Below are 72,089 nucleotides of genomic sequence, written 5' to 3'. Positions count from 1 at the left end.
GTCACCTTTTTTGTGTAGTGGGTGTATCAGGGCAGTTTTCCAGTTGTCAGGAATTTTCATGGTTTCCCAGATATCTTCCAAGATCCTGTGGATGTTTTGGTGAGTTCTGGGTCTTCTAACTTCCAGTATTCCGCTATGATACCGTCTTCTCCTGGTGCTCTACGATTCTTGAGTAACTTGATTATTTCTTTAACTTCTTCTAGAGTTGGAGGTTCACTATCTGGATTGTACGTGCTCGTATCTCATCAGTTATTCCATAGGGAGGACCTTTTTGAGAAGTTTCAAATGATTCAGATGGCTCTGAGCACCTTGGGGCTTAACGTCTGACGTCATCAGTCCCCTAGGACTTAAAACTACTGAAACCTAACTAACCTAAGGACATCACACACATCCATGCCCGAGGCAGGATTCGAACCTGCGACCGTAGCAGTAGCGCGGCTCCGGACTGAGCGCCTAGAATCGCTAGACCACCGCGGCCGGCGGCAGATGCCCATTTGATGTATGGATTAGCACGGGGCAATAGCCGTAGTGCGGTACGTTTGTATCGAGACAGATTTCCAGAGCGAAGTTGTCCCGACAAGAAGACGTTCGAAGCAAATGATAGGCGCCTTAGGGAGCACGGAACATTCCAACCTATGACTCGCGACTGGGGAAGACCTAGAACGACGAGGACACCTGCAATGGACGAGGCAATTCTTCGTGCAGTTGACGATAACCCTAATGTCAGCGATAGAGAAGTTGCTGCTGTACAAGGTAACGTTGACCACGTCACTGTATGGAGAGTGCTACGGGAGAACCAGTTGTTTCCGTACCATGTACAGAGCGTGCAGGCACTATCAGCAGCTGATTGGCCTCCACGGGTACACTTCTGCGAATGGTTCATCCAACGACGTGTCAATCCTCATTTCAGTGTAAATGTTCTCTTTACGGATGAGGCTTCATTCTAACTTGATCAAATTGTAAATTTTCACAATCAACATATGTGGGCTGACGAGAATCCGCACGCAATTGTGCAATCACGTCATCAACACAGATTTTCTGTGAACGTTTCGGCAGGCATTGTTAGTGATGTCTTGATTGGGCCCCATGTTCTTCCACCTACGCTCAATGGAGCACGTTATCATGATTTCATACGGGATACTCTACCAGTGCTGCTAGAACATGTGCCTTTACAAGTACGACACAACATGTGGTTCATGCACGATGGAGCTCCTGCACATATCAGTCGAAGTGTTCGTACGCTTCTCAACAACAGATTCGGTGACCGATGGATTGGTAGAGGCGGAGCAATTCCATGGCCTCCACGCTCTCCTGACTCAACTCTCTTTACTTTCATTTATGGGGGCATTTGAAAGCTCTTGTCTACGCAACCCCGATACCAAATGTAGAGACTCTTTGTGATCGTATTGTGGACGGCTGTGATACAATACGCCATTCTCCAGGGCTGCATCAGCGCATCAGGGATTCAATGCGAAGGAGGGTGGATGCGTGTATCATCGCTAACGGAGGACATTTTGAACATTTCCTGTAACAAAGTGTTTGAAGTCACGCTGGTACGTTCTGTTGCTATGTGTTTCCGTTCCATGATTAATGTAATTTGAAGAGGAGTAATAAAATGAGCTCTAACATGGAAAGTAAGCGTTTCCGGACACATGTCCAAATAACATATTTTCTTTCTTTGTATGTGATGAATGTTTCCTGAAAGTTTGGCAGTACCTTTTTGTAACACCCTGTATAAACTACCCCGAGAAAACAGTTCCTAAAGTTTTTCGGGAATAGGAAAAAGGACTGATAAGTGTTGTAAGGAGACTGTTTAGGTTTTTTTTATTGGTAACGCCACCATCACGTAGCGCTCTGTATGAAAATCACTGGCTGTGCTGTGTGCAGCCTGTGGCTGGTTTGCATTGTTGGACTCTGCTGTTGTAGTGTTGGGCAGCTGGATTTTAACAGCGCGTAGCGTTGCGCAGTTGAAGGCGAGCCGCCAGCAGTGGTGGATGTGAGGAAGTGAGATGGCCGATTTTTGAGAATGGATAATCTGGAGGTGTGTCCATCAGAAACAGTACATTTGTAAGAATGGATGTCATGAACTGCTGTATCTATTACGACTATTAAGGTAAATACATTGTTTATTCTCTATTAAAATCTTTCATTTGCTAACTTTGCCTATCAGTAGTTAGTGCCTTCCGTAGTTTGAATCTTTTATTTAGCTGGCAGTAGTAGCGCTCGCTGTATTGCAGTAGTTCGAGTACCGAAGATTTTTGTGAGGTAAGTGATTTGAGAAACGTATAGGTTAATTTAGTCAATAAAAATTAATATGTGAACGCACCTCGTATATCAAGCTTTTTATTCAGAAGTCCAGAATCGGTGTACATGTTTCGAAGGAAATTTCAGAAGTGTTTAGAATAGCTATTGCGCACATATTTTAAGCAATATGTCTTAGAATGAGGTGAATAGTAACCGAGATAGAGATTTAGTGACAGAATACATTCGAATGCTGCTGTTCCATACGCATCAAAGGTTCTATGTGATTGTGGAACTCTCTATAACGATGGGTTTCCTCCCTTCGTGGGGATTCCAGTAAAGCATGCGGCTTATTTTCGCGTTCCTTCCTTTTGCGTTCTATTGTGGCGGGGCTGACATTTGCATAAATTGCAGCCCTTTGATTGCGTCTTGCAATATTAGCCAACAGTTCTTTTCGTATCGCCTCTCTAACACACCCTGTAATAACATTAGAGACGATCAGACGCTCGTTACTCGGCATATACATCTTTTTCGTATTCTGCACATTTTCTTGCAATTCAGGGCGATTACCCATCACTTCCGGATACCAAAGTATATCAGTGAGTATACAAAGTTGACTGACTGATACTTGCAAGTAAGATCCCAAGAACAGAAGCGACATATTGTATACCACTGCACGCCGATCTACACCGCCAGACAGGTAATAGACAATCGATTTTGGGTGACCCTGTAAGCCAGTTGCAGGGTTCTTCCGGGAAAGACCACTTCCCCACCAAAAGCGCTGCTCGCTCCTGAATTTACAAACAGACTTTATTATAAACCAGGCGAAAACAAACCTCTGCGTTTTCGGCGGAATTCTTTTAGGTATAACCAAAGACGACGTAAGTGATCATTTTGAATGGTGATCTTGCAAGTGCGAATTTTACCAAAAATGTGAGTGTATGCTTCAGTTTACAACAGCACTTCCCCTCCACCGCTCGGCATTTTCCCTTCAGCGCTTTAAGTGAACCACTGCCGCTCTCTCCACCCTTCCTCATCCGACGCGTGCATCCAGTAGCCAAGGCGTTGCGTGTCTTACACTACTGGCTATTAAAATTGCTGCACCACGAAGATGACGTGATAAAGACGCGAAATTTAACCGGCAGGAAGAAGATGCTGTGATATGCAAGTGATTAGCTTTTCAGAGCATTCACACAAGGTTGGCGCCGGTGGCGACACTTACAACGTGCTGACATGAGGAAAGTTTCCATCCGATTTCTCATACACAAACAGCAGTTGACCGCTGTTGTCTGGTCAAACGATGTTGTGATGCCTAGTGTGAGGAGGAGAAACGCGTACCATTACGTTTCCGACGGACTGTAGCCAATCTCGATTGAGGTTTATCGTATCACGACATTGCTGCTCGCGTTGGTCGAGATCCAATGACTGTTAGCAGAATATGGAATCGGTGGGTTCAGGAGGGTAAAATGTAACGCCGTGCTGGATCCCAACGGCACTTCTCGTATCACTAGCAGTCGAGATGACTGGCATCTTATCCGTATGGCTGTAACGGATTGTGCAGCCACGTCTCGATCCCTGAGTCAACAGATGGGGACGTTTGCAAGATAACAACCATCTACACGAACAGTTCGACGACGTTTGCAGCAGCATGGACTATCAGCTCGGAGACCATGGCTGTGGCTACCCTTGACGCTGCATCACAGACAGGAGCGCCTGCGATGGTGTACTGAACGACGAACCTGGGTGCACAAATGGCAAAACGTCATTTTTTCTGATGAATCCAGGTTCTGTTTAGAGCATCATGATGGTCGCATCCGTGTTTGGCGACATCGCAGTGAACGCACATTGCCAGCGTGTATTCGTCATAGCCATACTGGCGTATTACCCGGCGTGATGGCATGGGGTGTCATTGGTTACACGTCTCGCTCACCTCTTGTTCGCATTGACGGCACTTTGAACAGTGGGGATTTCAGATGTGTTACGACTCGTGGCTCTACCCTCCATTCGAACCCTGCGAAACCCTACATTTCAGCAGGATAATTAACGCCCGCATGTTGCAGGTCCTGTACGGGTTTTTCTGGATACAGAAAATGTTCGACTGCTGCCCTGGCCAGCAATTTCTCCAGATGTCTCACCAACTGAAAACGACTGGTCAATGGTGGCCGAGCAACTGGCTCGTCACAGTGCGTCATTGACTACTCTTGATGAACTGTGGTATCGTGTTGAAGCTCATGGGCAGCTGTACCTGTACACGCCGTCCAAGCTCTGGTTGACTCAATGGCCAGGCGCATCAAGGCCGTTATTACGGCCAGAGGTGTTTGTTCTGGGTACTGATTTCTCAGGATCTATCCACCCAAATTGCGTGAAAATGTAATCACATGTCAGTTCCAGTACATTTGTCCAATGACCGTCAGTTTATCATCTGCATTTCTTCTTGATGTAGAAATTTTAATGGCCAGTAGTGTATAGCTCATCAGCGCCGTGTGGCTCGATAGTAGTCGTATAACTACTCCTCAAACAAAGACGCAGTACTGTGCTCATTGCTCGCATCTCCTATCCTATGGTCACTCAATCGTCTTCACTATACGTCAACTTACATGCCTATTAGTAACTAGGGAGTGCGAAGTGACAAGTGTGAGGAAGCTGCCTCAACATCTCCACCGCTTGGCGTTCGGCGCGTCAGCGGAGTCTGAGGAGAGGAGACTGGAGGGAAACTCGACGGCGCGGCTGCCAGATTTCGCGCGACATCCCAGGGAGCTGTGCCAAATCCGCGCTGTCGCCTCCCCCCTCCCCCCTTTCCCCTTCCTCCGGCTGACACGGGCGGCGCTGTGCCCTCAATTATTCAGGGGCGGCACGACGCGGGGGCCGCTTACCTGCCGTGCATTATGCAGGGCCACTCCGGCGCCGCCCACATCACACCGACCGCCGCCCGCCTACCTGCTACCTGCTGTCCCTGCCAGCCACATCAAAACTGGAGGCCCCGGCTGCATTACGGCCGGCTTACGGTATTGCCAGTTGCTAAAAACGACAGTTCGATTCCCGGCTGGGTCGTAGATTTTCTGGGGTCTGGGTACTGTGTTGTGCTAATCGTCATCATTTCATCCCCATCGACACGCATGTCGCCTAAGTGGCGTCAAATCGAAAGACCTGCCCCAGGCGAACGGTCTACCCGACGGGAGGCCCTAGTCACACGACATTATTATTATTATTATTATTATTATTATTATTATTATTATCCCAATTAATAGATGATCACCAGCCCACATCATCACTCAGACGAGCGTACGCGTAACCGACACGACGCGGGTGACTGTTGATGATGCGGAAGCCGAATGATCGCACGAAGCCTCTTATGCTCGTCATGCATACACAGATATTTGGTAGCAGTCCTCCTTGACACTAGTAATGATATAACACTGTTCGTAAAGTTAATTTTTTAGTTCTCAGTTCTCACTCAGACGAGCGTGCGCGTAACCGTCGTGGCGCGGGTGATTGTTGATACTGCAGAACGCGATGACCGAACGCAACAAGACACTGACACTTGACTGCACTCTTTTGTGGTAACTAAATTTTTTCTGATTACATTTGTCCATTGTGGGAGACCGAACACGGCGCAGATGATTGATACTGTACGGTACGACACGCAACGAGAGGATACACAAATACGTTATCAGCAGTGCTGCTCATTTTTAAATTACTTCTTAACGCACTTTCCTCTGAATCATTTACTTATTTGATCACTTTACTGTAATAGCACTTGTAGCAACACTTCAATTTCCATACTAACAATGCCTCTCACATGCAGAGCTACACACAACACAACATAACAGTTACGTGTCCCGTGCTCGACTCTACAGACGCAAAGATACTCCACAACTAATCCAGCGATATGACAATACGTTTACAAGATGTACTGGCACATTTTAATAGAAACAATTTACTAGATAAATCACAGACTGTGGTTTAGATGTGTTGTTAGACTAGGAAGGCTATTTGCACAATAGCTTATCAAATACTGGACGCCTTAAACAAGGAAACAAGACAAGTTTCCTGTCCTGTGGGTGCTGTAGTCAGTAACTCAGAGATCATGAATACATGGTATTCCAAAACTATCCTTTTTTATTATTTACTTATTTTAGGGTTGGGGGGTTGAGGGTTCACAGGTCTTCTTATTTACACAGTGTTCGAAAACGATCCTTTTCATTATTTATATATTTATTTTAGAGGAGGAGGGGGATGAGTGTTCATCAGTCTTCTTATGTGGCCCGCAACAAATTCCTCTTGCTTGTCAACCCTTTCATCTCAGAGCAGCAATTACAACCTACATCTTAAATTATTTGCTGAATGTATTCTCATCTCTGTCACCCTCTAGAGCCTTTACCTTCTACAGCTCCCTCTAGCTGTTCGCTGACATCTTAATAGATGTCTTCTCATCCTGGTCCTTCTTATTATCACTGTTTTCCGTATATACCTTTCCTCACTGGCTCTCTGGATAACATCCTTATTACTTATCTTACAAGTTCACCTAACATTCAACATTCATCTGGAGCACCACATCTCAAATGCTTCGATTCTCTTCTGTTTCGGTTTTCCCACAGCCAATGCTCCACTACCACACAACGCTGTGCTCCTAACGTACATTCTAAAAAATTGCACCCTCAAATTAAGTCCTATGTTTGATACTAGTAGATTTCTCACGATCAGGACTGCCCTTCTTGCCAGTGATAGTCTACTTTTTATGTCTTAGTTCCATCGATCATAGATTACTTTGCTGTCTAGGAGGCATAATTCCTAACATCGTCTACTTCATGTTCCCCAATTCTGATGTTAAGTTTTCCTCTGTTTTCATTTTTGCTACTTCTCATTACTTTCATGTTAATTCGACTTACTTGTAGTCCATTTTTCTTATTAAATTGACTATTCACTCCATTCAGTAAATCGTTCAATTCTTCTTCACGTTCACTGAGGATAGCAATGTCGTCAGTGAATCTTGAATCATTCATATCCTTTCACATCGAATTTTGGTCCCACTTTTTAATCTGTCTTTTTATTTTCGTAATAGGTTCTTCGATGTGTAGGTTGAACACTAGGTGCGAAGGAGTACATCTCATTCTTATACCCTTTTTAACCCTTGACCCTTACATCTCTGATATTTCAGAAATGGAGATACGTAGCGAGGTTTGTGGCAGCACCTTTATACATATCTGAAGTTTTAGTAGCTGTTTAGCAAAATTCGATGTGTGCGCCATCTGTAGGATACATAGTGATATTCCGCCTCTTCCCATGTCCAGTCCTCTCATGACCTGATTGATGTTTGAAATTTCTGCTTTGATACGAGTTCGCAGTCACGTGGTGGGGTCTGATGGAGAGAATCCGTCATAAAGCTCCAAAGAAAAAAAATGTATTTGCGTTATGTCATGAGACGTTGGGAACCAGGAATTAAGTATTTCTCTGCCAATCCACCGACCCAGATGTGTACCGACCAAACCCTTACTAACGATCGAGGCATGTGATTAGGGGCAGCATGATGTCAGGAGCAGTTCTTCGACTTGTCGGAACTCAATCTGTTCCAGTATGTCCTGCTCTGTCGGGGTTATTAACGCCTCTGCAAAATAAAACTTTCACATCACACGGTCATGAAGCAGACCACACCACAAGTCTATCTCTGGACTGTCGCACACACTTTCCATGTTAATGTGTAAGTTATCAGAGGTCCCGATACCCACATTACGTCGGTTTACCTTCTCGGACACATGAAAGCAAGCTTCGTTCGTGGTCGTCATCACCTTTTCAGATAGTCTGTCACCACTGATGTGACTCAGTTTCTCAATTTCAAATACTTTGTACTTTGGCCTGTCATCAGGTTGAATCACATACAGCACTGCATCTTGTAGGCTTCCATTTTCAATCTCTATCATAGCATCCTGTGGACCGTGGATGGTGGTACTTACAACTGTTGAGACGCTTGCCTGATTGATATCGTTGGCCTCATAATAAACGACTATTGTACCCGTTCCATACCTGCATCCCTCTTGCTCCAACGTAAAACGCTCTTCCTATACGTGTCAGTTCTGGATTACACACTGTCTTATGATCTGAAGTGATGGTTGTTTATTTCCGTAACGTGCCCAGAAGCACATGTATGCCAGATCTGCTCATCATCAAGCATTCCACGTAATGTACTATTTGCCGAGGCATGGCATTTTCTTCAGTTGCTAACCAGCAAGACAAAAAGGATACAAAATTTTGAGTGTGTGTGAACAGTACGCCGCAAGCCACACCGCTCTACCTATCCCCATTTCTGAAATATACGTCATCAAAGTTGAAAAGTTTATTTTTTAACATGCTGTATTTATTTACTCCCACAATGGTCCGTCGACACGCACTTCTTCACCACGGCACGAGAGGTGGCGCGATTCTGTGGCGTCCAAAGAAGAATAAAGCTTTCGACACAACAAAAACAAGAAAGTGTCATATCCAGTCTACAAACTTTCGATATCAGTGCCTGCTACGCTGCTACCTACGCTGCTAGCTTGGGCAATGTTTGGTATTTAGTTGGATTTGTCCTACTGTTGTTGTTGTGGTCTTCAGGCCTGAGACTGGTTTCATGCAGCTGTCCATGCTACTGTATCCTGTGCAAGCTTCATCTCCCAGTACCTACTGGAACTTACATCCTTCCGAATCTGCTTAGTGTATTCATCTCTTGGTCACCCTCTACGATTTTTACCCTCCATGCTGCCCTCCAATACTAAATTGGTGGTCCCTTGATGCCTCACAACATGTCCTACCAACCGATCCCTTCTTCTAGTCAAGTTGTGCCACAAACTGCTCTTCTCCCCGATTCTATTCAATACCTCATCATTAGTTATGTGATCTACCCATCTAATCTTCAGAATTCTTCTGTAGCCTTAAATTTCGAAAGCTTCTGTTCTCTTCTTGGCCGGCCGGAGTGGCCGTGCGTTTCTAGGCGCTACATACAGTCTGGAGCCGAGCGACCGCTACGGTCGCAGGTTCGAATCCTGCATCGGGCATCGATGTGTGTGATGTCCTTAGGTTCGTTAGGTTTAATTAGTTCTAACTTCTAGGCGACTGATGCCCTCAGAAGTTAAGTCGCATAGTGCTCAGAGCCATTTGGACCATTTCTCTTCTTGTCCGAACTATTTATCGTCCATGTTTCACTTCCATACATGGCTACACTCCATACAAATATTCTCAGAAACGACTTTCTGGCACTTAACTCTATACTTGATGTTAACAAATTTCTCTTCTTCAGAAATTCTTTCCTTGCCATTGCCAGTCTACACTTTATATCCTCTCCGACCTTCATCAGTTATTTTGCTCCCAAAATAGCAAAAATCCTTTACTATTTTAATTGTCTCATTTCCTAATCTAATTCCCTCAGCATCACCCGACTTAATTTAACTACATTCCATTATCCTCGTTTTGCTTTTGTTGATGTTCATCTTATATCCTCCTTTCAAGACACTGTCCATTCCGTTCAATAGCTCTTCCAAGTCCTTTGCTGTCTGACAGAATTACAATGTCATCGGCGAACCTCAAAGTTTTTATTTCTTCTCCATGGATTTCAGTACCTACTCCGAATTTTTCTTTTGTTTCCTTTACTGCTTGCTCAATATACAGATTGAATAACAGCGGGGAGAGGCTGCAACCCTGTCTCACTCCCTTCCCAACCACTGCTTTCCTTTCATGTCCCACCGAGCGAGGTGGCGCAGTGGTAGCACACTGGACTCGCATTCGGGAGGACGACGGTTCAATCCCGCGTCCGGCCATCCTGATTTAGGTTTTCCGTGATTTCCCTAAATCGCTCCAGGCAAATGCTGGGATGGTTCCTCTGAAAGGGCACGGCCGACTTCCTTCCCTAATCCGATGAGACCGATGACCTCGCTGTTTGGTCTCTTCCCCCAAACAACCCTAACCTTTCATGTCCCTCGACTCTTGTAACTGCCATCTGGTTTCTGTACAAATTGTAAATGGCCTTTCACTCTCTGTATTTTACCCCTACCACCTTCAGATCTCATAACAGTACGGCCTTTATTCTTTATGTAGTTGCAGTGAATCAGAAGTTTGTGCTGCACACAAAACTCGCAACCTGTACAGAACTTATAGCTAACGTGTTGTCCAAATAACGAATATGAAGACACCATTCTAACAATAGGCTCCATTCAAGAAAACCTGAACTCTCAAAGAGTTTGTTTTTACTGAATTTACATAGTTCGAAACGAATAACCTAAAAATCAATTGACAAAAAGATTGCAGAGAATAGTTCTGGCAAAGCCAAAGGAAGATAAAACATTTGTGAATGAGGAAAAACCAAAAATGGTGTCTCATAAGGTCCAATTTTGTTCACTCGTGTTCGTTATATGTCTAATTAATATATCAGTGTAGGGGGTGGGTGGTAGTAAAAATTGAAGTAGTAGACTCAGGCCTGACCACAGTAAGCAGCTTCTAATGGATATTAAGTTGCAGTAGTTATTCAGAGATTGAGAGACTTTACAGAATACATTAATGTGGAGAATTGGGTTGCCAGATGTCCCGGTTTCCTAGGACAGTCCCGCCTTAAGACTAAAGAAATCAGTGTCCCGAAAAGTACTTTTCTAACGGCAGTTTGTCCCAAATTTTGGATTTGAGAGAAATATTCGCGTATTATTGATTTTTCTCCAAATTCTCGCGGGGATCAATATTTCAGCCATAGCTGTTAAAATAAATAACGGAAATTTTTATTGTCGTAGCTGAATGAGTTTCTTAAGGACTATTATTGCACCATGGTGACGCTTACCTTCCATTACTGTCCCTTGTCTCAGTTCAGTTTAAGCTTTCCAGCAATGTGGTTTTCTGCTTCACTGCCTGCGTCGTAAAGCGGTTAATTTGTTACTGAAGTGTTTGAACGTTTCAAGTGAAATCAAAATGTCAGAGAGGAAGTCATTATTGCAAGAAAAATAATCAGAAGAACGGTTCTTCATAAAACGAGGGAGAAGTGACTGTTGTTGTTGTTGTGGTCTTCAGTTCTGAGACTGGTTTGATGCAGCTCTCCATGCTACTCTATCCTGTGCAAGCTTTTTCATCTCCCAGTACCTACTGCAACCTACATCCTTCTGAATCTGCTTAGTGTATTCATCTCTTGGTCTCCCTCTACGATTTTTACCCTCCACGCTGCCCTCCAATACTAAATTGGTGATCCCTTGATGCCTCAGAACATGTCCTACCAACCGATCCCTTCTTCTGGTCAAGTTGTGCCACAAACTTCTCTTCTCCCCAATCCTATTCAATACTTCCTCATTAGTTATGTGATCTACCCATCTAATCTTCAGCATTCTTCTGTAGCACCACATTTCGAAAGCTTCTATTCTCTTCTTGTCCAAACTATTTATCGTCCATGTTTCACTTCCATACATGGCTACACTCCATACGAATACTTTCAGAAATGACTTCCTGACACTTAAATCTATACTGGATGTTAACAAATTTCTCTTCTTCAGAAACGCTTTCCTTGCCATTGCCAGCCTACATTTTATATCCTCTCTACTTCGACCATCATCAGTTATTTTGCTCCCCAAATAGCAAAACTCCTTTACTACTTTAAGTGCCTCATTTCCTAATCTAATTCCCTCAGCATCACCCGACTTAATTAGACTACATTCCATTATCCTTGTTTTGCTTTTGTTGATGTTCATCTTATATCCTCCTTTCAAGACACTGTCCATTCCATTCAACTGCTCTTCCAAGTCCTTTGCTGTCTCTGACAGAATTACAATGTCATCGGCGAACCTCAAAGTTTTTATTTCTTCTCCATGAATTTTAATACCTACTCCGAATTTTTCTTTTGTTTCCTTTACTGCTTGCTCAATATACAGATTGAATAACATCGGGGAGAGGCTACAACCCTGTCTTACTCCCTTCCCAACCACTGCTTCCCTTTCATGTCCCTCGACTCTTATAACTGCCATCTGGTTTCTGTACAAATTGTAAATAGCCTTTCGCTCCCTGTATTTTACTCCTGCCACCTTTAGAATTTGAAAGAGAGTATTCCAGTCAACATTGTCAAAAGCTTTCTCTAAGTCTACAAATGCTAGAAACGTAAGTTTGCCTTTCCTTAATCTTTCTTCTAAGATAAGTCGTAAGGTCAGTATTGCCTCACGTGTTCCAGTGTTTCTACGGAATCCAAACTGATCTTCCCCGAGGTTGGCTTCTACTAGTTTTTCCATTCGTCTGTAAAGAATTCGTGTTAGTATTTTGCAGCTGTGACTTATTAAGCTGATAGTTCGGTAATTTTCACATCTGTCAACACCTGCTTTCTTTGGGATTGGAATTATTATATTCTTCTTGAAGTCTGAGGGTATTTCGCCTGTTTCATACATCTTGCTCACCAGATGGTAGAGTTTTGTCAGGACTGGCTCTCCCACGGCCGTCAGTAGTTCCAATGGAATATTGTCTACTCCGGGAGCCTTGTTTCGACTCAGGTCTTTCAGTGCTCTGTCAAACTCTTCACGCAGTATCATATCTCCCATTTCATCTTCATCTACATCCTCTTCCATTTCCATAATATTTTCCTCAAGTACATCGCCCTTGTATAGACCCTCTATATACTCCTTCCACCTTTCTGCTTTCCCTTCTTTGCTTAGAACTGGGTTTCCATCTGAGCTCTTGATATTCATACAAGTCGTTCTCTTATCTCCAAAGGTCTCTTTAATTTTCCTGTAGGCGGTATCTATCTTACCCCTAGTGAGATAGGCCTCTACATCCTTACATTTGTCCTCTAGCCATCCCTGCTTAGCCATTTTGCACTTCCTGTCGATCTCATTTTTGAGACGTTTGTATTCCTTTTTGCCTGTTTCACTTACTGCATTTTTATATTTTCTCCTTTCATCAATTAAATTCAATATTTCTTCTGTTTCCCAAGGATTTCTACTAGCCCTCGTCTTTTTACCTACTTGATCCTCTGCTGCCTTCACTACTTCATCCCTCAAAGCTACCCATTCTTCTTCTACTGTATTTATTTCCCCCATTCCTGTCAGTTGCTCCCTTATGCTCTCCCTGAATCTCTGTACAACCTCTGGTTCTTTTAGTTTATCCAGGTCCCATCTCCTTAAATTCCCACCTTTTTGCAGTTTCTTCAGTTTTAATCTACAGGTCATAACCAATAGATTGTGGTCAGAGTCCACATCTGCCCCTGGAAATGTCTTACAATTTAAAACCTGGTTCCTAAATCTCTGTCTTACCATTATATAATCTATCTGATACCTTTTAGTATCGCCAGGGTTCTTCCATGTATACAACCTTCTTTCATGATTCTTAAACCAAGTGTTAGTTATGATTATGTTGTGCTCTGTGCAAAATTCGACCAGGCGGCTTCCTCTTTCATTTCTGTCCCCCAATCCATATTCACCTACTATGTTTCCTTCTCTCCGTTTTCCTACACTCGAATTCCAGTCACCCATGACTATTAAATTTTCGTTCCCTTCACAATCTGAATAATTTCTTTTATTTCATCATACATTTCTTCAATTTCTTCGTCATCTGCAGAGCTAGTTGGCATATAAACTTGTACTACTGTAGTAGGCGTGGGCTTCGTATCTATCTTGGCCACAATAATGCGTTCACTATGCTGTTTGTAGTAGCTTACCCGCATTCCTATTTTCCTATTCATTATTAAACCTACTCCTGCATTACCCCTATTTGATTTTGTGTTTATAACCCTGTAGTCACCTGACCAGAAGTCTTGTTCCTCCTGCCACCGAACTTCACTAATTCCCACTATGTCTAACTTCAACCTATCCATTTCCCTTTTTAAATTTTCTAACCTACCTGCCCGATTAAGGGATCTGACATTCCACGCTCCGATCCGTAGAACGCCAGTTTTCTTTCTCCTGATAACGACATCCTCTTGAGTAGTCCCCGCCCGGAGATCCGAATGGGGGACTATTTTACCTCCGGAATATTTTACCCAAGAGGACGCCATCATCATGTAATCATACAGTAAAGCTGCATGCCCTCGGGAAAAATTACGGCTGTAGTTTCCCCTTGCTTTCAGCCGTTCGCAGTACCAGCACAGCAAGGCCGTTTTGGTTATTGTTACAAGGCCAGATCAGTCAATCATCCAGACTGTTGCCCTTGCAACTACTGAAAAGGCTGCTGCCCCTCTTCAGGAACCACACGTTTGTCTGGCCTCTCAACAGATACCCCTCCGTTGTGGTTGCACCTACGGTACGGCTATCTGTATCGCTGAGGCACGCAAGCCTCCCCACCAACGGCAAGGTCCATGGTTCATGGGGGGGGGGAGAAGTGACTACTAAGTAGAATGTGTAACTTGTGTTGTTTCCACTGCACATGGAAGAAGAGCTGAGACTAAGGCACAAATCAAACGTGTACTCTGCAAGCACTTAAAAAAAAAATTGACAGTTATTTTGTTTTAAATTCGAACGTAGTTAATTAGTAACAGCACCATAATTAGTAATGTGTTATTGAAAGATAACCGTACCGTGGGAATTAAACTTTCTTACAATAAACCTAGCAGAGGACGCCAGATGAAAGTTAACCGTATAATTGGGGAGGAGAGAAAACTATGCTTTTGTCTGTGCTTTCTTACAAACCCACTGGCAACTCTCGTATTTCTGCTGTACGCAACCCTCGTGATTTTTGTGAATTTTCTTGTTTCTATACTGGTCCACAACCAGGCGGAAACCGACACCTGACATCGGCATTAATAAAAGAGGCAGTCATTACAACCACCCCTGAATGGAAATGGCGCAACAAAATTGTTCAAATGGCTCTGACCACTATGGGACTTAACATCTATGGTCATCAGTCCCCTAGAACTTACAAGGGAACCTCCCCATCGCACCCCCCTCAGATTTAGTTATAAGTTGGCACAGTGGATAGGCCTTGAAAAACTGAACACAGATCAATTGAGAAAACAGGAAGAAGTTGTATGAAACTATCAAAAAATAAGCAAAATATACAAACTGAGTAGTCCATAAGAAGATAAGCAACTTCAAGAATAACGTGAGCTCAGGAGCGCCGGGGTCATGTGGTTAGCGTGAGCAGCTGCGAAACGAAAGGTCCTTGGTTCAAGTCTTCCCTCGAGCGAAAAGTTTTAATTTTTTGTTTTCAGACAATTATTATCTGTCCGTCCGATGCGATCACTTTTTTGGGAGTGATTATCACATCGACAAGAAAACCTAAATCGGGAAAGGTAGAACAATCTTTTTACCCATTTGCCAAGTGTACAAGTTAGGTGGGTCGACAACATACTCCTGTCATGTGACGCACATGCCGTCACCAGTGTCGTATAGAATATATCAGACGTGAAACTTCCTGGCAGATTAAAACTGTGTGCCCGACCGAGACTCGAACTCGGGACCTTTGCCTTTCGCGGGCAAGTGCTCTACCATCTCTTTCAGGAGTGCTAGTTCTGCAAGGTTCGCAGGAGAGCTTCTGTAAAGTTTGGAAGGTAGGAGACGGATACTGGCAGAAGTAAAGCTGTGAGTACCGGTCGTGAGTCGTGCTTCGGTAGCTCAGATGGTAGAGCACTTGCCCGCGAAAGGCAAAGGTCCCGAGTTCGAGTCTCGGTCGGGCACACAGTTTTAATCTGCCAGGAAGTTTCATATCAGCGCACACTCCGCTGCAGAGTGAAAATCTCATTCTGGAAACATCCCCCAGGCTGTGGCTAAGCCATGTCTCCGCAGTATCCTTTCTTTCAGGAGTGCTAGTTCTGCAAGGTTCGCAGGAGAGCTTCTGTAAAGTTTGGAAGGTAGGAGACGGATACTGGCAGAAGTAAAGCTGTGAGTACCGGTCGTGAGTCGTGCTTCGGTAGCTCAGATGGTAGAGCACTTGCCCGCGAAAGGCAAAGGTCCCGAGTTCGAGTCTCGGTCGGGCACACAGTTTTAATCTGCCAGGAAGTTTCATATCAGCGCACACTCCGCTGCAGAGTGAAAATCTCATTCTGGATATATCAGACGTGTTTTCCTGTGGAGGAATCAGTTGACCTATGACCTTGCGATCAAATGTTTTGGTTCCCATTGGAGAGGCACGTCCTTTCGTCTACTAATCGCACGGTTTTGCGGTGCGGTCGCAAAACACAGACACTAAACGTGTTACAGTGAACAGAGACGTCAATGAACGAACGGACAGATCGTAACTTTGCGAAAATAAAGAAAGTAAAATTTTCACTCGAGGGAAGACTTGAACCAAGGACCTCTCGTTCCACAGCTGTTCACGCTAACCACGGGACAACGGCACTCCTGATCTGGCATTGCCCTTGTATTGCTTATGTTGCACATGGACTACTCAGTTTGTATATTTTGCTTTTTTTTCACAGTTCCATACAACTTCTTCCGGTTTTCTCGATCGATCTGTGTTCAGTTTTCCAAGGCCTATCCACTGTGCCAACTTATAACAATCTGAGGGGGGGGGGGGGGGGGGTGCGATGGGGATGTTCCCTTGTTAGAACTACTTAAACCTAACTAACCTGAGGACAGCACACAACACCCATTTATCACGAGGCAGAGAAAATCCGACCCCGCCGGGAATCGAACCCGGGAACCCGGGCGTAGGAAGCGAGAACGCTACCGCACGACGACGAGCTGCGGACAATGGCGCAACAGATAATTGGTGGATGGGTACTTGAGAGCGCAGCCTAGAGAACAGAGCGCGTCGTATTTTGCACGTTACTAAGCAAGGGGCTGAAGGGCTCACACGCTGATTTGTGGGTCCCTGAGTTCTGTATTTTTTTTTTTAAATTTTATACCTCTTTTCCTTCTATAAATGAATTCTCTTTAGATGACTTCATTGTGATTTCAGGGTATGTTAAAGATTGATGATCATTCATAACCTATTCATTTTAAATATCATTATTCCACTTTACTGCGATTTGAGTAATGATGCCACTTTACAGAGATTACAGTTTTACAACGTATAGCTTGGCTATCTTGTATGCTAATCAGCTTGCACATTATTGTTTTACGGACAAGACAGAACTGCGTTTGGCCAAAATGTGTACCACCAAATTCTACCATTACTTTACATAGAACATCCACTATGTGAGAGGAGGGCAACGGACAGGCGGGGACCAGACCTTGTTTCTCCATGTGATCCCATTTGAGCTCTCACTACTAATTGCGATAATGCTGTATAGTCAGGAGATTAATGTTTGATTCATTAGGACCTCCAGTCATTTTCGCCAATCTACTGCATCATACAAAGTAGGAGCCCCTTGTTCTCCAGATAACTCTTATTCTCATAATATTTCGGTTTACCCTATCCTTTAACCTACTGCTTGTGTCGATAATCATGTGCATTTATGTTCTGATGTATAATAAATCTCGTTGCAATATTTAATTCGCATATCGTTTCGTAGATATAAGCATAATCCCATTTCCTGTTTATTATGATAAAGTTCTCTTTCTTCTGAGTAGATTAGGATTTTTATTAAATTATTGTGAGTTTGCACTCATTTTACCAACTAGCAGGGGCCACCATCATTTTCTTCCGTTACCGTTCTGTACATCATTAATTAGCTGGTAGATAAGGATGGGGTCGAGTACATGTCTTGTTCTCATGCAAAATTCGTCTGAAAGAGGTACAAACTCCTCTCCACCCCGGCACCTCGCACACTGGCTGAAGGGTAATTGTTATCTGAGGTGTCCAGGCAGAGGACCTGCTTGTGTGGGCCACTTCTCTTCTACCGTGAGTGGTTTACCACAGCAGTTCGCAATCTGAGGAATTAAAAGGGGCAATTTGCTCGTGTCTTTCACTTGTCTTAAGCTTAAGGAAAGTGTCTTGGTTAGTCCCGCTTCCCCTAAATTACGTCCGCTCCAGGCCAGTTTAAGAGAAAAATCCCATTTTGTCAGACAGGAATTATGACAGCCCTACGAGAGCTGCGTACAACCACACTTCAGACTGCAGGCCACACAAAAGCAACACGCTTATCCATCAATCTACGTAATCAGTGTGCAACTTTCACTCTGTGGTGGAGTGTGGGCTCTATAGAAACGATCTGAGAGATTAAATGACTGTTCAAATGGTTCAAATGGCTCTGAGCACTATGGGATTTAACTTCTGAGGTCATTAGTCCCCTAGAACTTAGAACTAGTTAAACCTAACTAACCTAAGGACATCACAAACATCCATGCCCGAGGCAGGATTCGAACCTGCAACCGTAGCGGTCTTGCGGTTCCAGACTGCAGTGCCTTTAACCGCACGGCCACTTCGGCCGGCTAAATGACTGTACTGGACGCTGGTTCGAGCCCAGTACGTTGCGATTCGCAAGTAATTTTCTTACCGACTAAGCTATATAAGCACAACTGCACTGAGGACTCAACTGAAACTGTGAGCAGCAGTCACAGCTTCACTTCTACCATTATCTATAACCTACCTTCCAAACTAGACATTTCTCCACACTATCCTTTCTTCCAGCAGTGTTGTTGCAGCAAGATACTGTATGCGGCTGAGTTTCCATGAAATATGGAATGTGGGACAGAGGTAAAGCTGTGACAACGAGTCGTGATCTCTGGCTCGGTCAGTCAGTAAGAGCACTGTCCGCTATAGACAAAGTTCTTGGTTCGTATCCTGGTCCGGCACACAGTTAAAATGTGCCATAACATTTGAAATAGTATAATCGCACACTCTACAATCAGCTTCTAAATATTCACTCAGGTGAGAAAGTCATGGGATAGCAATGTTTGCATATGCAGATGGCGGTAGTATAGTCTGCGCGAGATATAAAAGGGCAGTACATTGATAGAGCTGTCATTTGTATTCAGGTGATTCATGCGAAAAGGTTTCCGACGTGATTATGGTCGCATGATGAGAATTAACAGATTCTGAACGCGGAATCTTACATTCCGTTTCGGAAATCGCTAGGGAATTCAATACTCCAAAATCCACAGTATCAAGAGTGTGCCTAGAATACCAAACGTCAAGCATTACTCTCACTACGGACAACGCAGTAACCGACGACCTTCCACTTAACGACTGACAACACTTGCATATGCAGAGTTGTCAGTGATAACAGACAAGCAACACTGCTTGAAATAACCACGGAGATGAATGTGGGGCGTACGACGAACGCTTCCGTTGGCGCGGTGCGGCGAGATGGGGCGTTAATGGGCTATGGCAGCAGACGTCCGACGCGACTGCCTTAGCTATCAACAGAACATCGTCTGCAGCACATCCCCTGGACTCGTGACCATCTTTGTAGCACCCCAGACGACTGTAAAACCGTGGATAGGTTAGATGGGACCCGATTTCAGTAGGTGAGAGCTGACGGCAGGGTTAAGTGTGGCGCAGACCCCACGAAGCCATAGCTTCCCAACAAAACACTGTGTAAGTTAGTGACCATCTTTGCAGCACCCCAGACGACTGGAAAACCGTGGATTGGTCAGATGGGACCCGATTTCAGTTGGTAACAGCTGATGGTAGGGTTCAAATGTGGCCCAGACCCCACGAAGCCTTAGACTCAGCTTGCCAACAAGGCACTGTGCAAGTTAGTGATGGCTCCATAGTGGTGTGGGCAATGTTTACATGGAATAGACTGGCTCTTCTAGACGTTTGGCTTTTTGGAGACTATTTGCCTCCGTTCACGGGCTTCATGTTCCGAAACAACGATGGTATTTTTGTGAATGACATTGCGTCATGTCACCGGGCCACAGTTGTTCGCGATTAGTTTGAAGTACATTCTGAACAATTTGAGCCAATGATATGGCCACCCACATCGCCCGACATCAGTCCCATTGGACATAACCGAGAGGTCTGTTCGTGCCAAAAATCCAGCACCAGCAACACTTTCGCAGTTATCGAGAGCTATAGTGGCAGCATAGTTCAATATTTCTACAGAGGACTCCCAACGACTTGTTGAGACCGTGCCATATCGAGTTACTGCGCTGTGCCTGACAAAAGGATGTCCGACACTATATTAGGAAGTATTCCATGAGTTTTGTCACCTCAGTATTAAACTGAACTGCATCACAATCTGATGGCAAGATTAAAAATGCTAAAATAAACTGTCTGACCAGCACCAAATATCATCGATTGAAACTAGACACAGTAGCAGTGCCCTCACTATCCCTCGCCACCCCACCCCTTGCAGTGTAAGGCTGCCTCTACAGTACACGAGAGGCGGTTTAAACCTTACTCAGAGGTTGCGGTCCAACCGACTAAAGCGCCACACGTGAGATGGAGGCGGCGGAGCACGTGATATATCACCCTCCACTGTCCCTTCGGCCCTGCAACTAGAGAAGCGCTTCCCTGTGAGTTAGACTGATGAGGGCTCCCCTGCTTTTATTCACTCCCTTTTCCTCTGTCACTTTTTCGCAACCAGTCCTCTTTTTCTTAAAGGGCTGGCCATCGATTTCACGATGTCAGATAGCCACAGAGCGCACCATCTGATATCTGAAGTAAACAAAAAAACTCAGATAAAAGGAAAAAGCAGAGCAGCGCCTTTGATGAAATGAAATTTCGAGTGAATTCATAACAAAACGACATCTTTATAGAATGTGCACGGAGAATTTGCCTACAGAATACATTCCTTCTCGTATTAATTCTTCGATTTCGCTTTTCAGTTTGCTGGCATAACTTTGAAAAGAAAGGATTGTAAATACGACGTTATCAGAGCTGTAGCAGAGTACATGAGGCCATAAAGGTGCACGTTCCATAACTTCTATTATTGGAATACTTTTTCAATCGAAGAGAGCCTCTCGAAAATTCACTTTGACCTCTCGCCGTCTCAGTCGCGTTCTTGAACTTAGTAGTACAGTAACATAATATATATTACACTCCGCGTACAACCCATAATTTAGTGAATAATTTTACATTAACTTCGTTTCCTCAAAACTGCGTACCTAAAAAAGATGTTTATTATGACTACTACAGTATTTTACTTTAATCGTGAAAATCACATTGCTTGGAAAATATAGCAGCTACGAAGGAATGTAACTGTTTCACTAAACGCCATGCAGAACTGTTAAGCCTAAAGTTAAGTTTCACTCAGATTACTTTCAATAACGTGTGTCAGAGGAGTAGCTCGTTAGAGACTTTTATGCCTGTCCTTTTCCTCCTTGATCATCCCCTTTCGCTTCTCAAAGTAGTACTCCTCTCACTAATACAGCTGCAACACCAGAAAGAATATAAAATAAGTTTTACCAACTCTGTATACGCAGTGTATTACAAAGAATGCATGATTAAATTTGCATTTGATTTGAGGGCACATCGAATGATACTTCTAGTCCCAGCAGTAGCTTCACCCGGCTTGGCAACGAGTCGGAATGAGCTTCCACAACAGATATACTGCTTCAATCCCAGGCCATTGATCATAGCCTATACAAGACCACCTACAATAAATCAGACCTTAAGGCAGATATCGATAGTTGACAATATGGCGGCAATCGTGGGGGAAACAAACCAGCGTGCTTGTGTTTCCATGACATGTGTGTTTAACATTGTATACATGACGTTCAAGAGAAGCGAAAGCATTTATTACTGCCTGTGATTTATGTTATATGCTGTGAATGTCGTCACAAGTGCTACTCTAGTATTTATTTTCTAGATTCTGTAGTAAGTTCAGCATAATTTAAAGTGTAAACTGTTCTTGCGATGGATTGTAGCTGTTGTAGGCCTATACCAGGATGTAAATCCAATTACGGCAAAACATACGATACCACAACATTTAAGTTTCCCAAAGAAACAGCATTGAGGAACAAATGGATTAAACTAATTCATAGAGATAATTTTGAAGTGAACGATAAAACTGTGGTATGCATTAAGCATTTTGAACCGAAGTTTGTGGTTAGGAAAGACATTTTTCCCGTGGAAAATAGTGAACCAATACGTGTGCCACGAAAAATACCAAAACTAACAAATTATGCAATTCCAACTATCTTTCCTAATCAACCTTCTTATCACACAGTACCAGTTCCTAAGGAAAAGAAGAATCCTGAAGATCGTGTTCAAAAGCTACTGGAACTTGATGAAAGTAGTTTCAGTAATTGGTGCGAAAATGACAATATACCTGACTTTCAGCATTTCAAAAGCGAAGTGCCGAAAAGGAATGCTTGTCCATTTACACGTTTAGTAAAGGATGACTATGTATCTTTCATTAAATTATAGGATGATTCTTCAGTGATGTGCTTCAAGGTATCAAGTTCCTTGGAAGTAAAAGTTTTTCACAAAAATGTGTATTTGTTTACAGAAACCTTGATATGGATATAACAGTCTGGGGAGAAAGAGAACTTGAAATGTGACAAGTGGACGGAATCTGGTGTCACCTAAATGGTTTCACAGATAACTCTATTGGCACCATTGACAAGATTATAATTTTAGTCAATGTTCTCAAACAAGCACTGAAAGCTGGTACTGATTTTTATGCTGAAATAGCACCTAAAATAGAATTAGTTTTGGAGCATTTACAACTTCCAATAACAATGCAAAGTAGATATTCTCCTGAGCTTTTGATATGGGCGGCAACTATTTGCTTTTCATTTCCTGGTGCCCACCATCACTTGAGAAAAACAAATGTGTGAACATTACCTCATCCTGTCCATTTAAGGCAGTTTCTATGCAAAATGGATCCAAATAAACCTTGTATTGGTCCATCACAGGTAGCTTTTTTGAGGGAAAAAAATTTCTTCAGGAAAGTTACAAGGTAATTTCAGTGATGCTAGATGAAGTTTATGTTCATTCAAAATTCTCTTGTAAGGAAGGAAAGATACTTGGTGTTGCTGAGAATACTTCAGATACTACAACAGCAGGTACAAAGCAGGTTTTCATGGCATCATCTCTACATTCTGATTATAAAGAAGTAATAGCTCTCTTTCCTGTAAACATTCCCATGATGGATGAAGATATTAGAGTCTTTCTTTGTACTGCTAGCTACACCAGCAAAACAGTGCTTGAAAAACTGCGAAAAGATGGAAAATGTTCAGTTTGTGAAGAAATGTTACAGAAAGAGGATAATTTTGTTGCAGTGTGAAATCAAAGAACTCCTTTCCTATTTCAACCAACTGAATCGTGGGGGACTGAAGTACCCTGCTTCTATAATGATTTCCTTACGTTGTAATCTATATAAATTTTCTCAGGTTCTGATTAGCAACACATATGAACCAGAATTTCTCAAACTTGAAAATCAAAGAGAAGCAGTACTTGCCTTAGGAGCTGAATTGTGTGTAAATGCCATTAGTGACGTCAGTGATGTGTGTAAATGTGGCATTCCTTTAAAGACAATCAAGAGAAGTATTAAAGTGATTTCAAATATTTTTATTAATAATTACACAATATTATTGAATGAAAAGTGTGTTTCAAAGGTAATTGCTCGAACACGAGTAAAACAAAGAAGAGGAACTCGTGAAGACATTGCAGCAAAAATAACAAAACGCAAAGTGGCCAAGCTGAGCAGCAAATAAATCGAACAGGTATTCAAAATCAAACCACTTCTAGCATATTACATAATGACATTGACTAGAATTAACTGCATATTGTTTAATACAATTTTGAGCTTGAGTTACATGCTTCACTTATTGTTGCTATGTAGCTTCTATTTTGCAAATTATTATCAGTGTCCAAAAATGCCATTTACATTCGTTGTGTAGTAGTTGTTTGAATTTGATTTTGAGTTGCATCTCCAAATTTTACTTCGTCATAGTACTTATTACGTAATTTGTGACGTTAGTAACAACTTTTTATTTAAGTCTGAATATAGAAAAATACGTAACAATACATTTCTTACACAATTTAGAATCTACTTTCCATTTATGAAGTTTGTAAATAATTCGTATTAGGGTATCGCTGAAATACTTGGCCTAAGACTGCCGCCATTTTGGTTTCTGTGTTGTGGTCTGATGTATTGTAGGTGGTCTTGGCCTATATTGCCTAGCGCGGCAGTCTGTAGGCTACAATAGCCAGACGCTTTCAGTTGATGAAAGCACTGCAGAACGTGTAAGCCAGGCCAACAATCGACGTCCTCTGAATCGGGTATGTCAGGACAACACATGAAACGTAAAATCATGTGTTATCTTCCTGCAAGATAATGCAACATCATATGTTATCTTCTTGAGAGAAAATTTAAAATACGTAATTACTCACTTTGCGAGACCAGGGGTGGGATGGTTGGTTGGTTGGTTAATAGGTTGGATGGGATAGAGGGGAGTGGGGTGAGGATTCGGGGAGCTAAGGGACTAACAGTGACATTAGATTTCATCAGACTTACCCCTACGTGTACATAGATACTCCGCAAGCCAACATGTCATGTATGCTGTAACGCATATTTCCTTGCTGGTAGACAGATGTAAGAGAATTATTAAAAATCAATAAAAAATATTCTGTGCGTGAGTATAAGTTTGCCTCAGGAAAGATACATTATACACATTCATATGTATTTAACCCTTTTACAGCACTGAATCTTTGGAAGCTCACTGACCGTAAAATACTATTGCGACTTACATGTAAAAAGTAATAATGAATATTCGATAGGTCTTGTAAAAGCAGATCTGCTGGTTCGACCTGTGGAGGATAGAATATTTAAACGACAAAACGCGATAAAAAATCAGTCGCTTTCCCTTCAAACAATGTGAACACAGTTTTTTGATACATCTTCCTGAGAAATATAAAACCGCTAAAGATATTCGATATGACGATATTAACAAGTTCGTAACAATACCTACAGACACCGATAAACATGAATGGGCCGGCCGCGGTGGTCTAGCGGTTCTAGGCGCTCAGTCCTGAACCGCGCGACTGCTACGGTCGCAGATTCGAATCCTCCCTCGGGCATGGATGTGTGTGATGTCCTTAGGTTAGCTAGGTTTAATTAGTTCTAAGTTCTAGGGGACTGATGACCACAGATGTTTAGTCGCATAGTGCTCAGAGCCATTTGACCCATTTGAAATAGGAATGAAAATATTATTATTCCATAAAAAATCCATAATACAGGCATTCTGACAACGTATCCAAGTACATCGAATGTCAAAACAGAAATGAATCACAAGGACATTCGTTCCAGAATTATTTGTTTCTTTCCAAAAATGAACGTAGTTGTTTTTACAGAGGTTTCATTTTTACGTTTCATACAAGCAGTTTTTGAATTTCCCTTAAAGTTTGTTAGTTTATCAGTGACATGACAAAGAATTTTTACAATACCTAAAAAGATAAAGAACAAAGCGTTCTTTTATAAGATACGCTTTACTGCCCTCCTGAATTCTCGAAGTAATGGTTTAACAGTGCCTCACTTCCAGGCTGGAGTTGGGATTACTTAAATGGTAATGGGTTATCGTTAGTTGACTCAATTGCAAGCATATTTTTTCGTTTGCACACTCTTACAAGTTAACATATTGTTACTCTTTTGTGTGTTTAATGACTCACAAAGAAAGCCTGGAATCACATTGACTGTAGCCCAGGCAGATGTTTTACCGCCAGATGGTGGAATCCGGACCTTCAGACCCGAGTCTGATCCTTCATAATTCCTCATTTTCAATGCTTTCTATTAAATGACATTCAATAAATAGTACCTTTACGTAACTGAACAACAATACGGAATACGTGTTCAATTTGTAAAAAGACAAGGTATAATTTCAGTTCCTTACTTACAAGACAACATAAAGTAACTTTATGGAAGTTTTCTTGAAATTTAAACTCAATTTGTGTCATGATCTTGAATTTCGTTATATTTTCGACAGCTTCTTTTTCTTCAATCTTTTATGCCCTTCAGTTTATACTGCTAATAGTTTATGTTTCAGTTTGAACGTGTTGTAAATTTTTGACTTCAGTATCCAGATTACATAAGTATGTTTCAGAAACCAAAATTTTATCGTTTCATTTTTACATCTGAAGATTGGTAACACTGAAATGTGGTGGGTGGCGCATGTGCGTGGAATGCTGTGACGTCTGCAAGGCGTGAATGAGTCAATGAGATACACGGTCCCCGCAACGAACTTGTGACGTCACACTAGACGACTTGTCCGTCACACTTCACTTCACGAACTATCGGTTCCGTGCAGGGTCCACGAGAAATCTATATTTAATTGGCTCTAAGCACTATGAGGACTTAGCATCTGGGGTCATCAGTCCCCAATATTTAATTTCCCACCTGGTTAGCCGTGCGGTCTAACGCACGTCTTTCCGGATTGAAAAGCAGCACCTAATCCCCAGCACGAATCCGCCCGGCGGACTTGTGTCGAGGACGGTGACCCGGCCAGTCTGGACGGTTTTTAGCAGGTTTTCCCTCAGCCTCGGCGAATGCGGGCTGGTTCCCCTTATTCCGCCTCAGCCACACTATGTCGGCGAATGCTGCGCTAATAAGTTCTCCACGTATGTGTACCCCACCATTACTCTACCACACAAACATAGGGGTTACACTCGTCTGGTGTGAGACGTTCCCTGGGGCGTGGGGGGGGGGGGAGGGGGGGGGAGAGGGGCGTGTCCACCGGGGGCCACACCGCACAATAACCCTGAAAGAGTGCTTCGATGTGGGGTGGAGGAGTGAAGTGGACTGCGGTAGTCGTCGTGGGGTTGAGGACCACTGCAGCCGCGGCAGGGACGGAGCCTCTCCATCGTTTCTAGGCCGCCGGTTATCATACAACAGAATACAGTATTTAATTGAAAAGGCACCCAACAAATGTAGTAATTTTGTCGTGTGATCTCGAGAACGTAGACAAGAACTATTAAAATCGTCTGAAATAGTTACTCGTTCCCTGCCGCAGGCAACTGCTGCCATTGTTCAGGCCTGCACTGTCACGTGTTGTGACGTAAGGGCCACGGCCTGTCTTTCTCGTGGGACTCGGGCGGGAAACTATGTTCACGCCGTCGCTGTTACTGCTACATCACCTCTACAGTGGGGTCACGAACCGTTGACATCAACATCGCCAATTTGATCATCGCCATTGGGTTCAACAGTCGCTCATCGGGGATGATTACTTGTAACCATCATACGGCCTTATCAGTTTTCTGCAACATAAAGCCTATTTTAATGTACGCTGAAAAATAATGGTGTTAGTACATCAGTTGTTCGTCTCACAATACGCAGAGCGCGTTAGAATATTTGTTTTAGGTGCCTGCTTTTATTTATTTTATCCGTATTCGTTAGTGGGAATTTCAGTTCGCATCAGGAGCTTCGGAGTGCCTGTTAGAAGTAAATCCCCTTTTATTTTTATAATAAAGTCAAACTGTTCTCTCTTTACTCATCACGAGGTGGTTTGTCCTTCGTACATAAATGCGTGTTCGTTTCAGAGTCACCGTGAATCGCATTTTTGTGTCCTTGCACTCAAGTTTTTGTAACAGTTTTCAGTTAGTTCAAACCTGCACGTATCGGTCACCGAGTATCAAAAGTGACAACTGCCTCACGTAGCACACTGCGCTGTCAAGGTCGGTATAATCACGAACAGTCACAGTGGGTTGTCATTCAGGTACGTGGTGTTCATACCTTTAAAGCGTCTTTCCTTGTGATGGTGAAATTGCATTACATTACTTGAATTCACCCCGTGCAGCATATTGCATTGAGTTTGTTCTACACTTCACAGTTCGAGATCACACAGGTAAGTGATGCTTCATTAATTTTTCCACCACATATCTCCATCACATTCCACATACACTACTGGCCATTAAAATTGCTACACCACGAATGTCACGTGCTACAGACGCGAAATTTAACCTACAGGAAGATGCTGTGATATGCAAATTATTAGCTTTTCACAACATTCACACAAACTTGTAGCCGGTGGCGACACCTACAACGTGCCGACATGAGGAAAGTTTCCAGCCGATTTCTCATACACAAACAGCACTTGACCGGCGTTGTCTGGTGACACGTTGTTGCGATGCCTCGTGCAAGGAGGAGAAATGCGTACCATCACGTTTCCGGCGTCGATAAAGGTCGGATTGTAGCCTATCGCGATTGCGGTTTATCGTATCGCGACATTGCTGCTCGCGTTGGTCGAGATCCAATGACTGTTAGCAGAATATGGAATCGGTGGGTTCAGGAGGGTAATACGGAACGCCGTGCTGGATCCCAACGCCCTCTTATCACTAGCAGTCGAGATAAAAAGCATCTTATCCGAATGGCTGTAACGGATCGTGCAGCCACGTCTTGGTCCCTGAGACAACAGATGGGGACGTTTGCAAGACAACAACCATCTGCACGAACAGTTCGATGACGTTTGCAGCAGCATGGACTATCAGCTCGGAGACCATGGCTGCGGTTACCCTTGACGCTGCATCACAGACAGGAGCGCATGCGATGGTGTACTCAATGACGAAACTGGGTGCACGAATGGCAAAACATTTTTTTGAATGAATCCAGGTTCTGTTTACAGCGTCATGACGGTCGCATCCGTGTTTGGCGACATCACGGTGAACGCACATTGTAAGAGCGTATTCCTCATCGCCATACTGACGTATCACCCGGCGTAATGGTATGGGGTGACATTGGTTGCACGTCTGGGTCACCTCTTGTTCGCACTGACGGCTCTTTGAACAGTGGACGTTACATTTCAGATATGTTACGACCCGTGGCTCTAACCTTCATTCGATCCCTGCGAAGCCCTACATTTCAGCAGGATAATGCATGACCGCATGTTGCAGGTCCTGTACGGGCCTTTCCGGATACAGAGAATGTTCGACTGCCAGCACATTCTCCAGATCTCTCACCAATTGAAAACGTCTGGTCAATGGTGGCCGAGCAACTGGCTCGTCACAATACGCCAGTCACTATTGATGAACTGTGGTATCGTGTTGAAGCTGCATGGACGACCGTACCTGTACACGCCATCCAAGCTCTGTTCGACTCAATGCCCAGGATTATCAAGGCCGTTATTACGGCCAGAGATTGTTGCACTGGCTACTGATTTCTCAGGATCTATGCACCCAAACTGCGTGAAAATGTAATCACATGTCAGTTCTAGTATAATAAATTTGTCCAATGAATACCCGTTTGCCGGCCGCGGTGGTCTAGCGGTTCTAGGCGCTCAGTCCGGAGCCGCGCGACTGCTACGGTCGCAGGTTCGAATCGTGCCTCGGGCATGGATGTGTGTGATGTCCTTAGGTTAGTTAGGTTTAAGTAATTCTAAGTTCTAGGGGACTGAAGACCATAGATATTAAGTCCCATAGCGCTCAGAGCCATTTGAACCATTTTTTTGACTACCCGTTTATCATCTGCATTTCTTCTTGGTGAATCAATTTTATTGCCCAGTAGTGTACATTGACCCAAGTGTACCAGTCAGTCACATGAGTGTCCACTATCCTTTTCGAGTTAATACAAATTTTTCACTCTCACTATCGAGTCCACCGTATTACATTTTTCCTAACTCTTTACACACCCCAAGTTCCACGTTTTTAAGTACTCGATGACTCAGTAATTTTTTATCCCCAATGCATCAGAATTTTACTTTCATTAACAATAGATTTAAAGTTTTCTGAAATACTATACGTAATAGTGTCTGCAATAATATTTACAAAACAATTTTTACTTTTGCTTATTCACTTTTCACTTTCCAATATGATGAAGGGTGTGATACGTACAGCTTGTTTTCCGTATTACTTTTTATTTTTAACCTTTTGTTTTATTGCATGTACACACACCTTCATACAGTTTCCACTCAGGATGTGTAAGCAGACACGCAGCAGATCTTATGAGGGATTGTCTCCATGTTAGCCCTTAATGGTCCTGGTTTGTCTGAGATACATTAATGTGTGCGATTAGTAGACCGGCCAATTTCGCTTGCCATATAACATTGAGGATTTGTGATTGTCACACCTTACTCTGAATGTAGTTCAAATTAGACTCCATGTCAGTGTTATTAGAGTATGAATCTGATTCGTCAAGACAGTGAGACTGTATGTCACTTACATACAGTGATTATTTGTGTATAATTATCCGCCTCCGAAGCGCAGCGGTAGCGTTCCCGCGTACTACGCAAGGAGGCCCGGGTTTGATTCCCAGCAGGGGACTGGGTGTTGTGTGTCGTTAATCATCATTTTCATCATCATTGACACGCAAGTCGCCGAAGTGGCGTCAACTAAAAAGACTTTTAATACGGCGACCGAACCTCGATGGGGAATCCCGGCCATTAAATGCAATACGATCATTTCATTTTTGTGTATAATTATTATTCTGTGACTCAAAGTATCTGTCATACCGTACTCTAGTTTTTTAATAGACCGACAATGACTTCCTCACTATCACCTGTCACAATCCATTTACCACATGAAAGGTCCATAATACTCTTCCTCTGACTCTCACAGATCTTAACAAAATAACTGCTCGAAACAGCGTTTCCCATGGCACCTGTGTGTACAACAATAATAATGCAAACTCTCCCTGCAATTTGGCTTACAGCAGCATGGACGAAAGTCAGTCTGTTCTTTGCATGCGTCAGTGTCATTGAGTAATTCATCAGAAATATCCATTTAATGGTTATATTTCAGACTTTCTATGCTGTTATTGTACCTACTGCACCCCTCCTTCCCCCCTCCGACATGCACCGGAAGGCTTAGTATGGTCGTTATAGCTCGTCGATCACTCCAAGTTGGTGGAGCATGATCTTCCATCACCTTCACTATTCTTACAGACTGTTTTTGTAATGGAAACCAGTTTTTATTTCCTGTTCCGACCAGTTCAGATTATTATTTCTGCTAGGTTTCCTCTGCTTTTGTGTTATTACGTGGGCCATTCCTGTGTTGCTTGGCACGTGAAGCCCCACACAAATTGCTGTGCCTATGTTGTCAGTTCTGATTACTGTTCCTGTGTAGGTTCTTGTTCTACCCCAGGTGGAACAGTTGGTTGTCTTTCCTCTTTGTACTGAAATGCAGAGTATTGCTTTGATTTTGGTGTCTGCTTACATTCGCGCAGATCCTCTGTGTGGTTGCGAGCCAATGTTGTGCCATCCGGCGTTCCTACGTGATTGTTGAGGTCGCTGATGGCCGCCGCCAGCTGCCCAGCACCGTTGCAGAGCTACACTTCCATTCTTCATGTATTTATCGCAGTGAATCAAGAATGGAGATAAATCTCTCTAAATTCGCCTCCTTCACTAGGCTTGGTTTTCCTTTATGTGCACTGGCAACTTCGATTTTAACAGTTTAATAACGTCCTTTTGAGACATGGGTACATTCCCGTAGTTTGATAGCATTCTAAATGCTTTCTTAAAATGCCCTGATTCATGTTATAGTTCTCAGGATTGTGCACTTCTTTCTAAAGGTGCTCCTGTATGGATACGGACCAGTATTTATTGAAGAGAGCTCTTTCAAATTCTTCATAAGTTTTGCAGTTTTCGTCTGTTTCCATAGCTCAGATCATCGTTCCATTTTTGGGATAACAAGCCCCATACCCTCTTATGAATACAACTGTACGTGGTAACTCTTTCTCTGGAAAAAAATCTTGTCATTGACTATGTTGTAGAGCGCTGTCGTCTCTTAGTATAGTGCACTGCTTTTGAACATTTTTGAATACGGGACCCCTTTCTAAGTAAAAATTATCTGGCGACCCCCCAGAACCATAACGAAAGTATGTCAGCAATTTGAAAGGCAACGTATTTAATTTTCTTTCTATTGGTACTATACTGATAGAGAAATCAAGTGCACTGTGAATAGAGCTTGCGGTGCGCTGCGGTCAGAGATATAATTATATTCTTTGGCGCGGTAGAGGCGTGGGGGTGAGAAGGGGTCAGCGGGAGCATAGTCAAGCGTTTACGGTCACTACAATCAGTTGCCGATACGGACGTGATTATTGTCTTCGCGCTTCACTCTGAGTGAGCATAAAATGGACAAGTTTCTTAAAAGATATGTGCGGACCTCTACGTCTGGTACAAGTGGCAGTGGCAGAAGCGAATCAAAATCGAAAATGACTGACGATAGTTATTTGAAGTATAGTTTTACTGTCATGGACAGTAAACCACAATGTGTATTTTACGGCCAAGTATTTTCACGTGAGGGTATGAAACCATCAAAGCTTGTGCATCACCTCTCAACTAAACATTCCAAGGATCTACATCTACATCTACATTGATACTCCGCAAGCCACCCAACGATGTGTGGCGGAGGGCACTTTACGTGCCACTGTCATTACCTCCCTTTCCTGTTCCAGTCGCGTATGGTTCGCGGGAAGAACGACTGTCTGAAAGCCTCCGTGCGCGCTCTAATCTCTCTAATTTTACATTCGTGATCTCCTCGGGAGGTATAAGTAGGGGGAAGCAATATATTCGATACCTCATCCAGAAACGCACCCTCTCGAAACCTGGCGAGCTAGTTACACCGCGATGCAGAGCGCCTCTCTTGCAAAGTCTGCCACTTGAGTTTATTAAACATCTCCGTAACGCTATCACGGTTACCAAATAACCCGGTAACGAAACGCGCCGCTCTTCTTTGGATCTTCTCTATCTCTTCCGTCAACCCGACCTGGTACGGATCCCACACTGATGAGCAATACTGAAGTATAGGTCGAACGAGTGTTTTGTAAGCCACCTCCTTTGTTGATGGACTACATTTTCTAAGCACTCTCCCAATGAATCTCAACCTGGTACCCGCCTCACCATCAATTTTATATGATCATTCCACTTCAAATCGTTCCGCACGCATACTCCCAGATATTTTACAGACGTAACTGCTACCAGTGTTTGTTCCGCTATCATATAATCATACAATAAAGGATCCTTCTTTCTATGTATTCGCAATACGTTACATTTGTCTATGTTAAGGGTCAGTTGGCACTCCCTGCACCAAGTGCCTATCCGCTGCAGATCTTCCTGCATTTCGCTACAATTTTCTAATGCTGCAACTTCTCTGTATACTACAGCATCATCCGCGAAAAGCCGCATGGAACTTCCGACACTATCTACTAAGTCATTTATATATATTGTGAAAAGCAATGGTCCCATAACACTCCCCTGTGGCACGCCAGAGGTTACTTTAACGTCTGTAGACGTCTCTCCATTGATAACAACATGCTGTGTTCTGTTTGCTAAAAACTCTTCAATCCAGCCACACAGCTGGTCTGATATTCCGTAGGCTCTTACTTTGTTTATCAGGCGACAGTGCGGAACTGTATCGAACGCCTTCCGGAAGTCAAGAAAAATAGCATCTACCTGGGAGCCTGTATCTAATATTTTCTGGGTCTCATGAACAAATAAGGCGAGTTGGGTCTCACACGATCGCTGTTTCCGGAATCCATGTTGATTCCTACATAGTAGATTCTAGGTTTCCAGAAATGACATGATACGCGAGCAAAAAACATGTTCTAAAATTCTACAGGAGATCGACGTAAGAGATATAGGTCTATAGTTTTGCGCATCTGCTCGACGACCCTTCTTGAAGACTGGGACTATCTGTGCTCTTTTCCAATCATTTGGAACCCTCCGTTCCTCTAGAGACTTGCGGTACACGGCTGTTAGAAGGGGGGCAAGTTCTTTCGCGTACTCTGTGTAGAATCGAATTGGTATCCAGTCAGGTCCAGTGGACTTTCCTCTATTGAGTGATTCCAGTTGCTTTTCTATTCCTTGGACACTTATTTCGATGTCAGCCATTTTTTCGTTTGTGCGAGGATTTAGAGAAGGAACTGCAGTGAGGTCTTCCTCTGTGAAACAGCTTTGGAAAAAGGTGTTTAGTATTTCAGCTTTACGCGTGTCATCCTCTGTTTCAATGCCATCATCATCCCGTACTGTCTGCATATGCTGTTTCGAGCCACTTACTGATTTAACGTAAGACCAGAACTTCCTAGGATTTTCTGTCAAGTCGGTACATAGAATTTTACTTTCGAATTCAATGAACGCTTCACGCATAGCCCTCCTTACGCTAACTTTGACATCGTTTAGCTTCTGTTTGTCAGAGGTTTTGGCTGCGTTTAAACTTGGAGTGGAGCTCTCTTTGCTTTCGCAGTAGTTTCCTAACTTTGTTGTTGTACCACGGTGGGTTTTTCCCGTCCCTCACAGTTTTACTCGGCACGTACCTGTCTAAAACGCATTTTACGATTACCTTGAACTTTTTCCATAAACACTCAACATTGTCAGTGTCGGAACAGAAATTTTCGTTTTGATCTGTTAGGTAGTCTGAAATCTGCCTTCTATTACTCTTGCTAAACAGATAAACCTTCCTCCCTTTTTTATATTCCTATTAACTTCCATATTCAGGGATGCTGCAACGGCCTTATGATCACTGATTCCCTGTTCTGTACATAGAGTCGAAAAGTTCGGGTCTGTTTGTTATCAGTAGGTCCAAGATGTTATCTCCACGAGTCGGTTCTCTGTTTAATTGCTCGAGGTAATTTTCGGATAGTGCACTCAGTATAATGTCACTCGATGCTCTGTCCCTACCACCCGTCCTAAACATCTGAGTGTCCCAGTCTATATCTGGTAAATTGAAATCTCCACCTAAGACTATAACATGCTGAGAAAATTTATGTGAAATGTATTCCAAATTTTCTCTCAGTTGTTCTGCCACTAATGCTGCTGAGTCGGGAGGTCGGTAAAAGGAGCCAATTATTAACCTAGTTCGGTTGTTTAGTGTAACCTCCACCCATAATAATTCACAGGAACTATCCACTTCTACTTCACTACAGGATAAACTACTACTAACAGCGACGAACACTCCACCACCGGTTGCATGCAATCTATCCTTTCTAAACACCGTCTGTACCTTTGTAAAAATTTCGGCAGAATTTATCTCTGGCTTAAGCCAGCTTTCTGTACCTATAACGATTTCAGCTTCGGTGCTTTCTATCAGCGCTTGAAGTTCCGGTACTTTACCAACAGTTGACAATTACAATACCGATTGCTGCTTGGTCCCCGCATGTACTGACTTTGCCCCGCACCCGTTGAGGCTGTTGCCCTTTCTGTACTTGCCCAAGGCCATCTAACCTAAAAAACCGCCCAGCCCACGCCACACAACCCCTGCTACCCGTGTAGCCGCTTGTTGCGTGTAGTGGACTCCTGACCTATCCAGCGGAACCCGAAACCCCACCACCCTATGGCGCAAGTCGAGGAATCTGCAGCCCACATGGTCGCAGAACCGTCTCAGCCTCTGATTCAGACCCTCCACTCGGCTCTGTACCAAAGGTCTGCAGTCAGTCCTGTCGACGATGCTGCAGATGGTGAGCTCTGCTTTCATCCCGCTAGCGAGACTGGCAGTCTTCACCAAATCAGATAGCCGCCGGAAGCCAGAGAGGATTTCCTCCGATCCATAGCGACACACATCATTGGTGCCGACATGAGCGACCACCTGCAGATGGGTGCACCCTGTACCCTTCATGGCATCCGGAAGGACCCTTTCCACATCTGGAATGACTCCCCCCGGTATGCACACGGAGTGCACATTGGTTTTCTTCCCCTCTCTTGCTGCCATTTCCCTAAGGGGCCCCATTACGCGCCTGACGTTGGAGCTCCTAACTACCAGTAAGCCCACCCTCTGCAACTGCCCGGATCTTGCAGACTGAGGGGCAACCTCTGGAACAGGACAAGCAGCCATGTCAGGCCGAAGATCATTATCAGCCTGAGACAGAGCCTGAAACCGGTTCGTCAGACAAACTGGAGAGGCTTTCCGTTCAGCCCTCCGGAATGTCTTTCGCCCCCTGCCACACCTTGAAACGACCTCCCACTCTACCACAGGTGAGGGATCAGCCTCAATGCGGGCAGTATCCCGGGCAACCACAGTCGTAGTCCGATCAGGGGATGCGTGGGACGAGCTGGCCGTCCCCGACAAACCCCCATCCGGACCCCCACAGTGATGCCCATTGGCAACAGCCTCAAGCTGTGTGACCGAAGCCAACACTGCCTGAAGCTGGGAGCGAAGGGATGCCAACTCAGCCTGCATCCGGACACAGCAGTTGCAGTCCCTATCCATGCTAAAAACTGTTTTACAAAGAACGTCTGAACTGATCTACAGAGAGCGCAAACAAATCGACAAAATTTAAACGGTTATTAAAATACAAGATTGCCTAGTAAATGCGCACTGCTGACACTGCTCGACGGCGGAAGGAGACTAAGCGAAATTACACTATTCAGGTACTAAAACGCGATGCTACACTGTCAAATACTATAATACGCCCGTAATTTATGAATTAAACAATGCAAGTACCAAAAACACGCAAAGAAATTAAGAATTAAACTATGTAACAAATGAGTGAGCTAGGAGTATACGACTTGCTGCTCAGCTGCTTATCCAACGGCGGCAGGGAGCACCTGATAAACCTTTGGATTTCTTCGAAAGGAAACCGAAAACACTTAACCAGCAGCTAACTACTATAATTCAGGTAATAAAATTGTAATGTTATCTGTTGATTTAAAATAATATTAATGTTTCTGATTTTTTATTCGTTTCTCTGATTTAACAATATTTTTCTTCTGATTTTGGCTATCCATTGTCAACGAGGAAGCGTTACTAGCTAGCTACCGAGTCACATTCCTAGTTGCCAAAGCAGGGAAGCAGCATACAAATGCAGACACTCATTTTGCCAGCAGCGCTGGATATGGTTGAAATTATGTTAGGTAAGCAAGAGGCAAACAAGCTAAAAAGCACACCATTTTCTGGCAATACCCTTGAACGCAGAGTGAACGATATAGCCGGTGACATTCTAGAGCAGTTAGTCGAAAAATTAAAGAAGAGACCACATTTTGCTTAGCAGTTTGATGAATCTACCGATGTTTCAGATTTTTTTTGTTTTTGTTTTAGGGCGCAAAACTTCTATGGTCATTAGCGCCCGGTCCGTGACTTAGGAAACAGTAAAAAGCCGAAATTGAAAACCAGCATCAATGGGAACGAAAGTCATAAAATTGGAGAAACAAAGCAGAAGGAAGGCTTAAAAATCTTCTACAGAAAGGGGTTGGTTGTCCCCAAAAAAAGCTTCAAATGACTGACGTCATTTCACTGGCACTAATAAACTTGAGAACGCGGTCGGCTGAGCGCGTGTCATCTGCTAAAATCGACGATATATCAGGCGATAGCTGTAGACGGGAGCGTAATGGATTAAAATAGGGGCACTCAATTAAAAGGTGACTTACCGTCCACAGCTGAGAGCAGTTGGGACAGAGTGGGGGAGGATCGCCGGTTAAAAATTGTCGATGGCTAAAAAGACAGTGCCCTATCCGGAGTCTAGTTAAAATTACCTCCTCCCGACGACGCGTTCGGGAAGAAGAGGTCCAAGCACAAGGAAGAGCTTTCATGTCCCGCAATTTATTATGGGTAAGTGTCGACCAATGCGTGTGCCATAAATGAACAACACGTCGACATAGAACGCTCCGTAGATCGGCGAAGGGAATCTATTGAATAGCTGGCCGAGGAAGAGAGACTGCAGCCTTGGCTGCAATATCGGCCGCCTCATTTCCACAGATACCAACGTGTCCCGGGAGCCAGAGGAACGCCACCGAGACGCCCCCCAGGTGGAGCAAGCGCAGACAGTCCTGAATCCGATGGACCAGAGGGTGCACAGGATAAAGAGCTTGGAGACTGAGGAAAGAGCTGAGAGAATCTGAGCAGATAACGTACTGTATCCGCTGATGGCGGCGGATGTGGTGGACAGCCTGGAGAACAGCGTAAAGCTCCGCAGTATAAACCGAACACTGGTAGGGAAGCTGAAAGTGATTTGGGGTGTCGCCACAATATAGGCACTCCCTACACCTAACGATGTTTTCGAGCCGTCGGTGTAAATAAATGTGGCGTCCGTCATTTGTGCACATAGAGCAGCAAATGCCCGACGATAAACAAGTGAAGGGGTACCATCCTTGGGAAATCGACAAAGGTCACGGAGCAGGCAGATCCGGGGACGGAGCCAAGGCGGTGCTGTACCCCAAGTTGTCAAGAAGGTTTTAGGAAAGCGGAAGGAAAGAGAATGGAGCAGTTGACGGAAGCGGACTCCCGGTGGTAGTAGGGAGGAGGGGCGGCCTGCATACCCTACATCAAAGGAGGCGTCGAAAAAAATGTCATGGGCTGGATTAGCAGGCATGGAAGACATGGCTAGCATAACGACTCAGAAGGACTGCTCGCCGATTGGACAGCGGAGGTTCAGCAGTCTCAGCATAAAGGCTTTCCACAGGGCTGGTGTAAAAAGCTCCAGACACTAAACGTAATCCACAGTGGTGGATAGAGTCGAGACGCCGAAGAATAGACGGCCGAGCAGAGGAGTAGACTATGCTTCCATAGTCCAATTTCGAGCGCACTAAGGCGCGATAGAGGCGGAGAAGGACCATTTGGTCCGCTCCCCAGGAGGTACCATTCAGGACACGGAGGGTGTTGAGGGATGGCAGACAGCGAGCCGAAAGATAGGAAACGTGGGAGGACCAGCACAGTTTTCTGTCAAACATAAGACCCAAAAATTTAGCGACGTCTGAAAACGGAATGTTGACAGGACCTAGATGTAAGGAGGGCGGAAGAAACTCCTTACGTCGCCAAAAATTAACACAAACGGTCTTACTGGGAGGAAAACGGAAGCCGGTTTCGATGCTCCAAGAGTGGAGGCGATCGAGGCATCCTTGAAGACGTAGTTCAAGAAGGCTGGTCCGTTGAGAGCTGTAGTAGATCGCAAAATCGTCCACAAAGAGGGAGCCCGAGACATCAGGAAGGAGACAATCCATAATTGGATTGATGGCAATGGCAAACAGTACAACACTCAGCACTGAGCACTGGGGTAACCCGTTTTCTTGGGAGAAAGTACGGGAGAGAGTAGTATTCACCCGCACCCTAAATGTGCGCTCTGCCATAAATTCGCGAAGAAAAAGGGGCAGCCGACCTCGAAAGCCCCAAGAGAACAGTGTGCGGAGGATGCCTGTCCTCCAACAGGTATCGTATGCTCTCTCCAGATCAAAAATATTGCTACTGTTTGGCGTTTCCGGAGGAAACTGTTCATTATATAAGTGGAGAGAGCAACAAGATGGTCAACTGCAGAACGATGCTTTCTGAATCCGCATTGGGCAGGTGTTAAAAGACTGCGGGATTCCAGCCACCACGCTAAACGGTAATTCACCATACGCTCCAAAACCTTACAGACACTACTCGTGAGAGAAATGGGGCGATAGCTAGAGGGTACATGTTTGTCCTTTCCAGGTTTCGGAACAGGAACGACGATAGCTTCCCGCCATCGTCTGGGAAAAGTACTGTCGGTCCAAATTCGATTATAAAGGCGAAAGAGGTAACGCAGACTATGGATTGATAAATGCAGCAACATTTGGACGTGGATACCATCCGGTCCTGGGGCGGAGGAGCGAGAAGAAGAGTGCATGTTGGAGTTCCCGCAAGGAGAAAACAGTATTGTAGCTTTCGCGATTTTGAGGAGAAAGCAAGAGGTCACACTTCCGCTGCACTTTTCATTGGGAGAAACGCTGGCGGGTAATTTGAAGAGCTCGAAATCTCAGCAAAGTGCTGACCCAACGAGTTAGAAATTGTGACGGGGTCCACTAATGTGTTTTGCGCGACAGTGAGCCCAGAGACTGGGGAAAAACTAGGCGCGCCTGAGAACCGTCGAAGACGACTCCAAACTTCCGAGGAGGGAGTGAAGGTGTTAAATGAGCTAATAAAGAATTTCCAGCTTGCCTTCTTGCTATCGCGGATGACACGACGGCATCGCGCTCGGAACTGCTTATAGCGGATACAGTTGGCCAAAGTAGGATGGTGGCGGAAAACGCGGAGAGCACGTCGCCGCTCACGTATTGCATCACGGCATGCCTCGTTCCACGAAGGAACTGGGGGGGGCGCAGGGGCAATTCGGAGGTGCGTGGTATTGAATGTTCCGCAGCTGTAAGAATAACGTCGGTAATATGTGTGACCTCATCGTCGACGCTGGGAAAGTGACGGTCATCGAAAGTCGCTAGAGACGAAAAAAGTGTCCAATCGGCTTGGGCAAACTTCCAGCGTCGCGGGCGCATGTAGGGCAGTTGAGGCTGCAGTCTAAGGACACATGGAGAGTGGTCACTCGTGTGTGTATCATCAAGGGCGAACCATCCGAAGCGCCGAGCTAGCGGAACAGTACCGACCGCAAGGTCCAAATGAGATAAATTTGTCGTGGAAGCAGACAAAAATGTAGGGACCCCAGTGTTGAGGCAAACTAGATCTGCTTGGTGGAAGACGTCTAGCAATAGTGAGCCACGTGGACAAGGATGTGGAGATCCCCAAAGCGGGTGGTGGGCATTGAAGTCCCCAACCAGCAAATAGGGGGGTGGAAGCTGACCAAGAAGATGAAGGAGATCAGCTCGTGCCATTGGTGTGGACGATGGAATGTATACAGTACAAAGAGAGAACGTGTATCCGGAGGGGAAAGACGGACTGCGACAGCTTGGAAGGAAGTGTTTAAATGGATTGGGTGATAATGGAGAGTTTCATGGAGAAGAATCATGAGTCCTCCACGTGCTGGAGTGCCTTCAACAGAGGGGAGATCATATCGGACGGACTGAAAATGAGGGAGAACAAAGCGGTAATGGGGACGCAGCTTTGTTTCCTGAAGAAGACCGGCGAGTAGGATCGTAAGAGGATCGACAATGCATCCCGATTGGCTCGAATACTGCGGATATTCCAGTGGATAATGGACATAGGGTGAACAGAATATGGAGGAATGTGACCAAGGTCGCTGTCAACTCAACGACTGCTCTGAGCTTGCGACCAACAGCATGGAATGGCATTCAGCCGAAGGCAGAAGATCCTGATCCATAGGTTGGTCAGGAGCAGCTCCTGCGACCAGCGATCGGCCGGTTGATCGGCCGCCAGCAGTGCGCCTCGGCGACACAGAAGACGGCAATTTCCGCCAGTTGGTGCCGTAGATGGGACACGCCTTGGCGGAGAAGTAGAGAAACTGGGTTTCTTTGTAGCCTTCTTGGAAGTATGATGTTTAGAGGAAGGAGGAACGGATGGTTGGGAAGTTGCCGTACGTAAAAGCTCTTCACGAGTATGCTCTTTTTTCGAAGTCTTGGTGTCTGACTTTTTGGCTCGAGATTTAGCAGAACTCAACGAAGGGTGAGCCAGAGAGTGGGCAGGCGAAAGTATTGAGGTTGAATGGGCGATCTTTGCGCTGGCCGATCTGACGACCGTGGCACTAAAGATGAGGTCGCAAGTCTGCGTGCCCGCCTCCTTTGTTGGCCGAGGAGAAGCAAGGACAGTGCTGTATTTTCCTTTCTGAGGCACGGTGGGCTGTCGACTGGCAAATAATTTTCGAGCTGCAAAGGTCGACACCTTTTCCTTTACTCTAATTTCCTGGATGAGCTTTTCGTCCTTAAAAACGGGACAGTCTCGAGAGGATTGGTCACCCATACAGTTGATGCAGCGAGGGGATGGAGGTGGACAAGCACCCTCTTGGGCATCCTTGCCACACGTAACACATTTGGCCGGATTTGAACAGGACTGGCTGGTGTGATTGAACCGCTGACACCGATAGCAACGCGTAGGGTTTGGGACTTAAGGGCGAACGGAAATTATCTCATAGCCTGCTTTGATTTTCGATGGGAGTTGAACTTTGTCAAATGTCAAGGAGACAGTGCGGGTTGGAATGATGTTCGTGTAAACCCTTTTCATAACCCTATGAACAGCCGTTACGCCCTGGTCAGACAGGTAGTGCTGAATTTCTTCGTCAGACCATCCATCGAGGGAGCGTGTATAAACGACTCCGCGCGAGGAATTTAAACTACGGTGCAGTTCCACCCAGACAGGGAAGGTGTGTAGTAGTGAGGTACGCAGCAATAATTATCTGGGCTGTTATGCCGTGGTCGGTTGATGAATTTTGTCTCAATTCCCAACGTTTCGTCTCCGACTGCGGAAGACATCTTCAAGGGGGTCCGTAGGTCGATGGAAGGTCCAACACACCCACTGGCTCGCTACAGTCAGTAGTGTGGACCTTCCATCGACCTACGGACCCCCTTGAAGATGTCTTCCGCAGTCGGAGACTAAACGTTGGGAATTGAGACAAAATTCATCAACAGACCACGGCATAACAGCCCGGATAATTATAATGGACAGTATATATTCTTACAAATGATGGTACTAGTTATTTGTAAGATATTTTTCAACTCTTAGAAAGTACTATCAAAAAAGCAATCATTCACTTCATGGCAATCACCACAATTAATTACACGAAAGAAATGAGAAGTTAACCAGGTGACCAGCAACGGTGATTTTATGGGAAGCCTGATGAGGCCATAGAACTAGGACATAGAAACAACGTCAACATGCAGAGTGTGAATTGAAGTCTGAATTGAGCTCGGGCATCCTAGATCTGCTTGGTAGAAATCGCTGTACGTCATGCCATGTCTCACTGCTGCCAATCCTAGCGATGTATCTGAAACGCATTCCAGTAACCGTGGTGCCAAATCTTGCACGTGAGCTGTGTGCATGATGTAATTTTGTAAGTATTTTCATGATATTCACGTTGTTCTGATCGGAGTGTTCATCGTCGATCTAATGTCGATCTATTTTCATCTGATTGTTCTCTTACAGCTTTATAAAAATTTTCATCCATCTGTGGGTCCAAACCTTACGCCAAACAGTCGAAATTAATTTTCATTTGTTACATAGCACATGCTATTAATTTCACACGTTCATATTTGTCTCAATGTATAAATTTGTGAACATCCAGAAAGTACACTCGCAAGTCGCCAGTGCATATTACCGAATCGAACTGCTGGTAAAATTCTTTCGTTTCAGTCGTCCGACCACAGTCAGGTTCACTACATAATTCACAGCATCATTTTAGGTGAAATATAAAATCATTATCGCCAGGTGATAAAACCATGAATGAATACACTGTCATCACATCTTCATAGAAATTATGTTAATCTGCGTATAAAAACTGTGATAGGGAGTGTACATATTCATATTAAAACAGTATTGGCGTTAACGCTGTGAACAGATTCATACCATGCAGTGGCGACTGAACAGCTGATCACCGTTTTATATCGCATGTTGGCAGTGTTTATTCACGGTTTATCACCCAACGATAAAGATTTTGTATTTAGCCTAATAATATGCTGTGAAATCTGTAAAAGGTTTCAGATAGTAACAGCGGATACTCTGTTCAAGAATCACAAGAGGAGGAGGTATACTTGGAAAGGGCAAGGTCACACGGGAAGATATCAGTTACATTGCATCATGGTCAGTGATCCCGAAATCAGATACTGGATTGTGAGGCGCACTCAGGAGCAACATAGACTCAGATCACAATGTAGTAGTAATGAAGAGTAGGCTGAAGCTTAAGATATTAGTCAGGAAGAATCAATACGCAAATAAGTAGGATACAGAAGTACTAAGGAATGACGAGATACGGTTGAAGTCCTCTAAGACTACAGATACAGCAATAAGGAATAGTTCAGTAGGCAGTATAGTTAAAGGAATGGACATCTCTAAAAAGAGCCATCACAGCAGTTGGGAAGGAAAACATAGGTACAAAGAAGGTAACTGCGAAGAAACCATGGGTAACAGAAGAAATACTTCAACTGATCGATTAAAGGAGGAAGTACAAAAATGTTCCGGGAAACTCAGGAATAGAGAAATACAACTCGCTGAGGAATGAAATAAATAGGAAGTGCACGGGAGATAAGACGAAATGGCTACAGGAAAAACGTGAAGACATTGAAAATGAAATGATTGTCAGAAGAACAGACTCAGCATACAGGAAAGTCAAAACAAGCTTCGGTGACATTAAAAGCAAGGCTGGAAACATTAATAGTGGAACGGAAATTCCACTGTTAAATGTAGAGAGGAGAGCGGATAGATGGAAGGAATACATTGAAACCTCTGTGAGGGGGAAGATTTGTCTGAGCTGACAGAAAAGGAAACAGGAGTTGATTTAGAAGAGGTAGGGGATCTAGTATTTGAATCAGAATTTAACAGAGCTTTGGATGACTTAAGATCAAATAGCGCAGAAGGCGATAGATAACATACCATCAGAATTTCTAAAACCACGAGGGTAGTGGCAACAAAACCACTATTCACGTTGGTGAGCAGAATGTGTAAGTCTAGCGACATACAATCCGACTTTCGGAAAAGCATCATCCACACAATTCGGAAGACGGCAAGACCAGACAAGTGCGGGAATTACCGCACAGACATCTTAACAGTTCATGCAGCCAAGTTGCTTACAAGAATATACAGAAGAATCGAAAAGAAAATTGAGTGCGCCAGATGAACAGTTTGGCGTTAGGAAAGGTGAAGGCACGAGTGAGGCAATTCTGACTTTGCGGTTAATAATGGAACCAAGACTAAAGAAAAATCAAGACACGATCATAGGATTTGTCGACCTGGAAACGTTCGTCAATGTAAAATGGTGCAAGCTGTTCGAAATTCTGAGAAAAGTAGGGGTAAGCAATAGGGAGAGACGGGTCATACTCAATTTGCTGAACAGTCAAGAGGGAATAATAAGAGTGGACGACCAAGAATGAAGTGCTAGTATTAATAAGGGTGTAAGACAAGGATGCAGCCTTTCACCCCTAATTTTCAATTTGTATTTCGAGGAAGCAACGATGGAAATAAAAGAAAGGTTCAGGAATTGAATTAAAATTCAAGGTGAAAGTATATCAATAATACCATTCGCTGATGACATTGCTGTCTTAAGTGAAAGTGAAGAAGAATTACATGATCTCCTGAACGGAATGAACAGTCTACTGAGTACGGAGTATGGCTTGAGAGTAAATCGAAGAAAGACGAAGAAGTTAAGCAATTCTGCTACCTAGGCAGTAAAAATAACAAATGACGGACAGAGGAAGGAAGACATCAAAATCAGACAAGCAATGGCAAAAAGGGCATTCCTGGCCAAGAGATGTTTATTAGTATCAAACATAGACCTTAATCTGAGGAAGAAATTTCTGAGAATGTACAGTCGTGGACAAAGCGAGTGAGACCCCTCAGCTTTTCGTTATACTGATCCGCACAGCTTTAAAGTCTCCTACACAGCATAACAGGCAAGGCGACAAAGTGCTACCAACATACTATGCACAGGTGTGAACTTTAACTTTGTCAGACTGTTTTCAATCATGTGTAAGACTATATTAATGCTGATTAGTGTGTTATACAACACGTAAAAATAAGACAAATGAAAGAAGAAACTAATTAGTATGAACTGTACTAATACATATGAATTTCAGCTTATCGAGATAACTGTTTAGTAAGACAAAGTACCCCAGATCGTTAAGAATTACAAAAATATTATGCGCATTCGGCCGCGAAACGGTCTGTCAACGTCCAAACCAGTCATACAGGACTATCGTTGCTGACCTACCATGAAAGTGTGCAAATTTAGCACTGCGTGAAGATTCATAACGAAATTCAGTTAAAAATCATTCAGCGCCACACTTAAGTCAACTCAGTTTTTGACAGAAGCGGAAAAAGTAGGCAGTAACAAGTATGAAATTCTACATGATTTTCATATTTACGTCCACAGGGCACCGGTACATAAAGATAACAATAAAACGTATTGTGGGCGCGAAAATTTCATAAAATTACTTTACTGATAGTCTATCTGCTTTCATCGAGATTAGAAGCGAAAACAAACCAGACCTCCCTTGCAGTAGCAAACACCTTTCACTACGCTAGCAGACAACCCAGGCAAACAGCCTTCTATTATTACTCCAGACATGAAAAAGCCGGCAATTTCGCAATGAAAATGGCAAAATGGTCTGCTCTTTCTGTTGCACAGAGCTTTCTGGTCTCAAAACCATGAATTTCTTACCTTTATGTCACCGCTTATGAGAATCATTCTGCATGTTTATCGAAATAACAAAATACTGTTATTAGCGAGTAAATTTAGTAGGGTAATTCTGCACCACGCCAGGAACTAAACGGCTACATAGCTGCCAAACGTATTCTTCAGTGTTTCGAATTCTCTATTAGACTTGCCATAGCCAGAAAACGTTCATTAGCCGAAGTGTTTCCTAAGCCAGCTAGCAATGGGGATGCTCGCACTTCTAAAACGCGGTGGCATTAATACTGGGAGCTGAATTACCACGTGTGAAGGGAAATGGATATTATTTGCATTCCTGTAAACGTGATTTGGATCGGAAGCGTAGCTACGATTAATACGCTGATGTATCGACTGCAACTAGAACATTTCGAATAAAGAGGGAATTATTTATGCGGCCCTCATCTTCAGTAACAGTCGTAGCTATTTTCGTCGTTAGGATTTCTTCACCTAAATCGGTAAAAATGGATCCCTACTAGTCTCACTTTCTTGATCGTCTGTCTACCCAGCTCTTAAAACCCGTTTACCTCGAGTACGGGTAGACATAATAAGCGGAAGCGTATCGCACTTCCTGCGGTATGCGGTCCCTTGGTGGTGTAAAAAGTGAGCTGTGTCAACGCAATATAAAGATACGGCCGTTTATGTAAAGAAAATTTATGCGAAAGGTCAAAAAACACTAAGCACTATACGATCAAACTGCTAATGTCATCAGTCCTCTAGACCTAGAACTACTTAAACCTACCTAACCTAACACGTCCATTCGCGAACTGACGGCCAAGTAGCCGTGTCGTCGTCGATATGGCGCCGTTGAACGCACGGCTAACCCCCGCCGGTAAGCTGTTAGTATCATCTGGAGTTACTAAAAAGTTATTCACTTCTGGTGAATGATTTTCTGCGCTGTTCATTTAAAACAGAATGACTAAAATATATTTGATGTTACGGAAGAGGAAGGACGCCTAATTCATTCCGTCTTGTCTTTATTTATGACGTTTGATTAGTAATCTGAACATACGTACTATCTATAACCACACTTTAGCGCCAAGTCATTGTCACAGATATGCGAATACAACACGTTGGCTTATCCTTTAGGCAATTGGTTTTCCACGAAGTGGTGGTAGTCGATGCTGTGGCGTCTTCGCTGGCTATCTCAGCACGTCAGCTGGGCGAACGTTTTTTTCCTGCTCTTAGTGTAATGGACGACGGCAACAGCATAGAACACGTTTGAGAACTATGTGACCATCGATTTACGTTCTTGAGTGGTTAATAATTATGTTAGTAAATACACTCGATATTTTTATGTCCTTTATATTACATTCGGACTGAAGACGTAGGAAATATATGTGACACACAGTGGTTACGGTTACTACAAGCCACACTGCAAGTTGGGAAATGGGGCCAAATTTCTAGTAGTTTACTGTCGAGTTCGTACAGAGTTTGTACAGAGTTTCAGGGAGAGCATAAGGGAACAAATTGACAGGAATGGGGGAAAGAAATACAGTAGAAGAAGAATAGGTAGCTTTGAGGGATGAAGTAGTGAAGGTAGCAGAGGATCAAGTAGATAAAAAGACTAGGGCTAGTAGAAATCCTTGGGTAACAGAAGAAATATTGAATTTAATTGATGAAAGGAGAAAAGATGAAAACGCAGTAAATGAAGCAGACAAAAAGGAATACAAACGTCTCAAAAATGAGATCGACAGGAACTGCAAAATGGCTAAGCAGGGATGGCTAGAGGACAAATGTAAGGATGTAGAGGCTTATCTCACTAGGGGTAAGATAGATACTGCCTACAGGAAAATTAAAGAGACCTTTGGAGAAAAGAGCCGCTTGTATGAATATCAAGAGCTCAGATGGAAACCTGGTTCCAAGCAAAGAAGGGAAAGCAGAAGGGTGGAAGGAGTATATAGGGGGTCTATACAAGGGGGTTGTACTTGAGGACAATATTATGGAAATGGTAGATGAAAATGAAATGGGAGATATGATACTGAGTGAAGAGTTAGAGCACTGAAAGACCTGAGTCGCAACAAGGCCCCGGGAGTAGTCAACATTCCAGTAGAACTACTGACAGCCTTGGGAGAGCCAGTCCTGACAAAACTACCATCTGCTGAACAAGATGTATGAGACAGGCGAAATACCCTAATACTTCAAGAAGAATATAATAATTCAAATCCCAAAGAAAGCAGGTGTTGACAGGTGTGAAAATTACCGAACTATCAGTTTAATAAGTCACAGCTGCAAAATAATAACGCGAATTATTTACAGACGAATGGAAACACTGGTAGAAGCCGACCTCGACGAAGAACAGTTTGGATTCCGCAGAAATGTTGGAACACGTGAGGCAATACTGACCCTACGACTTATCTTAGAAAATAGATTAAGGAAAGGCAAACCTACATTTCTAGCATTTGTGGACTTAGAGAAAGCTTTTGACAATGTTGACTGAAATACTCTCTTTCAAATTGTAAGGGTGGCAGGGGTAAAATACAGGAAGCGAAAGGCTATTTACAATTTGTACAGAAACCAGACGGCAGTTATAAGAGTCGAGGGACATGAAAGGGAAGCAGCGTTTGGGAAGGGAGTGAGACAGGGTTGTAGCCTGTCCCCGATGTTATTCAATCTGTATAATGAGCAAGCAGTAAAGGAAACAAAAGAAAAATTCGGAGTAGGTAATCAAGTCATTGGAGAAAAAATAAAAACGTTGAGGTTCGCCGATGACATTGTAATTCTGTCAGACAGCAAAGGACTTGGAAGAGCTGTTGAACGGAATGGACAGTGTCTTGAAAGGAGGATATAAGATGAACAACAAAAGCAAAACCAGGATAATGGAATGTAGTCGAATTAAGTCGGGTGATGCTGAGGGAATTAGATTAGGAAATGATACACTTAAAGTAGTAAAGGAGTTTTGCTATTTGGGGAGCAAAATAACTGATGGTCGAAGTAGAGAGGATATAAAATGTAGACTGGCAATGGCAAGGAAAGCGTTTCTGAAGAATAGAAATTTGTTAACATCGAGTATAGATTTAAATGTCAGGAAGTCGTTTCTGAAAGTATTTGTATCGAGTGTAGCCATGTATGGAAGTGAAACATGGACGATAAATAGTTTGGACAGGAGGAGAATAGAAGCTTTCGAAATGTGGTGCTACAGAAGAATGCTGAAGATTAGATGGGTAGATCACGTAACTAATGAGGAGGTATTGAATAGAACTGGGGAGAAGAGGAGTTTGTGGCACAACTTGACTAGAAGTAGGGACCGGTTCGTAGGCCATGTTCTGAGGCATCAAGGAATCACTAATTTAGCATTGGAGGGCAGCGTGGAGGGTAAAATCGTAGAGGTAGACCAAGAGATGAATACACTAAGCAGATTCAGAAGGATGTAGGTTGCAGTAAGTACTGGGAGATGAAGCTTGCACCGGATAGTGTAGCATGGAGAGCTGCATCAAACCAGTCTCAGGACTGAAGACGACGACGACGACGACGACGACGACTGTCGAGTTGAGATTTTCACAACTGTTTTATTCGTATCTTACAGAAAGTAGCAGTACGGCAATAAACAGCCTTTTAAACACGCCGCTGACTGCAATCAAGTCATTTATAGCAATACAACAGTTAAAATGTTTTTTAAAAACACAGGAGCTAGCAGTACGGCAATAAACTACCTTTTAAAACACGTCGCCTTCGCCAATCATAGTAATTTATAGCAATACAACAATTTTAAAAAAAATTTAAAGCACATTAGTAAACAGGCAACTAAAGAAAATACAGAACTTTATTAAAGTACGGTGAGGTAGTGAAGCTACCAACACCGCCATTAAAAAAAATTAAACGGGTCTCAGCAAACACTATTAATGGCAATAAACGGAATTTGCCAACTTGGAGGAATTAAAAATTTTAATCAGAAGTGTCCTGGAATATCTTTAGAACATATGACGGACCCGTGTAAGGCGGCCACAAATCACCCACTCAGAGACGCTCAGGCTACACAGAATACTGACCAATTTAAATACGCCCGTAAACACAATTGCCCCTCTCAGGCTGGTCACTGCACCGACTTTTAGCCAGCGAAAACGTGTAATAAGATGGCTTAACTTGCTGACAGAATTAGTGCTAACCTCGTGCAGGGAAACATTACACCAAACAGTCCTGAATGAGCGACCACATGATCAACCAACAAGAAGCATGAATTTACTCATAACCCACGACATAATAGCGAAACAAACTGCCAAAACTACACCTCCCATCGGACAGTAACTAGAGGAGGAAAGATCACCGTCTTCAATTACACCGGTGCCAGGGACAGGAAACCCGGTCGCCGGAGGCCACAAGGCAGAAGAGACGCTGGTTACACAAAATTACTTAATGATTAAACCTTCCACGAACTTAACTTCCAATTACGCTCTAACAGGCAGTACACGAACTGCAATGGCAAGGATCCACACATCCGACCGCGCACGCGTCGCCAGCGTACCCAACACACCACGGTCACGCGACAACACGCTCTGTCACCGGATTTCACGTCTTCTCTGCAACGTTGACGGTTAGTGGCCGCTCCTTCATGTTAGGTGTCTCCTTTCCAACTCCGGTTGAAACGGAGGATTTAAATACGCTAGTTAACGTCCCACCAAGGCGAAATGAACAGCAACTACTCGTGGGCCGATTCTGTATACAACCAACACGCGGGGAGCTCTTCCATCAACGCGATCCACTCGTTACACACAACCGACATACATCACGTGGCGACTCGGTACAACCGACCACGCGTGCTTCGCGCTAGAGAGCCACTCTGTACTCCCGTGTCCACCACACTCTCTGCGCGCAACGCCCCTACTTCCCCGCCACCACACGAGGTTACAACCGGTCAAAGATCCCACTTCCTCCATAGCAGTTTCCCGGAAGCAAAACGAAGATATCGATAGCAGAGGGAAAAGACAACCGAGCAGCCACTTAATGACAGACAACATATCAAACAAACATGTCAGGAGACGAAAAGGAAAACCAATACAATCCAATCACAAGGGCTAGCACAAGTCGATACATGGCTAAGTATGTTTTTTGTCCAGGAAGCATGTTACAACAGAAATTGCAGCTTATATTGACATTTATTTGCGAATTAATCGTCTTATCCATCACATGGACAATGAGGATGCTCTGTTTGCTACAGTTATTTCATAGCTTAGTGGTCAAAGTTATCAAGGCGCTGTTGCTATAGTGTAGATACCTTTGGCACCCGAGAATGCAATTGAAGGGGTGGCTCAGTGGCTACCGTCATTCCTTCTTAACTTTGATTCTCGAGTTCTAGACTAGATTGGCTTTTTTATTATTATTATTTTTTCCTCCCTCTCTATTAGAACTAGCCGGCCGGTGTGGCCGAGCCGTTCTAGGCGCTTCAGTCTGGAACCGCGCGACTGCTGCGGTCGCAGGTTCGAATCCTGCCTCGGGCATGGATGTTTGTGATGTCTTTAGGTTAGTTAGGTTTAACTAGTTCTAGGTTCTAGGGGACTAATGACCTCAGCAGTTGAGTCCCATAGTGCTCAGAGCCATTTTGAACCATTTTGTTAAGTCCCATAGTGCTCAGAACCATTTGAACCTATTAGAACTATTTACGAATGTTTTTCTTTCAATTTATGTTGAAATAATGTCATTATTTGTCAGTTAACTTTCTGTGTAATTAATGAATTAAAAAAATAATAAACGAATGAGAAAATAATGCGAAATATTTTTGAACCTCCTTACAACCTGTAAGGTTGCAAGGACATTCACGAATATTTCACATCATTTTATTTTATAAACTTCTTTCTTTACACAGTAAATTAATTGACGAATAACGACAACATTGTTTCAACAAAAATTGGAATAAACATTCGTAGATAATTCAGAGAGTGAGGGGAGAAAAGGGCAACCGGGATTCGAACTCGCAGCGCGAAGATCTGAAGTCGCGACGGTAGCCGCTGAGCCACTTCTTCAATTGAATCCTTATACGCTAAAACGTATTTACACTACAGCAACAGCGCATTGAAAACTTTGACTGTCATTTTCTCAAAAGCGGTCGAGTGCGGATAAGCTGAGATACGTGTTCGCTTATTTTGTCCCCTCTTTCATTGAGCGACGTTTTAGCAAGATCGGGATATGACACTTGGCGGATCCCCTCGAAGTGTCGTGCGTTGCGATTCTGTAGGCAGAATGCGTCCACTTTCCTCGACTGCTAAATGTCATGTTTGGAAACTTTCGTTCTTGTAGTGGCAGTCTGCATTATGAGGGCTGGTTTTCCTGATAACGATCTCCTAATGGACCTTGCTCCTAATTTACGTTACTGTGTAGTAGACCTACTGCAACGACTTGAACCGGAAATGTTTGTTTATTAGGGTAGTCCGCTTCTTAGTTGCCATATTTCGCTATAATATTTTCCTTTGTTTCAAAACGGCAAGTTTAGATGGCCACTGCAACTTGGTAACATCAGTAACAATTTAATACTTTGAAACAGTTACGTTTGGTGTTCTAAGAGTGCACTCTGTTGAATGACGAATACATTAAACACGAAAGCTACGTCCAGTAGCAATACTTAATTTTCGGTTACACGGAAAATCACAAGTCGAAATACTGCCAATTCATCTCAGTACCCAGTAAATCTTAAACTGGAACGATCGCCAACATACTTTTGTGGGGAAGGCAAACGATGGAGTGCGTTTTATTGGCCGCACAGTAAGAATAGGCAACAGGTCTACCGAAAACCCCGCCTACACTACATTTGTCCGTCCACTGCTGTAGTATTCCTGTGCGCTGTGGGATCCTTGACAGACGTCATGGACGGTGCACACCAAAAACGTCCGAGTAACGGTAGCACGATTTGTAATGTCACGAAATGGGGGAGAGAGAGTCACAGATTTGATAAGCGAGTTGAGGTGACATTCATGAAAACAAAAGCGGTTTTCGTTGCCACTAGATCTTTTCACGAAATTTCAATCATCAACATGTGTTCCGAATGCCAAAACATTATTTCCTCGGGAATTTGCACTGGAAGAAATGACCATAGTAATAATGTAATTCGGGGCTCGTAAGAAAAGATTTAAGTGGTCCATTTTCCCGCACGCTGTTAAAGAGTGGGACGGTAGAGAAACAGTTCGGAGGTTGGTTAGAAGAACCCTCTGCCATGCACGTAAGTCTGGATGGCAAATAAATCCTGTAGATGTAGTCATGTAAATGTAACAACGAAATTATGTTGTAATTGCGACATGTGAGTTACATCTGATTTGAACATCGAAGCTGTTTGCTGTTTATTTATTTTTTGTACATTATTTTCAGCAATAGAAAAACACATAGGTGCGTTAAATTGCTACTGAAATAAAGTGTCACGCATGGATCAATAACAATAAAGTCTTAACTACTTGTTATGGTACTGCAGTATCTGCCAGCATCTTCAGAAGTGGATATCGCATGTGACGTTTCTAGGGTGTTTATAAGTGAATACGGCAGACGCCTTCGAACAAAATTTGAATGTAACCTCGTAAAAGTTCCGTGATCAAATGATCTGAGTTTGTGGCGAATACAGTTTATCCTCACTAGACAGTATATATTATCCTGAGGTGAAGAGGGTCTCGCCGGGTGAGGTGGCCGAGCGATTCTAGGCGCTTCAGCCACGAACCGCGCGGCTGCTTCAGTCGCAAGTTGGAATCCAACCTCTGGCATGGATGGGTGTGATGTCCTTAGCTTGGGTAGATTTAAGTAGTTCAAGGTATAGGGGAGTGATGACCTAAGCAGTTTGGTTGTATAGTACTTAGAGCCACTTTTTGACCTTTCGAGTTAATTTTCCTTACATAAACGGCCGTATCTTTACATTGCGTTGACATAGAAGCTCACTTTTTTACACCACCAAGAGACCGTGTACCGCCGGAAGTGCGACACATTTCTGCTTATTATGTCTACCCGTACTCGAGGTAAACGCGTTTCAAGGGTTGGGTAGACAGATAGACGGTCAAGAAAGTGAGACTATTGGAGTTTCATTTTTAACGATTTAGGTGAAGAAATCCTAACGACGAAAATAGCTACGACTGTTACTGAAGATGAGGGCCGGATAAATAATTCCCCCTACTCTTTATTATACCGAGCGAGGTGGCGCAGTGGTTAGCACACTAGACTCGCATTCGGGAGCACGACGGTTCAATCCCGTCTCCAACCATCCTGATTTAGGTTTTCCGTGATTTTCCTAAATCGTTTCAGGCAAATGCCGGGATGGTTCCTTTGAAAGGGCACGGCCGATTTCCTTCCCAATCCTTCCCTAACCCGAGCTTGCGCTCCGTCTCTAATGACCTCGTTGTCGACGGGACGTTAAACACTAACTACCTACCTACCTACTCTTTATTCGAAATGTTCTAGTTGCAGTCGATACATCAGCATATTAATCGTAGCTATGCTTTCGATCCAAATCATGCATTCAGGAATGCAAATAAAATCCATTTGCCTACACACGTGGTAATTCAGATCCCAGTATTAATGCCACCATGTTTTAGAAGTGCGAGCATCTCCATTGCTAGCTAGCTTAGGAAACACTTCGGCTAATGAACGTTTTCTGGCTATGGCAAGTCTAATAGAGAATTCGAAACACTGTAGAATACGTTTGGCAGCTATGTAGGCGTTTAGTTCCTTGGGCGGTGCAGAATTATCCTATTAATTTTACTCGCTAATAACAGTATTTTGTTATTTCGATAAACATCCAGAATGATTGTCACATAAGCGGTGCCAAAGGTAAAAAATTCATCTTTTTGAGACCGGGAAGCTCTATGCAACAGAAACTGCAGATCATTTTGCCATTTTAATTGGGAAATTGCCGGCTATGTTTGCCTGGGGTGTCTGATAGCGCAGTGAAAGGTGTTTGCTACTGCAAGGGAGGTCTGGTTTGTTTTCGCTTCTAATCTCGATGAAAGTAAAGCAATTTTAAGAAATTCTCGCGCCCCCAATATTATTATCTTTATTCTGTACCGGCGCCCTGTGGATGTTAATATGAAAATCTTTTAGAATTTCATACTTGTTACTGCCTACTTTTTTCGCTTCTGTCAAAAATTGAATTGACTTACGTGTGCCACTGAATGATTTTTAACTGAATGTCGTTATGAATCTTCACTCATTGCTAAATTTGCACACTTTCACGGTAGGTCAGCAACGGTAATCCAGTATGACTGGTGTGGACACTCACACAGACCGTTTCGCGGCCGAATGCGCATAATATTTTGGTAATTCGTAACGATCTGGGGTAGTTTATCTTACTAAAACATGTGTTAGCTCGATAAGCTGAAATTCATATTTATTAGTACACTTCATACTAATTAGCGTTTCTTCTTTCATTTCTATCTTATATTTACGTGTTGTGTTTAACACACTAATCAGCATTAATATAGTCTTACACATGATTGAAAACAATCTGACAAAGTTCGGATAGTTTGTCAACTTCGCACCTGTGCATAGTATGTTGGTAGCACTTCGTCGCCTTGACTGTTATGCTGTGTAGCAGACTTTAAAGCTGTGCGGATCGGTATAACGAATAGGCGAGGGGTCTCGCTCGTTTTATCCACGACTGTACATTTGGAGTCGATTGTGGAAAAACCGGAACAGAAGAGAATCGAAGCATTTGAGCTGTGGTATTACAAGCGAATATTGAAAATTAGGAAAGTAAGAAATGACGAGGGTCTGCGCAGAATCGGAGATGAAATGAATATGTGAAAACACTGATAAAGAGAAGTGACAGGATGATAGGACATCTGTTAAGACCTGAGGGAATGACTTCCATGCTACTAGAGGGAGCTGTAGAGGGCAAAAACTGTAGCAACTGCTACTCTGTGATGAAGAGGTTGTCACAGGAGAGGAATTCGTGGCGGGCCGCATCACACCATTCACATGACCAAAAAAAAAAGTGACACATTTCAGAAATGTAATAGATTCCTGGTACTGTGGAACTTATTTCTCCCCTTCTCCTGGTAGTTAAAATATTCATTTTTTATTAATTTAAATAATTCTCTCACGTTTACGTGCCAGCACGCAAATATGTAGTCGAACGGGCGACATGCGACTGGACTTCGTTGTGAAAGTACAGAAATTCAGGTATATATGTGACGTCTAATAAGACGGGGAGAACATATGTAAATAAACACAAGGAGAAGGAAAAAATAAAATAAAGAATAACCACTTTTATTCATATGCGAAATAGAAAAATTATTACGAAATTATTCTGGTCATCATAAAAAACACCAGATATGGACGTCCTTGTTATATCTCTTGTTGTCAGATGGCAGGAATCTTTACGTTCCTCAGTGGACGTATCGTATACCTTCACAAACTTTTCACTTGCGATTTCAAGAATTTAATTACAATAGTGACAGGGTTCTTAGAGATCGTTGCATTTACATGGCACTATAGCATTCTGCGCAGTTAAATGTCGGCGCGATGTTGTTTCGTAAATTAGTGTGCCTGTTCTCCAAAGTTCAGGAAGAAGTTCAATGTTGCTAATTGCGTTACCTAAAGCACGCAAAAACAAATGAAGTGAATAATATTTTTTTGAAATTATTAACTGTTTTGACGAAAATGTGCAAGACAGGAAATATGAATCATGTAGAAGAAATACAAAATCAAGAAAATTACGAAAATGCAGTATGGTGGAAGTGCTACTATATCCGCCCCCAACCGAACTAGATCAACAAACATCCGCAATAGCAGATCCGTTTGCCATATTATGTCAGAAATTGGAGGCTATGATGAGTGGTACAGTAAGCAATATTGCAAAGGAAGAGTGAGACCATATCAAAACAATGCTTGGTTAAATTTCGGAGGAACAGTCGAAACAATTAGATGGTTCAAATGGCTCTGAGCACTATGGGACTTAACATATGTGGTCATCAGTCCCCTAGAACTTAGAACTACTTAGACCTAACTAACCTAAGGACATCACACACATCCATGCCCGAGTCAGGATTCGAACCTGCGACCGTAGCAGTTGCACGGTTCCAGACTGAAGCGCCTAGAAAGGCTCGGCCACACTGGCCGGCAAAACAAGTAGAAAAAAAGAATTTGACCACATTGCACAAGATCCTGTCACGTGATTAAATGATCATGACAAAGGATATGATTATGGTCGGACGACTGAAACTAAAGAATTTTACCAGCAGCGCGATTAGTTAATACGTAGTGGCGACTCGCGAGTATACTTTTAGGATGTTCACAAGTTTTTAGATTCAGACAAATATGAACGTGTGGAGTTAATAGCATGTGCTGCGTAACAGTTTTGCTTATCGACTTATTGATAAAACTACAGCCGCTCCCAATAACAATAATAATAATAATAATAATATACATAACTTATCTGAAAAAATAAGGAATTGTTTTCGTGGAATTTTGTGTTTTGCACAAAATGAAATATAGCTTAGGGCAAGAACGAAATAAAGGTTAAGCTTTCGCTACTCTCCGTTTCGTATTTTGGCATTGAGGTTTTTTTCTGACATATGTTCAATATCCCTAACACATACATTAGTTAACGAATTAAATTTCAGGCTGAAAATCAGACATTCTTACGGCTCAACTACCCACAACACTTTACGCTTATTACATACTTCTTTGTAAAATGTTCGCTTGCAGTCATGCTTATTTGATTTCAACACTTTATCAGTCAATGGATCTGATATGGGAGGCCCTGATGCCATTGCTGCTAACTTTTCCTGGTTATTTTCTTTCCTGTTAACACTTAAAACAGATTCAAGAGAGTTCATGTGACACTGCACATGAAAGCTGATTCCTGCACGGTAAACAACCACCTCCAAGCACAAACTGCCTTTTGCAGACATGCTTAAATTCAATTAGTGCTCTCTACCACCATCGTTACTTGACTAGAATACAGATGAGGCGCTGAGAACCCTAAGGGCCAAAAGCAAGTCATCTTGTTCCCATAATGAAATGAATATCAGAGAAACCAGTTAGACAGCTTTTCGCGAATGTTCGTATGTAAAATGAGGGCATACAGCACAGATAAACCTGAGCTACCGTAAGATCAACAGATATCAGAAACTTGAATAAATTCTACAGTTTCACAGTCGCCAACGGTACGCTTAGTGATTTTCAGTAGCTCTAGTGGATTGCGATATGATTAAATCCAAAACTTAATACAGAATCCCACAATATGGGTTTTTCTCTCAGTATAACTATAAAATATACTGATGTCCAGTCTAAATTTGCTAAATAGTGAGTGAATTGACATATCTGAGTAGTGTGCTGCCATCTAACAGGATTAATGGCAAGCGAACGGGGATAAAAGTCGGCTGCAGTGTGCTACCATCTTGTGGCACAATTAAGGTGGTAAGTGGTAAGGGCTAGCTGTGCACTCCGTGAAACGTGCACATTGTTTATCAAATCAGTGTGTATTTGGCTCATAATGCAACTACGTCACGCCAGCTGCGCACGCGCAAAAGCTCCTTGAAAGGTACACAACTGAAGATGTGCTTTGTGCTTGAGACCCTGATGTCAAGCTTCACGAACCAGCCATGTAGCGTAGCGCAATGGTATAGTGGCGTGTAGTTCAGATTACCGCATCTACATTACGTTTAACAGCATTCAAAGAAAAATAACTAATAAATCCGCAAGGTGCCGAAAGTGCGGGTGTTCACGTGCTCTTGTGCTGTTACCCAACAGCCCGCACTGGTAATATGACATTTTTCAAATATTACAGTGACGATTGTACAGCCCGTAGACCAAACAGACGGTAGCACTTCCACTCTCACACTAGTAGTGCATGTATCCACCATAGTACACAAAACACGTCAGAATACTGTAGCAGAAGCAACGAAAAAAGCATGCGAAATTCTGAAGAACGCAAGTTCCCCAAGACTTGTTAATTTTCACTGAAGCTCGAAATTTAGTGCGGACATCAATGCGAGATGCTTTTAATGGTATCCACAATGAAACGTTGTCTCAAAATACGGCAGAAAATTCAAAGAGATTCTGGTCGTATGTAAAGTACACCAGTGGCAAAAAAAAAACCGTCAATACCGTTACTGCGCGATAGCGATGGAAATGTTACCGATGGTGGTGCAGAGTTGCTAAATACAGTTTTCCGTAATTCCTTCACGAATGAGGATGAAGTAAATATTCCAGAATTCGAAACCAGAACAGCTGTTAGCATGAGTGGTATAAAAGTAGATATCTTAGGATTTGCGAAACAACTGAAATCACTTAAGAAAGGCAAGTCTTCCGTTCCAGTTGGTATACCAGTCAGGTTTCTTTCAGAGTATGCAGGCGCAATAGCGCCTTTCTTAGCAAACATATTCAACCGCTCACTTGACGAAAGGTCTGTTCCTAAAGACTGGAAAGTAGCACAGTTCACATCAATATTCAAGAAGGGAAATAGGAGTAACTCGTTGAATTACAGACCCATATCACTGCCCTAAATTTGCAGTAGGATTTTGGAGCATATACTGGACTCGAACATTGAATCACCTTCAAGAAAATGGCTTATTATACATAACCAACACGGATTCAGAAAATATCGTTCTTGTGCCACACAGCTAGCTCTTTCTTGCCATGAAGTAATAAGTGCTGTCGACAAGGGAGCTAAGATCGATTCCATATTCCTAGATTTCCAGAAGGCTTTTGATACCGTTCCTCACAAGCGACTATTAATCAGATTGCGTGCATATGGAGTATCGTCTCAGTTGTGTGACTGGATTCGTGATTTCCTCTCAGAGAGGTCACAGTTCGTAGTGATAGTAAATCATCGAGTAGAACAGAAGTGATATCTGGCGTTCCACAAGGTAGTGTCATTGGCCCTCTGATTTACATAAACGATCTAGGTGATTATCTGAGCAGTCCCCTCAGATTGTTTGCAGATGACGCTGTAATTTACCGTCTAGTAAAATCATAAGTCGATCAATTCCAATTACAAAATGATCTAGAGATAATATCTGTATCGTGAAAAAAGTTGCAGTTGGCACTAAACAAAGAAACGTGCGACGTCATCCACATGGGTACTAAAAGAAATCCGATAAATTTTGGGTATACTATAAATTGCACAAATCTAACGGTTGTCAATTCCACTAAATATCTAGGAATTACATTTACGTGCAACTTAAATTGGAAAGACCACATAGATAATATTGTGGGGAAGGCGAAACGAAGAATGCACATTGCTGGCAGAACACTTAGAAGATGCTACAAACCCACTAAAGAGACATTACACTTGTCCGTCCTCTGCTGAAATACTGCTGCGCGGTGTGGGATCCTTACCAGGTACGATTGACGGACGACATTAAAAGGGTGCAAAGGGGGGCAGCGTTTCGTGTTATTGTGCAATAGGCGTAAGAGTGTCACCAATATGATACGCGAGTTGGGGTGACACTCACTGAAACAAAGGCTGGTTTCTTTGCGGCGAGATCTATTTACGAAATTTCAGGTTTTCTTTGCGGCGAGATCTATTTACGAAATTTCCGAATGCGAAAATACACTCCTGGAAATGGAAAAAAGAACTCATTGACACCGGTGTGTCAGACCTACCATACTTGCTCCGGACACTGCGAGAGGGCTGTACAAGCAATGATCACACGCACGGCACAGCGGACACACCAGGAACCGCGGTGTTGGCCGTCGAATGGCGCTAGCTGCGCAGCATTTGTGCACCGCCGCCGTCAGTGTCAGCCAGTTTGCCGTGGCATACGGAGCTCCATCGCAGTCTTTAACACTGGTAGCATGCCGCGACAGCGTGGACGTGAACCGTATGTGCAGTTGATGGACTTTGAGCGAGGGCGTATAGTGGGCATGCGGGAGGCCGGGTGGACGTACCGCCGAATTGCTCAACACGTGGGGCGTGAGGTCTCCACAGTACATCGATGTTGTCGCCAGTGGTCGGCGGAAGGTGCACGTGCCCGTCGACCTGGGACCGGACCGCAGCGACGCACGGATGCACGCCAAGACCGTAGGATCCTACGCAGTGCCGTAGGGGACCGCACCGCCACTTCCCAGCAAATTAGGGACACTGTTGCTCCTGGGGTATCGGCGAGGACCATTCGCAACCGTCTCCATGAAGCTGGGCTACGGTCCCGCACACCGTTAGGCCGTCTTCCGCTCACGCCCCAACATCGTGCAGCCCGCCTCCAGTGGTGTCGCGACAGGCGTGAATGGAGGGACGAATGGAGACGTGTCGTCTTCAGCGATGAGAGTCGCTTCTGCCTTGGTGCCAATGATGGTCGTATGCGTGTTTGGCGCCGTGCAGGTGAGCGCCACAATCAGGACTGCATACGACCGAGGCACACAGGGCCAACACCCGGCATCATGGTGTGGGGAGCGATCTCCTACACTGACCGTACACCACTGGTGATCGTCGAGGGGACACTGAATAGTGCACGGTACATCCAAACCGTCATCGAACCCATCGTTCTACCATTCCTAGACCGGCAAGAGAACTTGCTGTTCCAACAGGACAATGCACGTCCGCATGTATCCCGTGCCACCCAACGTGCTCTAGAAGGTGTAAGTCAACTACCCTGGCCAGCAAGATCTCCGGATCTGTCCCCCATTGAGCATGTTTGGGACTGGATGAAGCGTCGTCTCTCGCGGTCTGCACGTCCAGCACGAACGCTGGTCCAACTGAGGCGCCAGGTGGAAATGGCATGGCAAGCCGTTCCACAGGACTACATCCAGCATCTCTACGATCGTCTCCATGGGAGAATAGCAGCCTGCATTGCTGCGAAAGGTGGATATACACTGTACTAGTGCCGACATTGTGCATGCTCTGTTTCCTGTGTCTATGTGCCTGTGGTTCTGTTAGTGTGATCATGTGATGTATCTGACCCCAGGAATGTGTCAATAAAGTTTCCCCTTCCTGGGACAATGAATTCACGGTGTTCTTATTTCAATTTCCAGGCGTGTATTTTGTTGACACACACCTGCATATGGAGAAATGACCATCATAATAAAAAAAAGAGAAATCAGAGCTCCAATGGAAAGATTTAGGTGTTTCTTTTTCACACGCACCATTCGAGAATGGAATGATAGAAAAGTAGTAGGAAAATGGTTCGATGAACCTTCTGCCAGGCACTTAAGTGTGAATTGCAGAGTAACCGTGTAGATGTAGATGTAGTGTGTCCGGTGTCGATAAATGCTGGGACGGAGCAATTCCTGGCAGGGCCCTGACAGCGCCTGCTACCAACAGATACCTGCTGTGGACGGGCCTCGCTCGTATTTCACGGTGGCAGCGGCGTGACAGCGGACTTAACGCCGTACATCACCCACCGGACCCGGACACCGGACCACTAAACGACGGCTACCTTCCACGGTCTCTTAAAGCTGGAGTGTACTGCTCTCTTGTGACACCAGACAGTGTGTCCTTAAGATGTTCTTGCAAACGACTAGATGATTTTAATACAGGAGCGACTTTAGAAGGGCTTACTGAGCAAAAACAAATCCCCAAAATAGGGAATACATTATATGGTACAACATAAAAAAAATTATGATCTGCAATGGCTGCAGTTATGCAGTCAACACTACAAGAACCTCCAGAAATATCCCAGTTTAGCTAGTGAGTCGGTAGAAGATGGTATAAAAGCTGTATTGTATGACCAGCCGTGCATTACCATCCGAATTTTGTGGACAATAAGACAATATGTCCTTGGACTATCTTAGTGAATCGTCGTGAGTAGTATAAAAAATGGTTCTAGCACACTTTAGATATCAAACTGATGTCACATTAATTAATTAATTAATTAAATTACCAATTAATTACCACCTTCCTATATGGGATGTACCTAGCCCATTGGAGGCTTCCTTAACATCTACATCTACATTTATACTCCGCAAGACACCCAACGGTGTGTGGCGGAGGGCAGTTTACGTGCCACTGTCATTACCTCCCTTTCCTGTTCCAGTCGCGTATGGTTCGCGGGAAGAACGACTGTCTGAAAGCCTCCGTGCGCGCTCTAATCTCTCTACTTTTACATTCGTGATCTCCTCGGGAGGTATAAGTAGGGGCAAGCAATATATTCAATACCTCATCCAGAAACGCACCCTCTCGAAACCTGGCGAGCAAGCTACACCGCGATGCAGAGCGCCTCTCTTGCAGAGTCTGCCACTTGAGTTTGTTAAACATCTTCGTAACGCTATCACGGTTACCAAATAACCCTGTGACGAAACGCGCCGCTCGTCTTTGGATCTTCTCTATCTCCTCCTTCAACCCGATTTGGTATGGATCCCACACTGATGAGCAATACTCAAGTATAGGTCGAACGAGCGTTTCGTAAGCCACCTCCTTTGATGATGGACTACATTTTCTAAGGACTCTCCCAATGAATCTCAACGTGGTACCTGCCTTACCAACAATTAATTTTATATGATCATTCCACTTCAGATCGTTCCGCACGCATACTCCCAGATATTTTACAGAAGTAACTGCTACCAGTGTTTGTTCCGCTATCATATAATCATACAATAAAGGATCCTTCTTTCTATGTATTACATTTGTCTATGTTAAGGGTCAGTTGCCACTCCCTGCACCAAGTGCAAGGTTACCTTAATGTCTGTAGACGTCTCTCCATTGATAACAACATGCTGTGTTCTGTTTGCTGAAAACTCTTCAATCCAGCCACACAGCTGGTCTGATATTCCGTAGGCTCTTACTTTGTTTATCAGGCGACAGTGCGGAACTGTATCGAACGCCTTCTGGAAGTTCGACCCTCCCTTCTGGGACATCCCCAGACCTCCCCACACCTTCCCCCCTTCCATCCCCCCCCCCCAACTAGTTCAAGTACCGCCACCAGAAGGCTCTCAAAATTGTGACATAATTGGTGACGAAATGGTTGGGAACCAATGGAAGCACTATCACTGAAGTGCAGGGCAATAGCCTCCTGCTGACCTACAAGTGAAGAGCTGCTGTGAGGGACATAAGGATACATTATAGTATGTGGACAGCAGCCCTCTGTCCCAATGCTGCTATAAATGCCTGCCACTCTCTCTACAGGAGTCATGTACAAACAGCATTTGGGAACGAAACGCACTTATACTAGTTTATGTGTCACAAGCTGCATCCTAGCCAACAAACCTGGGAAATACATCATGCGATATTCTCTATGAAAGTAGTGGGTGGTATCTGACTCAGATATCAACATTAAAATCCACTGGTTCATTTTTCAGAGCGGTAGAGTATTTCCCAAATAACTGTTTATTGTATGCACCAAATTCTGTTCGTATTTCCCACAAACTGATAAGAGTTTTCCATCTGTAAAATTAGCTCGGATCGATTCCATACCAATTGGATCCTTAGTAGCAGACTTTGGCACTGCATGTATACGTTGGTTGAAACACTGTTCTAAATGATTCGCATGTATACCATACACATGAAGATAGCTCACAATATCATTGTATACAGCTTGAATACATGATAGCCCGTTCTCTGACAGAAGATATAGCACCATTCCTAGCCCAAATAAGTATAGTGCTGTAAATAGATAGGTCTTCTGATATGACCCTGAGTGCTGTATCATCATACATTGATGTGACAGATAGCATCTGACGAGCACAGTGTATGTCTGGAGGAGAAAGAGATACATTATACTCTGTATTCATCTCAGCTTCTATGTATGGTACTGTTCTGCATACACCCAACCATTCCAACTAACTAAACCATGCCAGTCACCATCTACTTCTATGCCAACAGTCAGACGCATAGCCATTAACAGTTAAATTATATATAGATGTGGATAGTAGCACTGAAAGCCTCCAGTCACTCCTGTTGCTTGTGGACAGTTGTATTTATACTCTGCTGTTGGGTGACTTCATCGATGAATGGCACAGACAGTAGCATGTCCTTGTGCTGCTTCAACAACCTGACCACTTCTGGGACAGGATTCCACATGCTGGAGGTCGCTGTTGTTGCTGCAGGTCCCATCGAACTGGGCTCTTATGCTACTGAAGGACACTAACACTGCAGGTCCCGGCTGGCCACAGAACAAAGGAGAACCATTACATGCAATTATAATAGCAACTGCAGACATAGATGCAGATGAAATATTAATAAGCAGGGGTTACTGACTCAGTCACTTCTTTCTGTTCTTGTGATGTGCTGGACATTCTCGACTGCTGCTGACATACCGTTGTCCTTCCACTGACTGTCGCTGGGACTGGTGAGCTACTGTGCTCGCCTTATACCTGTTATATTCTCATTCATCCATTCACAGTGAGCACATGCGTAAGAAAATAATTTAAACCATTTTCCAACAGGATAACATCGGAAAATGGTGAAACAAATACGTATTGTTCCAGACCAGCAGCTCAGCATACACTGTGTGTTTCCCACTATTCTTCCAAGAGTGGCAGTGTGGGGTGGAGTGGGGAGGGGAGAGTGGGGAGAGGAGACGAGATGAGGGAAGGGGCTAAGCTCTCTCTGCCTATTTCCTAAAGGGTGACACCGTATATCATTCCACACCAACAGCTTAGCACACACTGTTTCCCACCAATTTCCAAATGGGCGAGGACAAGGGAGGGAATAAGAGGGAAGGGGTAAGTGGAGAAGGGTAAGTTGGTAATTAATTGAACAATTTAAATAAGTATTTAATTAATTTAGTGTCCAGTATACCTTTGAATTCCATGGTGTGAGGCCCTTCCAGTCCAGCAGGACAGCAAAAACTGAGCGATTCCCGCCAGCTTCAGAGAGTGTGTAGAGGGGAGGAGCCCTGTCTCCCACAGACTGATTAAATAACAAATATGAAAACTGAATTTTATAAATAAACACTATAACCTCTGCATTGTAATTTACACTGGTTTAAATTTTGTGTCATGAAATCCTTTCAGTCCAACAGCTCATAACGATTTTTCCTGACAATATTTTTTCTAGGAGTGATGTCTAGTTGAGGTGGGGAAAGGGGGAGGGCTGGGGATTTCTCAGAGGGGGGCAACGAAGGCTCCTTCAATGGGCTGGGAATTTCCCAGAGGGAGAGGGGATAATTAATTCATAATTTAATTAGGCAATAAATTTGATATTAATTTCTTATTAAATGTACGCTAGAACCGGCTTTATTATACTATTGTCATGTAGGATTCTTTCTGTTCTGCCAAGAAGCTCTCGAATCTTATGTCCCTCGCAGAAGCAGTGTAGTTGTGTTGGGTTCTCCATAAAGTGCAGTTCTACTTTCTGCAATTTTAGGAGTTGAAGCAATAAGCTATACCATTCGGAAAAATAATCAAAAGGAGCTATTATGTTTCATCTATTTATTAAATATCACAAACTTATAATATCGACACAATTAATAACGATAAACTGAAAATTAAAAATATGGGGCCATGGTAGGTCTTGGTACTACAAAAAACAGACAGGAACACATACTATCAGGGACTGGCGACAATGACGCACAGCCTATAACTCCTACGTAGAGTCGTGATTTTTGTAGCAGTTCTTACATTTTCGTTAGCTCAAAATATTTATTTATTTATTAAGAATTCGATTTCTGGGGTTTTAAGATTATTCTAATAGGTATATACGACCCCCATGCTTCTCCTAATACCTTACGGCAAGCTGAAAAAGGGAGTGTGGGAGATTAATGGAGAAGTGATATATACGAGCGTATGATCAACTCCTTCCCTCAAACATACGTCTCTCCTTCATACCTCCTCTGTGTTACCACAAATGACGTGTCTCTGATCTCATTTGAACTACGATTGCGGTACACGTGAGGTGCCTATTTGCTTCCACCGCCCAGAGTGGAATGCATAAGTTCTAATAAATGTTCACCAACCTGCAGTCTTCTATATTCGTTGGCCCCTGCGCTGCAAACAGCACGTACGTCGTGAATCCGTACTATTGAGACTGTAAGAAACTCTTATCAAGGAACTGTTGTTTTAGAAAGGACTAATTTCCAATCAGTTTGTTTCTATGGGATGCCCCTGGTTTTTTTTTTTTTTTTTTTTTTTTTTTTTTTTTTTTTTTTTTTTTTTGTAGCAGAACACGAGAAACTGCACAGTTACAACCCTTTTAAGAGTCACAAATGATTTCTATTCTTCAACAAACTAATGAACTGCGTATTTTCGTAGTTAGTATCACGCTGTTCTCAACTACATATCGGTCTTCCGACACTGCCGAACCAGCTCTGATCTTACACACTAGGCATTGCTAACTAAGTTTTAACCGATACAGCAGCGGACAACATGTTCATCATCCGACACTGTCTAACAATCTCTGATCTTACACCCGAAGATTACCATTTCGGCGCACAACTTCCGAACACAGCAGCCAATCGCGGAGTAGAACCACAATTTAGGCAGTCTTTCTCGCGAAACCCGTACGGAACAAACCATCTGTCGTCGGTACTTCAGACCTCATTACGTCATCTTATCACAGCTGCCTTCTCAACTGTTCTAAAACGAGCTTCTTGTAGCCGAGTATGATGGCTGCAAATCCTTCTGAGATTTCCCAAAATAGGGATGTTCTCACAGACAACAAGCAGCTTTGGAAATAAACAAATTTTGATTCAAATTTTTATAAATTTTTCCAGTTATCATCTCCTAAAAGCCATACCATTCCACTATACTCGTAATCTCTGATTCTTTTTCAAAAGTTAAATCTACTTCGTAATTTTTCATTCTCAGATTATTAATCAACTTATATAATCACAGACACAGAATTTATTGATTAGAAAAAACTAATGTTATCTTCATTAAATTCATGTATAACCTTATATTCTAAAATCATTAATATTTAGTTACACTTTCTATACTAATTACATTATTCTTTAAACAGTAAATACTTTCAAAGAATCATTATTGTTCATCTCTTATGTTGTTGGTAGTCTTAACAATCAATCATTGTTGCTAGAATACTCTATATAGCAGTCCGCTATCACCCAGTCGGAGTTGAATTAATCACAAATTATATACTGCTCTTAAGCTACTCTCGACGCATTGCCGTCCATTAAATTCAACAAAATATCTGTCGAAGAGTGACACTGTTACACTGTTACTATCGGAGCATTGCCGTCCTTTCAATTAAATGAATCATTCTTTCCACTTTACACTCTTCGTCACTATTATGTCGGCACCAAGTCGTTCTGCAATCATTTGTATGAACGTCTCATAAAGACGTCCACTTCACATGGTTACAAATAAAATAAACACAACCTATACATTACACAAATACGTGGAGACGGAAGAACTTCGCGCTGACGCCTATTACCAGATCATAATGCTAGTAGCCAACAACAGCACCCCATACTGATGAGTTTCTTGTCCATGATGTGGTCTTCCGTTGTGAAACTCCAGACGTTCCAAAGCGGTGTTGAGTGTAACCACTGTCAGTCAGTTCTCCCATCGCCAGTCTCAGCATACAGCTCCAGTACAATTCCATGAAACAAAAAAAAATCCTTCAATTAATTTACTAATAATTTTAAACAAATTTTAAATAAATATGTTTTCATACACTATTACAATATAAATACACAACACGTAGTGTTTTGTTTTGATTTAGAGTGTTTATACACAATGCCGTTTTGATTTAGAGTGTTTATACACAATGCCGCTGTCATACTACGACAGTGGTTCATCAGTGTTTTTATTTTGGTCACAGCTGTAGCTACCTACACCTCACATTCTTGAAGAGCTCTATGGCTGTTCGCTCCATCTGTTGCTAGCAACCCAGTTCCCTAACGAGTCACGCCGTTAGCCGCCGTCACCTGCTATGCTCTTTAAATTTATCCGCGGAGGCTCACAACTGGAGATGGGTCGAACTCTTTCATTCCCGTGAACTACTTCATTCATTTTACTCTTTGCCGTGAAGCGTTCAAATGAAGTAGTTCATTTATGAAGTACGGAAACCTGGCGAAGCTGCCTATTTCGCCGCTGAGCCGCGGCTACGCTCGCTTCGCCTCGCTCGTACAATAAAGCTTCGTAATACTTCATAATTTTACCAACAGATGGCCGAACTATGCAGTAACGTGCACGCAACGTTTTACGCTCTTACAGCGTCTGAGTTAACTTAAATAGAACGTGGTCGAAGGGGACAAAGGGAAGATAAACAGATAAGCCTATCACATATAAAGAAGGTACTACATTTAATCTTGCTCGACATTTTCTCATGAAGCGTCCAAAAAATCCTTATCCGCCAAGTGAAACCTTATTTGTTGTATTCATGGACTGAAAACTAGGGCTACCAACGAAATGCAGTCAAATTTTATCTTCCTTTTAAAATTTAATCCAAAATAGAATGAGCATGTTTACCACTGTCACAAAGTCTATATACCTACGTTAAGTAATTATTCAGAAGTTTTCCTGTAGATTTTATTTTTGATGAGAATAATAACCCTCCAAATTCAAAACGTAAACTGTCACCTGTAATCATTGGTACGATTTGAGGTAAAATCCCTCTTTACTTTATTCGGAAAGCAGTTTTTGTGTCTGTTCACTCTTATACAATGGCTAGCAACTAGCGATCACGTAAAAGTAGAGAAATTTGGAGTTTCATCGCCGATTTAGGTGATGGGAAAGCAAAGAGCAACTGTTGTTCTACGTGTATTTCATATAAAGGAGGAAATACATTTAATCTAGCGCGTCATGTTAGAGTGCTGCATCCAACAGTGTCATTGTCTGTCAGGCGCTTAGCGCCCCCTGCTCCTGCATCTTCCGATGTTTCTTGGACAAATAACCCGGACAATCCGGAATCAACATCAGAAACTGCCAGAAGCGAACAGCAGTCAGTGCCAGAAAATAACAGTATCACTTCATTATCAGACAGCAGACATCAATATCACGGAACATCACCTATGTATTTTCCGAAACCTCTTTCGAACAAAAGATATCAGGAGCTAGATTTCGCACTTCTGCAGACTTGTTGTAAAGGATTATTTGCCCTTCAACATAGTGGAAAGCAAACATTTCCAAAGTTTTGTAGGCAAATTGAATTGTGCTTACAGAATGCCAGCTCGGAAGACCATTTCCAATACACTACTACAACAACAGTACGTCATGATGAGAGAAATTGTGAGAGTCAACATTAATTCTGCGGAAGCGGTTGTGCTGACAGTGGATGGGTGGACCACAACCACAAATGAGAGTAATTTGTCGGTGACAGCACACTACGTTAAAGACCTGGAGCTGGTGTCTTCCCTCCTAGAATGCTTTAAATACGACGGAAGGCATACGTCAGATAAACTCTCCAAAGAACTGCGACGTGTCACTAGGGAATGGGGCATTCAAGAAAAAGTCGTGTGTGTTGCTAGTGACAATATTGTGGCAGCTATAAGACTCACAGCCTGGAAACACATCCCCTGCTTTGCACAAACACTCAATTTAATTGTTCAGAATGGGCTTCCGCACATTCAACCCATTCTGAATGAAGTAAATAAAATTGTTGAATTTTTTTAAAGAAGTTCGCAGGCCTGCACGAAACTGAAAAAGATGCAGGAACACTTAAAAGAGCCAGTTCTGACACTAAAACAGGACACTGTTACAAGATGGAATTCAACCTATGATATGCTGCAAAGAATGATCGAGAATTCCCTAATGACAGTGATCACTCTGAATTATGTGGATCTTCCATATCTGATTGCAGAGGACATTGCAAGTGTAACACAAGCCTGTGACCTGTTGAAAGTTTTCAAAGACTGCGCTGAGAAAATGTCAAGCGAAAATGTTTTCACTGCTTGTAAAGTTATATTCCTTAGTCGCTCGTTGAAAAAATGGTGTTGCAGGTTTGTTAATAACACTGAAATTCATGTAGACGTGCAACAGATGGCCGAAAAGTTAGCTGAAGACCTAAAACGATTATTTCAAAATATAGAGGAAAATTCCATTTTCACAGAAGCAACTTCATTGGATCTCCGGTTCAAATTCATGGTTTTTCTGATAAAAATTCTGCTGAGAGGGTGAAACGAAACCTGATTAGGAACTGTGAGAAATTTGTAACGAACACATCCACTGCTACTGCAACAATCTCAAATTCAACCACTGAATCTACTTCTAGTCTCTGGCTCGAATTTGATGAAGTGTTTTCCAGGTTGCAGAGTAATCCACACCCGAGAGCTGCTGCAATAGTGGAAATGGACAAATATTTACAAGAGCCCCTGCTACAGAGACAAGGCAAAAAAACGACTGTGTATTGTTGCAACCTCCATGCCGTGTGAAAGAGTGTTCTCGAAGGCAGGACACCTTATAACTGCCAGAAGAAATCGCCTGACAGGAAAAAAGTGTAACTAATCATGTTTTTAAACGGAAATCTCTGAACATTCGCCAAATCCGTTTATGTTTATTCGTAAATATATATGTATTTTTTTTTAAATTTAATCAGGACAATCCTCAAATTGACATTTAGTGTAATTATTTCAATAATGTGTACGAGATAAATATTCCCACACGAACGATTATCTTTTAAGTGTGGATTCCACGCATGCTCCAGTTCCAGACTCACAAGGTACGCATTTTATTTTCATGTTGGCTGTGCGTGCTCACACAGCCAGCCTCTTCGTTTGTATCTTTAACATTCATTTGTCTGCAAGCGCTGCCAACGGTAGGCTACCCGTAGATGCGAAGTATAACTGCACAAATAGTCATGGGTAATGATGTCAGCACTGCAGGAAGCAGGTGATGCTGCCTTCCCCTCACCACCCAACCCATCCTAAACCTATCGTTCCCCACAAACACCGCGCGATTCGCGACGGACAGTAGAGGGAGGACTGAAGCGAAGGGAGAATAAGTGACGTAGCCAGTGGGAGAGGGAGAGGGGAAGAGTGTGAGTGAACTAGAAAGAAGTGTGGAGTGTGCTATCTGTGAAGAGTTTGAAGTACAAGTTCATTGAAATTGAGTGGTTAGTTCACACTTCACTGGAGTGAACCGTTCATTTGAACGACTCATTCACGAGCTCCCCATCACTACTCACAACTGCGATTCACAGATACACTGAGAGAAAGTTTTAGAATCTTGCTTCGAACATAGTGTACAAACATTCATTTAACAAATTATTGCTTCATCCCTCAGTAAGAAGTGTCATTCCTTCTACATTTGTGTGTCATTGTTGGTAAAAAAAGCACTTGTGGAACTCTATTTATTTAATGCCAGTGTATTTTCTACTGATTTTCACATACATGCATTGTGCGACTTCGTAATGTGTAGGGTTTAATTATTCCTAGATAGACACTTATTCTGCCTTATGAAAACAGTGTGTGTCTTTACTCTCTGTGCTTCATATCCCGTAGCCTTCTATTTAAACCTTGTTTAGTACTTTTATATATTTTATGAGATT

Source organism: Schistocerca piceifrons, chromosome 3 (genome assembly GCF_021461385.2).
Source record: "Schistocerca piceifrons isolate TAMUIC-IGC-003096 chromosome 3, iqSchPice1.1, whole genome shotgun sequence".
Classification (NCBI taxonomy): domain Eukaryota; kingdom Metazoa; phylum Arthropoda; class Insecta; order Orthoptera; family Acrididae; genus Schistocerca; species Schistocerca piceifrons.
Note: the sequence above shows the minus strand (reverse complement) of the source record.